We start from the raw sequence: 51308 nt of genomic DNA, 5'->3' as shown, positions 1-51308 counted from the left end.
ATATTTAAGGATTTGGATCATCATTTGGCAAGGTATCTTCAATCAACTTCAACAAAGCAAAGTCAGATTTGGGGATCACCACTTTAAATTTCAGTCTTTTATTTTCCAGTTTATTTTCTGTACCATACAGTGTTTAGAGATTCCTAATCTCATGCACTAATTAATCAAGTTTAAGGATATTTTCTATATCTTTGAATTTTACTTTATTTTTGTTGAAAAATTACATCAACAATAATAATACAATATACAACACATATTTGAAAAACATATAAAATAATTTTACATAACATAATATATTAATTTTAGTATAGCAAGCATATTGATACTGCACAATACAATATATAAGTTGCACAATCCATGTTTCTATGTAAAATATAGTATTATATTGTATCATATATAAACATGTATATTGCCCGCCTTATATATATATATGTATATATATATTAACGGAAGCTAATTTGATTCAATCAGCACCCTACCCACCGTATCTAAAGATTAATTTATTCTATTTTCTACCCTTCATATCATTGTGAGTTCAACAATGTATACATATATATGAGAAAATTCTTTTATATATATATATATATGTTGCATTTGTAATAAATTATTTGTGGTTTATAACATGTGCATCTAAACATTTAATTAAAGTGAATTTTGAAAAAAATAAAAATTTGCAAGGCCAATATTATAGTGAAATTTAATCAAGTGAAAGTATGAAAACCTATATTCGATGAGCTAGTTGCACAGTTCCAATTACAAACATGGTTCGCGAATTCTCCGGACCATTCATATCTTATCTTAAAACGATTCTAAATCGTTCTCTTACCTTTTTTTCTACCTTTTATTCATACCATTCATACCAATTCATCTCGATTCGACCCAGAGAAGAAAGTATTTACTTGGAGAACGAGGTGTTTTGGGTATCGCGGTGTTGGGAAGGTAGATTTTGGAATCCTCGGTGTTGAGAAAGAATTGGCGAAGAATTTCGCTCCTCTTGAAGAGAGAGGTTGTCGCCGGCCGCTGTGTCTGTGTGCTGAAGAAGAACGCGGTTCTGCGCTGAAGAAAAACGTGGGGAGGAAGGAATGGTAAATTTTAGGGTTAAAATTAATTTAAATGTAGTATAAAATTAATTATTTTACTTATTTTTGGATTGAAATTAATTTTGAATTATTTTGATTAATTTGTTTATTTAATTGATAGTTTTAATTATTTTGGATTTAATTATTTAGAATAATTTGTTTAATTAATTGATAAGTTCAGTTTAATTATTTGGATTGTATTTAATTTTTATTTAATCTATATAAATTGAGTTCATTAAAATTAATATTTTAGAATAACTTATAACTTTATTATTTAAAATTAATATTTTTTTAGATAATTTGTATTAATTGTAAATGTATTGTAAAAAATTAATATTTTAACTAGATTTTTTTATATAAACAAATTAGTTATCTAGTTACATTTATGTATAAGTTTGATTTATTAATAAACTAATATATATAATTTTTCTAGTTAATTAATGAATTACTATTTATAAATATTTTAACAATTGTATTATTCAATTACAGAGTTTGTGTAAAATGGCACAACACAGAGATATTGGTTGGGATCATGCTACTCCTATCAGCAACGATAGAAAACAAGCAAAATGCAATTATTGTGGTAAAATTGTTCACGGCGGAATTACTATGATGAAACAATATATAGCATATGTTACAGGTCAAGTTGAAGCATGCACGAGAGCTCCAAAAGAAATAAGAGAGTTATTAGAAAAAACACTTGATCCAAGGTGATCGTAAATTTTTGGATAGTTTTTAAAATATCTTTTAAGATACAAAAAAATGATATATGAAAATAGTGTCGTGCGTGTTCGTGTAGTAACTCCAAAAAGTTCGTCAAAAATAAAAAATCTCTTTAACCGGTGAGTGTCCGGGTCGAACTCAGGGAATATTCGAATATCCTATATTTAATTAGAAAAAGTGCAATGAGTTAATGCAATCGAAGAAACTGAAAAGATCAATTGCAGGAATTGAATCTAACTAAAAAGCGATAAAATATACGTATCTCGAAAGGGATGAAGCGAGGCGTTTGTATCTGACTTTTGCGTTCCTTAATGACTAGATTTCCATGGATGAAATGAGCGGGATGACGATAGCGTGATAGCGGAAAATATATGTATAATTGCGGGGCGGCTCGGAGAAATGAATGTGATCACATTTGCTCGCTTAAGCTGATTATCGACTCGGTTGGTACTTGATCTTGGGGGATTTACAACGAGGCTTCAGCGACACCCGGCGAAGAACATTATAAGCAAGAAACCCTACTGTCACTAGGAATCTCTGTGACCCAATAGACCCCCGTCTATGCCCCATGAATCATTCTTCCAACCGTTCCGCCAGTGGCTCTACCCCTTTTATTACCTCTCTTTAATCAAAATCGAATTCAGAACAGCAACTAAGCAGGTCGACAAGGCTCCCGCGTACTTAGCTACGTTGAACTACCCGGAAACCGCTTTTGGCGCATAACAGGGCTAAAATAGTCGATTCTTCTGTCGCCCTTCCGCAACCTTGTCGAAATCCAACTTGAACAATTCAAATCGAACATGGAATTTTTGGGTGAAGGTGAGGTGGAGAAATATGATAGGAATTTTACTAGTTAAAATAATATGCTGAAATTAAAAGAAAAAGGGGGAGAAAATCAGTTTGCTCGCGACACAAAACCGAAAATCTCGTATTATTAAACTAGATAAAAATACGGAAGAAAAGAAAATGGAGAAAATGGAACGTATATTATTGTGTATATATGGTGTGTATGTATATATATATCTATGGTATATATATATATATGGTACAATTATAGGGGGTATTTATATGGGAAAAGCTTCTAGAAGATTGACAGTTACAACTGCCAATAAATAACTATTTCTAAAAATAACTACTAACTACCTCTAAAAATAACCGTAAATAACTAACTCAAAAAATAGCTACTAATATAACTACTAATAACTACCTATTTTCTAAAAGGTTCTAGAATAAAAATTACACAAAAATAGCCAAAAATTGGCTAAAAAGTAGTGCAGGATTTTAATTAAGGGAGCTGGGAGAGTGTAGTAAATGCAGGAGCTGAGGGTGCAGGAGACATAAATGCAGCAGAATTCTGTGCAGGATTTATTGTGGCGGTGCAGTAAATGCACCACTGACCAGCGACAATAAATACAGCGAGAATTAATGCAGCTGCCGCTTCGCTCACTTCCACGTATGGCTTTCCGCTCCGCTCATATTTCCGTGTCAACCGCCGCTTGAATTCCGTGCCAGCCGCCATCGCTTCGCTCACTTTAACGCCAAAGTTTCTGTGCAGCCGTCGCTTGTTTCCCGTGCGCCGTCGCTTGCCTTCAGCGCTCATAAATACAGTCGTCGCTCGCCTTCCGCGCTCGCTTGCCTTCCGCGCTTGCGCACTCCTATGCAGCCGCCGCTTGTCTTTCGTGCGTCGCTTGTCTTCCGCGCGGCCGTCGCTTGTCTTCCGCGCTTGGTTGACTTTGACTTTCGCGCTTTAACTTTTTGGCGTTGACCGTTGACTTTTGTTGACTTTCACGGCGGTGGCTGTTTTTCGCTTCTGAAGCCATTTTTTTCACTTTTTAAGGCCAGTTTTGGGCTCCCATATCAATTTTCAAGCATTATTTCACCTATATAAATAATAAACATCTTATAAATATTTCTTTAAATAAATAATACTTATTAAATAAAATTAATTTAGTTAAAATTAAATACTTAAATAGCACATAAATAATGCCAAAAAATATAATTCAAGAAACACATCAATTAATTTAATTTATATACCAAAATAATTATAAATTGCACTTAAAAACTAATAATTTAATATTATACAAACAAGATGAAATGAATACAATTATTAGAATAAATTAACATAAATGATATCAAAATTTGACATAAATAAATAAATAATTAACTAAATATAAGCTATAAAATATGGCAAAATCAAGAGTTATCACAAGGAAAAAATATGCGATCAGCACATAAAAAAAAGTTAGAAGCATTGCACAATTCCATTTGTTTGGAAGATGATTCTGATGAGGAAGAAGATGAAGTTTTTGAAATAAATGAAGATGAGATTGATGCTCTTGAAAGAAAACAATTAAAAAGAGCAATGGCTGAAAGCAGAAATATGAAATTTATGGAGCAGCAGCGGAGACATTCTGTATCCGAATATCTACCAAGCTTGAATTTTAAAGTCGGTATATTTATTGAATTTATAAAATATATTTAAATATTAGTATATTTTTTTTGAGATAACAACCATATATGATTATATGTTTTTTTATCTTTGTAGGAGGAAGCAGTTTGAATACAAAATGAGGTAAAAGAAATTTTTTCGAAAGCTCTATGAAAAAGACAGAAGGCTTGCATAAAAAAAAACTTGATCCATACATGTTTCAATCGAAGAATAAGTCTTTGAAAAATATGTTTTCACAAGATAATGCAAAAAAAGTGGGTATAGCAATTTCAAAATTTTTTCATTTTAATGCAATACTATTTCACGTTGCCGATAGTGGTCCTTACTACCACACGATGATTGACACGATTGCATCGGTTGGACCTGGAGTTAAAGGACCTACTGGTAAGCAAATTGGTGGTGAATATTTAAACGAGGAGATGCAAGAAGTTGTACAGTATGTTGATTCTTTAAAGTAGAAATGGAAAACATACGGATGTACAATTATGTGTGATGGTTGGATTACTTATACAAAATATCCAATCATAAATTTTATGGTGTACTGTGATAGAGATATGATATATCACAGTTCGGTTGATTGTACAAATAAGGCAAAGACTGCGGACTTTGTCTACACCCTAATGGATAAGGTGGTGGAATCAGTAGGGGTTGACAATATTGTACAAATTGTAACTGATAGTAAAGCTAGTATGAAGGCGGCTGGGAAAAAACTGATGAGGAAAATGAAGCATATTTTTTGGTTTTCATGCGCTGCACATTGCATTGATTTGATGTTAGAAGACATCGGAGATATATTGTCAGTGAAAGATACGATAAAAGAAGCCAGAAGAATTACAGGATTTATATACAATAGTGATAAAGTGGTCAATTTGATGAAAACATATACAAATAGCCGAGATCTGTTGCAACCAGGCATAACAAGATTTGCAACCGAGTTTGTTGCAATGGAAAGTCTTTTGAGATATGCAACCGATTTGAAAAGAATGTGTACTTCTAGAGAATGAGTTGAGTATAATAATACCTCGAGGAGAAGACATGAAGCCGGAGATATATCAGACTTGATTTTGAATGAAAGATTTTGGAAACGGATACGCCGAGTTTGTGGGGTCATGGAACCTTTAGTGAAGGTTTTAAAAGTAGTTGTTTAAGATAAAAAACCTACACTACCTATCATTTATGAGGTAATGGATAGGGCAAAAATGACAATAAAAACCGCGTTGAAAGATTTTCAACAATATTGGGATATCATCGATGAAAGATGGTATAATCAATTGCATCAAGATTTGCATGCAACAGGTAATTATTGTTGTTACTTTTATATTTTTATACTATGTTCATCGTTTGTTTTATTTTTTAATTTTATATACATTTCATGCAACTTATTTTTTAATCCTGGTCTTCAATACTCTGGCACTTGTTAATTTGATTCTTCAGAGGTTCGAAAAGGAGTAAAAGAAGTTATCAAAAGACTCGAGCCAGATTTGAATATACAAGTAAAGGCTATGAATGAGGTAAAATGTGTGAAATTTATAAATGATATATATATTAATTTCTAATAATTTTACCATTATATTGTTTATAGATAAACACATTTGTTAACAAAATTGGAGAGTTTGGAAGTGTATTTGCTATTAGAGTTGTATCTACATCTTTACCAGGTATGTATTATAAAATTTATCATTTAATTATATATTTAAGCATACTTGTTATAATATGTTGCATTATTAATAATTTTTTATTTATTTTTAATAGCTGACTGGTGGAATATGTACGGTGATGAAGCCCCTAATTTAAGAAAAATTGCATTAAAATTTTTGAGTCAAACTTGCACATCATTGGGTAGTGAGCGGAATTGAAGTACGTGGGCTTTGATCCATACTAAACTTCGGAATAGATTAGCTATTGAGAAACTGCATAAGCTAGTCTATGTCCACTACAACATGCGTCTTTGGGTAAAACATTTTATGCAAAGGACAGACACATACGATTTTTATGACCCAATTGATTTGAATCATATTTTTTATGAAAATGATATTTTAGATGAATCAGAGAAAATGAATCTCCACTTATTCATGATAGTGATTTGAACTGGTTGGGTGAGGCTATTGAAGAAAGTGGAGATGGAGGTCAAAGTGAGCATAATGATCATGACAGCGATATGTTTTTATCTCAATTTATAGCTGATGAAAAAAAGAAGGCGAAAGAGAAAAAATCAAAAAACAAAAATACGGCCAAGAAAAAAAAACAATCATATTGGAATCTCCATCTTCATCAACTAATGGTGAAGATAAAGAATAATAACAATGGTGATAATGATGATGATGGTGGTGGTGGTGGTGGTGGTGGTAGTGGGAGCTACAGGGATAGCCGATACTCAAGTGATATGGGATGGGCTCAAGGAAATGAAAATTATTATGCTACCCAAGACACTGATCATGGATATCGTTCTGGTATAGAAGCTCAAAGAGATTTTCTAAATAATTTAACATAATTTTCAAGTGAAGCCGATGCTTCAAAATTTTCAGATACTAGGAGATATTCTGGAGTTTACGAATATATGCAAGACTTGAATATAGGTTATTCCTATGGAGATTCTTCTCACAGTTCGACTAATAGATTGGGGAGACAGAAGTGGGGACCAAACAAATGCATATCATAATCCCTATTACCTAGGATAAAGTTTATCTAATTTACCTAGACATCTTCAGGATTCAGCCAATCTTCCTATATTTGGATCCAACCAACCAGTTGGAACATATTACGGAGGGATTACATCTAGTTCGGGTAGTATTGATGATCGTAGACAAAATTATGGTTCATCAAGCAGAAGCAATGATAGTAGGGAATATCGAGGTTTTGATGTATATGGAAGGGGTTCATTTAGAGAAAATAAATATGGTTCGAACATCTCCCCTTATCCACGCAATATGAATCCAGAACAAGGATATTCATACTATAATCGATCGGCAGATAAAAATGATTTTGAGCCTCCACGACATTCCACATGGTATTGAATGGTAAGTAAGTATAAACATAGTTTGAACATTTTATAAAATTTTATTGGTATTTTTATTTCTAATTACTTTTATTTATATGTACTACAGATGATAAAGATGAAATCTTGACATTGGCGGACACAAGATACATCATTTTGATATTAAAATAAATTTATTAGTATAATGACAATATGCAAAACATAAAATTTAGCATTTACATTTATATATATATGCGCTAATTGAGTTGAAATATTATTTATTTTAAATTTTAATCTACTATAAATTATAATATATTTTTTAATAATATATATTATTAAATTAATTATATTTATAATTTGATGTATTTTAATTAATTATTTATTATTTTTTAAAAAATATAAATTTTATATAAAAAAAATCATATAGGCCGATATTTGACCGTGGAACGGTAAAGACCGACCTGAGACGGCGAACCATGACTACAAATGATCAAAGTAGTTAGAGGTAGAAGATGAAGCTATTCGCTTTGGTTCATGTCATTGTCATTGGCCATTATTGTAATTTTATTTATTTGGGCCCAGTCAAATTAATTTGTAATTAGTTGAACCTGTTTCTTTTTCTTTTTTTTTTTCAAGACAATTAGTCAAAGTTTGTTAGTTTTTCAATTATTAATTGTGTGTAAAAGACCTCTTCTATGTACATTTTAATGTGAGTTTAATTGATATAGAAAATTTTTATTTTCTTTGTTGGTTTCTTCATTATGGTATCAGAGCCTATGACAAATTTTATTCTAGATCGATTTTCTTTTTTTGTTTCTTCATTTGCATTGTTTTTTGTTTTTTTTATTCCTCTTAGATAAATATTCCTTTTTGATTGATTTCGTGTGCATTGGAAGTACTCTGCATTCCTTCATGGTACATTTGAAAATCTCTTTTTTATAAATCAACTAAGTGTGAGTCTTGTATGTCTTCACCTCACAAAGACAAATTACATGATCTGGAGCACAATCGTTTTGAGAGCTCTCACGGCTAAAAGAAAAAAAAAAAATTGTGACGGGAGAAATTAAAAGACTAGGGGTGTGTTTCTTTAGGTCGGTTTGGAGAAAATTGGGTTTGAATTTAGTTTTTATTTGAATTTTAAAATAGGTTTGAGTTTTTGTATTTCTTTTGTGTGTAGGGTTGGTTTGGATTTGGTGAGTTTTGATATGTATTGATTTGATAGGTAATTAATATAATAATATAAATATGTATTAAATTTAATTGATAAAATTAATAGTGGTATAATTTAATTATGAATTTATATTATATCAAACACAAATATTTTTAAATTTTTATGTGTTTGTATTATAAAAAATTATTCTTTAAAAAATGATATTTATATTGTATATATTTTTTAGCAAATAAGTATTATAAATATTAAATAAATTATTATTTGGATATTTTAAATTAAAAAAAAAACAGCTATAAAGCTGTCATCCTAGCAGCCCGGTTTTTGAGGTTGTTTAATGTGCAAACAGTATTTACACAATAAAAAACCTCAAATCGGGGCTGAAGAAACAAACCCTAAGGACCCAAGAGTTGTTTTAAAGTGGGAGAAAAATAATAATATGATGTTTGGTTGGTTGTTCAATTCTATTTCTCCACAAATTATTGTTGCATTCAATCTTATCAACACAACTTATGAGTTGTGGTAGAAGCTTATGCCGCGTTATCAACAACATAAAGGACCATTCCTCTATTATAAGAGGAAGAAGATTAGCAAGCTATACCAATGTAATATTTCAATGGTTGCATACTTTAATAAAAGGCAAACTTTGAAGCATGAACTTTCTTACTATACCAAGGTAATATTTCAATGGCTGCCTACTGTAATAAAAGGCAAACTTTGAAGCATGAACTTTCTTGTCTAGCACTCGTACTTAAGGATGAAAATAAAGTTGATGTTTACCTTAAAAATCTAGATGCAATTGATTATCTTATGGGTCTGGATGATAAATTTGATGTTGTAAGAAATCATATTTTAATGATAGATCCACTCTCTGATGTGAAAAAATATATGATATACTTTGAAGTGTTGAGAAATAATATAAACTCTAGGGTATGCTGAAAGATCCTATACATATTGTTTTGTTAACTAACTCAAGAACTTTAAAAAATAAATAGTGATAAAAGTGCTGATAAAAGGTTCATAGAAAAAGATTTGACAAATCAGACAAAAAAAATAAAAAAATTATTCTATGATCATGGTAGAAAGATAGATCATGTCAAAACAAATTGTTTCAAACTCCATGGTTATCTTGATTGGTACAAGAAAATGGTGAAAAATAAGAAAATAGAGAGTGACAACTTTGGGTCTACTAAGACTAAATTGCAAGTTGAAAATGATACAATGATTGCTTGTCAAACTGTTCGAGCTTGCAGAACTCTCGGTTAAGTGTATGAAATGTGACGGGACTCAGTTTACAGTGACTCCGTTTGAGTTCCTTGAATATTTTGCACGCTCCTCTATTTCACCAACCATTACGTAACTATTCATAATCACACTATATGTGTATACATCCGGCTTCAAACCTCTTTTTTGCATCAAAGTTTTCAAATTCATAGCTTCCACAACATCTCTTGCTTTAGCAAGCCCATTAATGACAAAATTGAATACATCATGTATTCAAAATAGAAACTGACAGCACGATTTTTGATATATATATTCAAATACAGGAAATTTTAGTCGAAAACTTAGATTTAATGGTTATTGTGAGCGATCAGATATAGCAAAAGTTTGTGGTTGTAGACCCTGAATCGTTTATCATAATTGTTTATACTCTTTAACTGGTGAGTTTCTAGGTCGAACACAGGGATTTTAAATTGAAAATTTAAATCAAGTATTGATCTAGTGAAAACAGCGAAAAAGCAGTAAGGAGACCCGCTCAAGGTGAGTTTGGATCTAAAACTACAGAAAGATGGAAAACTAAGAAAAGCGGTAAAGCTGAGCGATGGTGCGCGGAGCGGTGGTGAGCGGGACTGGTGCCAGCGATGGATGAGCGAGAGAGACATGAGCGGATGACACAATATATTTATATAGATTGAGTGGTAGAGGGTGATGGAGGGGCACTCTGTTTGAACTGTGCGTTACTCAATGACTAAAATTTTCTGAATGAAATGAGCGAGTGATGCTGGTGTTTAATCGAAATATAATTGTATAATATGAAAGCGGTGGAATGGAGTCATGTAATGATATAAATCCATGTTAAAAGACTTTTGATCGCTTGTACTTGCCCTTAAGGGAGTTACAACAAGACTTCAATGACGCCCAAAATCAGAATATTATAAGAAAGAAACCCTACTATCAATAGGAATTTCTGTGACCCAATAGACCACCGCCTATGCCCCATTAATTATCCCAATTTCTTTCTCATTAGTGGCTTTACCCTTCTGTTACCTCTTTTTAATCAAAATTGAATTAAGACCAGTAATTAAGCAGGTCGACAAGGCTCCCGCTTACTTAACTACATTGAACTACCCTGAATTTGTTTGTGACAAGAAGACAAGACTTGGATAATAAATTATTTTGTGTTCTTTCTCAGCGACTGATGACTCCAAAATTTAGCATATTCTTAACTTAACAAAAATGTGTATTACTCGAATTTATGCATAAGAACCATCAAAATAATTCGTAATCGGCATACAATATTGATTTATATCACTAGGCATGATCCAGAGTTCGTTGTTGAGATTATTAACGATTTTTGCCCTCTTAAGCGGTAATCTAGAACCAGAAAAGCTAAGGCAGACGAAGCAAGCGACAGTCGCCTTCGTTCGCAAGCGCCCAGAGCACACCTTGGAAATACTAAGGCATGAGAAGCAAGCGGCCACCGTCACAGCCCGCAAGCGATAGCCTCTCCCGCTTGCAAGCGACAGTTCAGATACCCACCGCTGCAGACTATCACCATATTTCAACTAAGTACTTCAGCTGCAGCGGTACAACCATTCAAATTCCAGCCAGCACAAGCGAGCCAAGCTGATCTGATGCCCTCCAGCTCCCCAGCAAGCGAGGAAAATCTGTGCCCTTAACCTTCAACGCAAGCGAAGCGGGCACCCTGGGAGTTATGGCCAGCAACTACTTTAACAGAATAACTACCAGCAACCGCTTAACTGCCCAGCGGTTGGAACTGCCTAACAGCTACTTGCAACCGTCTTTTTACACCTGCTATAAATAGGGTCATATATCTTTATGTAAAGGAGATCGAATTTTGGTGATTTTCTGCATACTTAGCATTCGTCGTCTTCCTGTTTCAGAGAGCTCCAACCCTGTAAGGGAGTTCTCCACAGGAATGGCCAAGTGAGTAGGGGTCTTCCCTCTCCCTTGGCCATGTCTTTACTCCTTTCTTAGATTAGATTACTGCTTTCATTTACAGCTTTGTAGTTCTAATCTTTCACGCTTTCATAGTATATAAAGAAATATCATTCACTTCTTCAAACAAAATTCTTTCACACTTTTCCATACTTATATAAATCAAGTTTAGAGATTTTCATTTCACTGGTATAGAGCGAGAGAAGAATTGATTATCTAAGCCTTGTTATGCACCAAAAGCGGTCTCAAGGTAGTTCAATGCAGTTAAGTACGCGGGAGCCTTGTCAACCTGCTTAACTGTTGTGCTAACTTCGATTTTGATTAAATAGTAGTAACATCAGGGGGTAAAGCCACTAATGAAGCAGAAATTGGGAAAATTAACGGGACATAGACGGGGGTCTATTAGGTATTAGAAATTCCTAATAATAGTAGGGTTTCTTTCTTATAATGTCTTAATTTTGGGTGTCATTGAAGTCTTGTTGTAAATCCCCCCCAGGCCAAAAATACCAGTGTGATAAGTTCTTTACAATTTAGTTTATATAATTACAACATCTTTCTCTCATCATTTCCATAATATACATATACTCTTCCAATAACACACTTACATCATTCGCTCACTTCATCCAGGAAAACCTATCTATTTAGTAACGCACAGATCAGACACAGCACCTCTCATTCACTCTAATTCGCTCATATACATATATATATAATATGCCGCTCACTCACGCTCCGATCCTTTGGTAACCGCGATTCATCCATGCCCTGATCATCTGGTCCTCACTTTCGCTCATGTCCCGATCATCTGATTACCACTGGCACTCCACCTCTCGCTTTCGCTTCGCTCGTCTCCGCTCACCTCATCTTTATTGCTTTATTTACCGCTTTAAGTAGTTAAAATTCGGGCCCGCTACAAGCGGATCCTTTCTTGTATCCTTCGTCGTTTTCTCCAAGATTTTCACCGTTCACGTTGAAATTCATGACTTAAAATCCTTGTGTTCGACCTGGAAACTCACCAGTAAAAAGAGTATAAATAATTGTGATAACTACTCAGGGTCTACAACCACACAAAATTGCTATATCTGATCGTTTCCCTACAAAATTCTATTCATTGATTTTCGAATAAAAATTCCCTGTGAATCTGTATGGAAATTGCAATATAATTCAAATATGAGTTATCAGCGACTTAGAGTTCTTTACAACTACAGTTTATATAAATGCGAAAATAGGAAAGATGTGATGACGAAGAACGGATGATATTTCATTACTTACTACCAAAGCAGTAAAGTTCTAGTTCAACAAAAGCTGTAATTAAAGCGGTAAACTAAAACTAAGTAAGCAGTAAAGTGTGGCCAAGGGAGAAGAGAGATCTCAACCCCCCTGGCCATTCCTGCTCAGAACTCCCTTACAAGGTTGGAGCTCTCTAGAGGCAGAAAGACAGCTAATAATGCGTGTACAAAGAGTGTTTGTATACTCTCTCGAAGTATATTTACAAATGGATATCTGGCCCTATTTATAGCTAATGGGAGTAGCAGTTGCAAGCAGTTAAGAAATTGTTCCAACCGCTGGGCGGATAGGCAATTGGTGACAATTATACTGTTGGGGCAGTTGTTGGCCGTAACTCCCAGGGTGCTCGCTTCGCTTGCTTCGACTTGTAAGGCCACAGATTTTCCTCGCTTACCCCGATGGTTGGAGGGCATCAGCGCAGCTGAGCGGAGTCATCTATGCTGGCTGGTAGTGGAATGGCTAATCCGCTACGGGTTGGACACTTAAGCATTAATTTCAGTGAGTTGTCGTCGCTCCGCTGCGATGGGTGTCTGGGTCGCTTGCATGAGCGATGATGTCTTCGCTGGTGGAGTGGATGCGGTTGTCGCTTGCTTTTCTTGCCTTAGCTTTTCTGGACCCGAATCACCGCTTAAAAGGGCAAAAATTGTTAATAATCTCAACAAATTAATTCTGAATCATGCCAAGCAAGATAGATCAATAAGTATGCCATAAATAAGATATTGTGATAGTTTTCATACAGAAATTTAAGTAATACACAGTTTTGTTAAGTTGAGAATACACTCATATTTGAAGTCATCAGAAACATAATAAAATTGCATAAACTAAAACTAGAAATTTAAGCATAAAATAAAAGATCGAAACTAATATATAAATTGAAAAAAAAAATACTAGATTAAAACGGAGCAAAGCTGAAAATATAAAAAATAATAATAATAAAGAGAAAAATTACAAGAAAATAAAATTTTATAGAATTTTGGAGGTGATTGGCCGTGTGTTTCTTTGTCTCTATTGCCTGTATTTATAATTTTAAAAAAATAAGTTTAACATGATTTTACAATTCTCTCTAACAAATTGACTCTCTCACCTTTTCTTTCATGGCTCATTGTTATTTCACTTAAGTCTTTCATGGCCTCCATCACTAAATTCATAGGTTTCGATGTGTTGGATTTTCGCTAAATACGGTGGGACCTTCGTTCGATATTGTTAAATCTTTACTTGATGTTGTAGCGCTTCGCTCAACCTTGTTAGGGCTTCACTCGACGCTAAATGGCTTTGCTCAACACTGCAAAGACCTCACTCAATATTGCTAGACTCGCTCCATACTCTTCTAGGCCTTTGCTTAGGGGGTGTATTCAATCACAATTCTATAGGATTTTGTTGGACTTTTAAAAATCTGGTGTATTCAATTCAAACTTTTAAAAGTCTTTTAAAATCTGGAGGTATGACTTTTAAAAGTCCTTTAAATCAAGACTTTTTAAAAGTGTTTTAAAATTTTGAGGTATTCAAACAAACTTTTAAAATTTATGGATTTTATTGGATTTTAACGGACAATTATAAAAAAATTATACATGAGAAAATTTCTCATAATAAGGAGAGATTTTGATGGATTTTTAAAATTATTATTATTATTATTATTTATTGTTGTTGTTGTTGATGAAAATATATAAGTGATAAATAATATAATAATATTTATTAATATTATTTTAAATATTTAATAAAAAGTAATAATTTAAAAATAAAATATATTAATAAATTTTATCAACTTTTTTTGAAAATATGTATTTTTATATTATAAATATAATATTTGGAAATTACTATTATCATAATAAATTTGTGTTACTATTTTTTTTAATTATCGAATATATTGTATTATCGGTAAAGTTAACTAAAATATATATATTTTCTTCGTTGAACCGTTAGTTATATTTAATTTACTTTTTACTTTTTAATTTTATTTCTTATGCAAAATTGTAAATACAGTTTTTTATTTTTACTGTGATTGTTTTGTGAAATATTTTGAAGGGGTATTTTTAAAGTATAAGAAATTGTACCTATAATATAAAAATAATGAATGTGTGTGATATATTAATCTTTTAATCTATATATTTATTTTTTACAAAATTTATTACATAAGAATAATAATATTAACTAATAAAAAATATAAAAATAAATTGATATATTGAATTATAATATAATAAAAATTAAAAAATTAAAAATATAATGTAAAAAATAGTAGCATTATATATATTACAATATTTCTATATCATTAATAATTATATATTATTTATTAATATTATTTATATTTTATAAAATATAATAATGTATAATAAATATATTATATTTGTAAAAGTGTTTACATAAGTTTATACAATTATATAAATCAATAAAAAATATATTTTACAATTCTACAAAATTCATATAAATCCATAAAAAAAAAAAAATCCAATGAAATCTATAAGAATCCATAATAAAATCCATCAAATTCTGCATGAACTCGGTGGATTTTTTAAATTCACATAAATCAATAAATTTTTTAAAATCCAAAAAAATTCAATGAAATCCCAAATGAATACACGCTCTTATGGTCGAACCTTTCATTCGAAACTTGTTTGATGGTGTTGGGCCTTCGCTCGACATGTTATGCCTTTGCTTTTGATTGATCATTGTGTCTTGAGACTTCGTTAATTAAGTCAAGCACCAATTCTTTTTTTTTTTTTTTTTTATTACGGAGAGTTTCTTTATGTGAGGTCTTGTTGATCATAGACATTGCGAAGCAAATTTTACTTTTTATATATAAAAAAATATATTATTACTCCCTTCGTCTCACATATAATGTCACATTTTCCATTTTTGTGCGTCTCACATTTTATGTTACTTTCTTTTTTTCTTAGAAAAGTATTACACATCGTAATTATATTTATAATTTTCAATTTTCAAATTTTTTAATTTTAAATTATATTAATTAGTTATCTCAACCTTAATTTATATTTATTTTAACTAATACATTTTTAATTATTTACTAATCATACATCTCGTAAATTTTTGTGTCTACAGTAATCTTGACATTATACACGGACGGGGAATATTATTATTATTATTATCACAAAATATTACCTACAAATAATTATTCAAACCAAAATTCAAAATTTAAATATAAAACAAATCCATGTAAACAAATCCTAATTTGATTTTTTTTTTTCCTATATGGCAATAATTTTGTCAATGTGTATGTTTCTCAAATATTATTTGTACTAGTATTGTAAAATAGTAAGGTTCTTTTTACATACATATTTTAGAAAATTTTGAGAATATCTATCAATAAAAATTATTTTTTTAAAAAAAAAATCACATCAAATGCATATTTTTCAGTAACAAACATCATATTAAATGGCCAATCTTTATTATTTTCACAAATTTTCCAAATTCCAATTTCAAAACCTTCTATATAAACAGAGTCTAAAAATATTATGCATCTTGCATGTATTCATTTTGTGTTTTTAAATAAATGTTTGTGAGCATAGTTGTGTTAGGTGAAAAGAATCATTATAATTATGTAAATTTAAGAAAAATCATTCAAATAGCCTAATGATACTTTAGCATATGATACTCCAAAATAAACTAGATATGTTAAGTTATAGATTCAGTTAATTGAAGGGCTTGTCTCACATATTATTGTATCAAATTGTAAAGTTAACATTGATATTGTCAATAGTCACAACAAGTATTGAAATATATAGGAAATCTCATACTGATTTTACAAAATTCAACACACTGAAGACTAATCCTCATCCTTTATTGCAAAATAATATTTTAATTAACTTAATTATCCTTAATTAATCAATGGTTATGATTAAGCACATGTTGAATTAAAAATATACCTCAGTGATCCAAATGCATAGAATTATACTTTTTGCCAATGAATATTATGGAAATCATTTAATAAAACCCGTGACCAAGTTTTAAATGATTTGATACAAAAAACTGAAGAAACAGAATATAGCACAAATAAAAAGAAAAGGTAAGAACATAGCACAAAACAAGCATGTGGAATTAATCCTTTTTCATTGATTGAATGGAAGAGAGAAAACATAGATTATATATACTCCAGACTAATCTATAATAGCCGTACCAAGGGAATCAAATCTACACTAATGAAATCTAATCTATAATAGCCATACCAAGGGAATCAAATCTACACTAAAGAAATCTAACAACCTAACAAGGGTGAGGACCACTGAGATTGTGATCCTATGTACAAGGGTGCACTGCACCAATACACCCACCCCAGGTTTGTTGTATAGAATGCATGGACATTCTTTTATATCGCACAATACTAATATATCGCACAATACTAATAAGATCATTTTAATCATTTTTACTTTATTTCTACTATATTCCAATATAATACTAATATTTCTAAAATTCCGTCCAAAAAATAAATGGATACATAATCGTGGGACGGAGGAAGTACATAAAATTCAAATATTTGTTTAGGTAAGAATTTTGAAAATTTTAAAAACAATAATACCAAATATTTAATAGTATAATATTCATAAGAAAAATAAATATTTAATATCATTTTTAAAATAATTATTAATTAATAATGATTGTTAGTTTTTTAAAAAAAACTGAGTACAAACTTTTATGGGAGAAAGGTCAATTACGCAAAAATTTTAAATGATGGAACACCAAATTAAAATGAATACAAACAAATAAGGAATAGAAGCCCAATATTAAAAATGGGCCCTAAGCCCAATTGAAATGTATGCTGGGCTGGACATATTAAAAGAATCCCACCCATGTCCAGTGCTTAACCTTCCCTATCTCTCTGTATTTCATATCGAACAGCTCGGACACCTATATATATATATGACGTGCGGCTAGGGTTTCTGTTGTGTCGCCTCTGCCGATTCGAATGCTCCATTGACGGAGACGCTCTAGAGTGGACAGAAACCGCAGATCTTCGCATTCACTACCACCATGGTCAGTCTACTGCTCCTCGACTTCGACTTGTTTTCATCTTCAGCATTTTTCCTTGTTATAATTTACTTTTTGTCGAAATTGTATTTGGTTTTGCGATCTCTGTAGTTAGCCAAGTGATTTATTTACCAATTTCCCTTATATTTGATACGATGGTGTTTTTTTTGGGACATGCTTCGTTAATACGTATACACGCTACTATCGTTAACCGCTATATCTTTATTGAAAAATCATATACGAATTTTACTAATTAATGCAATGGCGTATACTTGGGGTTTATGTTAACGATTGTTGATGAGTTCTAATATTTGAGCTGTTATTTCTTGTTGGAACGGGGTTAATCGGTAGAAGTGAGGCTGCATTTTTACTATAATATCTCATTTGATTTTTTATGTACAGTGGGTTCATCGCTCACACCTTAATTTTCATATTTTTATATGTACAGTTGAAATTAATATAAGTTTCATTTAAAAAATCTAAATATTACTGTTGTGGACAAAAAATAATAATAATGATAATGATAATGGTAGGAGAGTCTTAAAGGGTATAATTGCATCTGCACTTTCATTCTTACGTTGTTGCTGTTTACGCAAACTTCGATAGATTTGCAATCTTATCACTTCAATTCGCCTTGTTTTTTAATTGGTTGTAAACTGAGTACAAACTTTTATGGGAGAAAGGTCAATTACGCAAAAATTTTAAATGATGGAACACCAAATTGAAATGAATACAAACAATAAGGAATAGAAGCCCAATATTAAAAATGGGCCCTAAGCCCAATTGAAATGTATGCTGGGCTGGACATATTAAAAGAATCCCACCCCATGTCCAGTGCTTAACCTTCCCTATCTCTCTGTATTTCATATCGAACAGCTCGGACACCTATATATATATATGACGTGCGGCTAGGGTTTCTGTTGTGTCGCCTCTGCCGATTCGAATGCTCCATTGACGGAGACGCTCTAGAGTGGACAGAAACCGCAGATCTTCGCATTCACTACCACCATGGTCAGTCTACTGCTCCTCGACTTCGACTTGTTTTCATCTTCAGCATTTTCCTTGTTATAATTTACTTTTTGTCGAAATTGTATTTGGTTTTGCGATCTCTGTAGTTAGCCAAGTGATTTATTTACCAATTTCCCTTATATTTGATACGATGGTGTTTTTTTGGGACATGCTTCGTTAATACGTATACACGCTACTATCGTTAACCGCTATATCTTTATTGAAAAATCATATACGAATTTTACTAATTAATGCAATGGCGTATACTTGGGGTTTATGTTAACGATTGATGAGTTCTAATATTTGAGCTGTTATTTCTTGTTGGAACGGGGTTAATCGGTAGAAGTGAGGCTGCATTTTTACTATAATATCTCATTTGATTTTTTATGTACAGTGGGTTCATCGCTCACACCTTAATTTTCATATTTTTATATGTACAGTTGAAATTAATATAAGTTTCATTTAAAAAATCTAAATATTACTGTTGTGGACAAAAAATAATAATAATGATAATGATAATGGTAGGAGAGTCTTAAAGGGTATAATTGCATCTGCACTTTCATTCTTACGTTGTTGCTGTTTACGCAAACTTCGATAGATTTGCAATCTTATCACTTCAATTCGCCTTGTTTTTTAATTGGTTGTAAACTGAGTACAAACTTTTATGGGAGAAAGGTCAATTACGCAAAAATTTTAAATGATGGAACACCAAATTGAAATGAATACAAACAAATAAGGAATAGAAGCCCAATATTAAAAATGGGCCCTAAGCCCAATTGAAATGTATGCTGGGCTGGACATATTAAAAGAATCCCACCCCATGTCCAGTGCTTAACCTTCCCTATCTCTCTGTATTTCATATCGAACAGCTCGGACACCTATATATATATATATGACGTGCGGCTAGGGTTTCTGTTGTGTCGCCTCTGCCGATTCGAATGCTCCATTGACGGAGACGCTCTAGAGTGGACAGAAACCGCAGATCTTCGCATTCACTACCACCATGGTCAGTCTACTGCTCCTCGACTTCGACTTGTTTTCATCTTCAGCATTTTCCTTGTTATAATTTACTTTTTGTCGAAATTGTATTTGGTTTTGCGATCTCTGTAGTTAGCCAAGTGATTTATTTACCAATTTCCCTTATATTTGATACGATGGTGTTTTTTTTGGGACATGCTTCGTTAATACGTATACACGCTACTATCGTTAACCGCTATATCTTTATTGAAAAATCATATACGAATTTTACTAATTAATGCAATGGCGTATACTTGGGGTTTATGTTAACGATTGTTGATGAGTTCTAATATTTGAGCTGTTATTTCTTGTTGGAACGGGGTTAATCGGTAGAAGTGAGGCTGCATTTTTACTATAATATCTCATTTGATTTTTTATGTACAGTGGGTTCATCGCTCACACCTTAATTTTCATATTTTTATATGTACAGTTGAAATTAATATAAGTTTCATTTAAAAAATCTAAATATTACTGTTGTGGACAAAAAAATAATAATCATAATGATAATGGTAGGAGAGTCTTAAAGGGTATAATTGCATCTGCACTTTCATTCTTACGTTGTTGCTGTTTACGCAAACTTCGATAGATTTGCAATCTTATCACTTCAATTCGCCTTGTTTTTTAATTGTTGTTGTTGTACTCTGTTTTAAATGTGTTTGTTGGATTTTGGTGTGTCAACTCAGTTGCTCAATGGCTTAACGTCTTTAATAATTATTTGGTTATTTTTTTAAATCTTTTATTTTTTCAATACTTTACGGTGCCAGCATGTATCATCTTTGGTTATCCGGGTGGAATTGAAGTATATGCAAGAGTGGTTAAGTGCTTTTATTAATCATCATATCTAGGTAAATGCTGCTGCTAATTTTGTTAAGATTTTGAATGGTGATTCGTGAGTGTAACGTGTCCGTGCGACTTAGGGTGCGAAGGATTATACAACGGAAATCCAGAAGCAACTTACTTCAATTGATACAGGATAATGGAACTCGGCTGCGCCGCGCCCTCAGGGCTTAAATCTTTCTGAACAAAATGTTTATTCTCTTTTTATGTGTAAACAAGCATTTATTCTAAAGATCCTGAAGTTTGAAAAACTGTCATCATTTGTTGGGTAAAACATGCACTGGTGAGGATGAGTTGGGTATACTATGTGACTTGTTGCCAATGCTGTGTGATTGACATTTGTTGCTTATCAAATCTAGAAGCATCTTTTGTACTTTGTTTATGAATATTCAAATTTTAAATTCTAAAATTACTTTCCCACTTATCGGCCTTGTAGGGCTCTTGAGTTGGTTCTACTAGGAACACTTTTGATGATAATTTTTCTTATTGCAGTCCGCCAATGGAAGAAGATACCCCTGTAAGTTCTGTTCCTTTTACTTATACATATATATACATATTTTTTTAATCTTCTTGCAGAGTTTCTACTTGTCCTAGTTCTAAATTCCATATGTATCATGGCATTTCCAATTGATCTCTTCACTATGCAGTAGTCAAGTAGTCAAGTGTATCATTAACATATTCTAGGTTCTATGTTAACAAATATATTGATTTTCAGTGTTTGTTAAAATTGACTCTTAACCAAGTACACCCTCTAATTCACAACCTTACCAAAAAGGGGTTCATTAATAACTACTTAATTGACTATTAACCAAATAACTTGTTCTTTTTTTTTAAAATATAATTATATATTTTAATTATATATAAAATTTTATATTTTATAACTTTTTAAATTTTAATTAAATTATTTAATTATTTTAATTTTAATTTATAATTATTTTTACCATATAATAATTATTTTTTTAATATATTTCTTAATTACTTATTAATCTAACACGCTCAATTATCTAGGACGCTGGCAGCATTATTTAATTTATAGAACAATTAATTTAGATTAAGCTTTACGCATTGGGAATGCGAATATTAAATATTTAATAGCACCAACAATAGTTTCACCATAAATGATTATTATTACAATAAAACACTTTTACAAAATTCAATTTAAAGCTCTAATGTTATTTTTATTAGATTGGATCAATTTGGCCCAATTGATTTGGTATTGGGCCTGTCTGGAGCCCAAAATATGGTTTAAGAAGCGTAAATCTAAGAGGAGTATGGCCAGCGAATTATTTTGAACTTATTGTTTCAATAACAGAAACCCTAGGCTCTGCTCTGTCGTCGTTTCCTACTGCGAGGGCGTCTGCTGTTGATTTCTCAGGAGCTTCGATTAGATTGAGATTTCAAGCTACGGAATTGTAGTTCTTCTATAGGAAGATGCCTCGCTTTCGGAATGTAAGTGTGAAGTTGTTAACGAGAGTGCATGTTTTCTCATTGTTTTGTATTTTGTCTGTTGCAAGTTGAGTAATGGGATTCGTTTTTTCGGTTTCCTGTTTTCTGAATTGTTTGTTGATGCAGAAGAAGAGAAAACCGTTTGTTAAACCGACTATAAAGAAACAACCGACCGTAGACCATGTAACCGGGGACAAGATCCCGAAGAGTTTTGTGTTTTCTCGGGGAAAGTTACCCGACGTTCTTCGAAAATTGCAGATGGATTTAAGAAAATTGATGCTTCCATTCACGGCTCTCAACCTCAAGGTGAGTATTTGTCGCGTGCTTTCTTTCTTTCTCCTCTTCTTCTTCTTTTAATTGTTTGTTTCTCTGGACTGTATTGCTCTCCACATGATTCAATTGATATTAAGAACTTACTATAAATTTGGATTGTTTACCAGTCCTCAGTTGACGCATCTACTTAGATTTAGATTGTGCATTAACCTTTCCCAATGCCTGAATTTGCTTTTATTTGTAGGAAAAAAAGAGGAACAATCTCAAAGATTTTTTGAACGTGGCAGGCCCAATGGGTGTTACACACTTCCTGATTTTATCGAAAACTGATTCTGCGCCGTACTTGAGGGTTGGTAGAACACCACAGGGCCCAACTCTAACCTTCAAAATTCTTGAGTATTCGTTGGTTGCTGATGTTGTCAAGTCTCAATTGCGTCCGAGAAGTCATAAAGATCTTTTTGATAACCCGCCTTTGGTAATGGTTGGTTTATGCCTTCTTCAAATTCTGAGTGTTTTACAAATGTTTGGATTGGCTTTAGCTGCTGCAACTATTCTCTTTAATGCGTTGTTTTAGCCACTTTAATTATTACACTAAATATGAATGCTGAAGTTTGTGAGTTAATTTGTAGATTGTCCTTTCTGGTTTCGGGACTGGGGAGCAGCATCTTAGGCTTACAACTATAATGTTTCAGAACATGTTTCCTGCCATTGATATAAACACTGTAAGTCTTGAAACCTAGCGTCAGGAGCTTTGCATGCCTAGTGGACCGCATCATATTGTTGGACTTTTTCAGGTCAAGCTTTCTTCATGCCAAAGAATTGTGCTGCTAAATTACAACAAAGACACCAAACATATAGATTTCCGGCACTATTCAATCAGATTACAACCGTTTGGGGTGTCACGACGAATAAGAAAATTTGTACAGAGCCATCTGGCCCCTGATTTGAGAACTCTTCAGGATGTCAATGATTATTTAACAAAGTACTCTCTCTAAGCCCTGAGCTCTTTACATTCACACTTGCATGCACCTTAATATTTTGCATAAGAATCACTGGGTCATGGGAGCTATAGTTTTTCATTTTGTTCTGATATCTTTTATCCATGAGACATTATATTGGAAGCCTGTATTACAACCGGTGTATTTCTTGATTAACCTCCATCCTCTCCTGTTTCCAATGAACTAAAACGTAAAATTGTTTATGGAGTTACGATATGCAATCAAGTAGATGTTGAGGTTATTAGTCATGAGCTTGTATTGCTAGCATGTAATTCTCTTCTTAGGCTATCATAAGTAAGGTAGATGTAGTTGGCAAGTCTTTCGGGCCTTAGTATCTTATGAGTCTAATGCTTCTTATCATTCCTATCGGTATGTTCCATTATGTTCCTAATGTTTTGGTGGCTTCCATAATTTCATATTTTAGGGCTGGTTATGGATCAGAAAGTGAAGTGGACGACGAAGCAGCAACTGTAAGTCTACCAATGGATCTTGGAAGAGTTAATAAGGCATCAAGTAAGAGTGCTGTCAAACTTCAAGAAGTTGGACCTAGAATGACACTTCAGTTGGTAAAAGTTGAGGAAGGATTGTGTTGTGGAGGAATCATATTCGATGCATTCGGTAAATACAGTTTTTGCTTTGGCTTAGTTAAAATTCAATTTTTTGAAAGACTAGTTCCTGATTTCTGTGGATGCATGTTTGGATGACAGGTATAATCTGCTACTAGCAATTATTATTGTACTTGTTGTGTTAGCTAAATAATCTCACCCGACCCAACTCCATTTAGCAAACAATTAAACATGCCCCTGTGTGTTTATTCGTGCCCTCGTTATAAATGAAAATGTACTAGAAGCCTAGATGGTTCCCTTGGTGTTATAGCTTACCAAGTTTCCCACCCATATCCAGTTTCGTTTTCAGTTTAATTGTTTGCATCACACATTATGTCTCAGTTATTCATCTCAGTTTTACGGATGTATTTGCATTAAATGAACTCCATTTCACGCACTTTCATCTTATTTTAATTTAGGAAATAATGCACCGAGCAAGAACAAGAAATCGGACGAGAACGACGAAGAAGGAGGTGATGGTCGTGAAGAAACAGATCAAGACGAGGAACTAAGTGATGGTAGCGAAGGCAGGGATGAAGATAACGATGAATAGGTGTGAGAAGATTAAGATTAGTGTGTTATAAAGGTAATTGTTGTTAGCTTGCTTTGCCATGCATTGTAAACGGATGACTATCTTTCCTGACTCCTATTATTTTAAATTTAAAATGGCATAATTGGGCTTATGATAGTCTCTGAGAAACGTAGGGCTGTCCATCGTAGGTTATTAATTATTCATATATAGAAGCTGAAAAAACTTGGGCCGGGAAGCAAATTATTTTTGTCATAATATAATCAAAATTCATTAACTTTGGTCTCAATATAAAAATTCTATCAATTTTGGTTTTAATATAATCAAAATTATTATTTGTTGTCTCAATATAACTAAAATTTATCATTTTTGTTTCAATATAAATTTTTTATCAATTTTAGTTTCAATATAATCAAAATTCATTATTTTTTCTTAGACGTGGACTTGTAAGATTGTGCAATTTCTTCATAAAGTTTGGAGCAGACAACAGTTCAACTTGTTGCAAGTCTTCTTGCATATTCGTATCCGATTTGTTGACGGTGTGACAAAAAAAAAAAAGGTTTGATTATATTATGACTAAAAATGATAAGTTTTGATTATTGAGACTAAAATTGATAAAAAAAATTTATATTTGGACAAAAAATGATGAGTTTTGGTTATATTGAGACTAAATTAATAAGATTTTTATATTTGAATCAAAATTAATAAATTTTGGTTATACGAGGACCAAAAATGATTTTTTTTCCCAAAAAAAGTCATTGATAATTCTACAGATTTTTTTTTTGCCCCCATTTAATTTCCTAGTAATATTTGGTAAGTTTTTATTTTTATTTGGTAAGTTAAGATTTAGTTGATTAGTGATGACAATGAAGAATGAGTTGTATTGGCGAGTTGGTTCAAATTTTTATTTTATAAGTATATATATAGATCCATTTTTGTGTCATGGTAGCAACATAATAATTTCAAATTTCACTAAAAAAAAAAAAGTTCATATATACTAAGAAATTCTCATTTATACTTCTCTCAACGTTTTACATTCCTATTTTTTATTTATTTTTATTCCATATAATTTATTTTTTCATTTTTTAGAAAATAATAATTGCATTTTAAATTTTATAATTTATAATTTGTTAAATCTTAATTAAGTTTTTTTATTAGTTATTTTAATTTTAACCTATAGTTATTTGTATTATACATTAACTATTTTATATATATTCCCTCCGTCCCATTGAAAGGTTATCATTTTCCATTTTCATCCGTCCCATAACAAGGTTACTATTTCCTAATTTAGTAATTGTATTACCTACCTAATATAATAAATATATCCTTTCAACTTACATTATATTACACAAATGACATTACTTTTATATTATACAATATTAATAGGAGTATTTTCGTCTTTTTCATTACAAACCATTATAATACTAATATTAACAAATTTACATACAAAAAGTAAACGACAATCTTGCACCGGGACGGAGGGAATATATATTTTTAATTATTTGTTAATTATACCATTGCCTAAATTCACGTATTTAGAAAACCAAACAATTAAAATGAGATAAAAGAGAGTATTATTTATTGACCAATTTCCAATCAACCTTATGATTAAAAGTTTAAAATGCATAACTAAACTTGTAAAATTTAAGCGTCGTGTATTTGTTTTGTATTTTGGTTTAAATTTTTCTTTTTTTTTTTTTTTAATGTGGGATATAAGAAATTATGCAAATAATATAAAAATAATAACAATATGTACTATATTAATTTATTTTATTTTTTTAAAAAAATATGTTAGATTTGTTTTGAGTAAAAGAATATATACTGTTAATGCTTTGTTCTTCTGCATTTTTTAATGTTTGTATGCTAATAAAATAAATACTAAATTGCATAATATATCATTGTATTTTAGTATAAATGCATAAAATATTTTGTTATAAATATGCACTTAATTATGCAAATTTTATACAAATAAAAAAAATAAAACATCTTAAATAGTCTTATTTGAATAAAACTAATAATTTATCAACCACCAATATATAAAATTATACTCCCATCATCCCATATACGAAAGTATGCATTTGAGTTTTTATATTGATTGAGAAATAATACCGCTCCTCCCGTCTATCTCTAAATGTCACATTTACCTTTTGCGTAATTGTACTTAACATTAAAAATATTCTTATATTTATATAATTTTTATTTTGTACAAATGTCATTCTATTAGTATTATAAGACACTAATGAAAGTATTTTTGCAATTTCTTCTTAATTTGTACTATGTTTTGATATAATAATTAATATTTAAAGAGCAACACAAAAAAAGTAAATGAGACCCTTAGAGCCGAACAAATGTAGTATTATTTTATTGATAATGTCTACGAAATCTTGACATTTTTGTCCTAAACACTTCTGTACTTTATATATATATATATATATATGTAATTATGTTTTTAATTTATACAAAAATTAATATTTTATCCTTCATAATTTAAATATCATTTTTACTATTTTCATATGTTCCACTCAAAAGTACATATTTTTATTTTTAGTAAAAATAATTATACACTAATACCAAAATACCCGTAACTTTTATCTAAATTACAAACATAGCATTACACATACAATTACTTTATACAGTCAAAAGCAAACATGTTAAAATCTCTTACATACTTTTAATAATCAATAAAATACTATTATTTCTTAATTTACTATAAAACCCGTTTGTTTAGTTCAAATGAGGGAAGGGGAGTGGAGGGATTTTAATGGAAGGGATGGGAGGAGAAGTGAGGGGAAATAATACTATTAAAATTGTAATAGTGCGCGTTTGGTTCATAGAAGGAAATGGAGGCGAGACGAGGGAAAATACTATTCTTGTGTTTGGTTAAACAGCGGAGGAAAGAGAAAATATAATAATTTTACTATTTTGTCCCTATATTATTTAAATAAAGAATATTTAATAAAATTCGATTAATTTATTCATAAAATATGATACAAAATTATTTGTCCAATATAATAAAAACAAAGTTACATTATTAGGTATTAGAGGAACCAAATACTATATACATTATATATTTATTAAACTTACCAATAAAGATAGACAATATTTTACGTATAAATAATAACAATGTAACCAAAATTATATAAACTAAGTATACTATAAAAATATTACAAAATATACTTAAACTGGGTTACTTTGATTCATTTTAATCATAAAGTAAATATTTATTGAAATCAAAATACATATAAATAATAACTTTCCGTCTTGAGGACTTCCCGACCTAAGGACTTCCGTCCTGACCATTTCCCGTCTTGAGGACGTCCCGACCTGACCACTTCCCGTCTTGAGGACTTCGGGACCTGACCACTTTCCGTCTTGAGGACTTCCCGACCTGACCACTCTCCGTCTTGAGGACTTCCCGACCAGATGACGTCCCGACCTGAGGATTTCCGGACCTGACCACTTTCCGTCTTGAGGACTTCCCGACCTAAGGACTTCCCGTCCTGACCACTTTCCGTCTTGAGGACGTCCCGACCTGACAACTTTCCGTCTTGAGGAAATCCCGACCTGACCACTTTCCGTCTGGAGGAAATCCCGACCTGAGGACTTCCCGACCTGACCACTTTCCGTCTTGAGAACCTCCCTACCTGAGGACTTCCCGACCTAAGGACTTCCCGTCCTGACCACTTTCCGTCTTGAGGACCTCCCTACCTGAGGACTTCCCGACCTAAGGACTTCCCGTCCTGACCACTTTCCGTCTTGAGGACCTCCCGACCTGGCCACTTTCCGTCTTGAGGACCTCCCGACCTGAGGACATCCCGACCTGAGCGCAAATTTTTCTACTTTTCTGCCCGACTTCGGGTCCTACCTTCGTTCAAGACCCTGCTATCCTTATTTTTATTATTATTATTATTTTTTGTGCGTAACAATTATCAAAGTTGAAATATCCTTGTTATTTTTTACATTTCAAAACCTCATAAAGAGATGCAGGGTCACCCTTCTTATCTCAAACATTTCAACTACATTCTCCTCTATTTTATTTTTTATTGGTGTTGATGCAATTTTTCAACAATAAAAAGTAAAATCTGAAAATAAAGTGTTGATGTATTTTTTCGACAGACAAAAAGTAAAATTCAAAGATATGGAAAATATCCTTAAATTTGATTATTTAGCGCATGAGATTAGGAATCTCTAATTCCTCCTTTATTGACACGTGCCTTGCACCGTCGCGCCAGATGCTTCCATCAGTTCCCGAACTCAACTTGCCCGACCGACCATTCCAGAGACCAATTGCTAGACCAGCCGACCTTCTTTATCCGACCTGCTGACCATCAAACCTGTATGTCCTACCTGCTGACATTCAGACCTGCAGACTTCCCGACCTGATCACTTTTCGTCTTGACGACCTCCCTACCTGAGGACTTCCCGTCCTGACCACTTTCCGTCTTGAGGACGTCCCGACCTGAGGACTTCCCGACCTGACCACTTTCCGTCTTGAGGACTTCCCGACCTGAGCGCAAATGTTTCTACTTTTCTGCCCGACTTCAGGTCCTACCTTCGTTCAAGACCCTGCTACCATTATTTTTATTATATTATTATTTTTGTACGTAACACCTTAAATTTATTTTTTTAGCGTCTGAAAAGTCTATCCTGTCCTTCATTTCCAAAATAACAATTTCCCCTGGAACTGTGGTCGCCTCTGCATTTTTTGGTCGCCTCCCAATTTCTCCTAACCCTTATAGGTCTATTGGCTATGCCTTAGCCAGATTAACCCCGAACTCTTCCTGTCTAAAATCCTCCGACTCTATAATAACCCAAATTTTGACCGAAGATCGGAACAATTCCCGTTTTTTTGTATATACAACCTTAATACAATATTCGACCGATCTTTTCTTCCTTTATCCCGACCCTACCTATCTTTAATAACTCGGCCAGATCCTCTCCCTCACCCGACCTTTATTTTTTCCTGGGACGCCGCAATAAAACCCCGATCTTTGTTTTCTAGCAGAAGGTCGGATAAGAAGAATCGTAGAACACTTTTCACTTACAATTACCAACCTCAATTTTTGTCGAGGCAATTTGGTTGCTGCCAGGGCATACCAGGGCCATTAGCCAGTCCTCACCTCATATTTCAAAGCCCCGAGGGTCTGGTGATTCCCGAACTCATCCCGACCTATATTTCTCAACTCACCACCTACATCACCTCGAATTCATATCTCCCGTTCTGCCCAAAATCTTCGACAACCGAAGATTTCCCTTCCTGGTGGTCGACCACCTGGTCTTTACTTGCCCCTTCGACTGACCAATTGGTCGGGAGACTTGCTCCACCCCCAGCTCTGGCTCTTGGCTCCGCCCGACTGGCAGTCATAGGAAGGAAAAGGCCAGCCCCTACGGCAGGTGGGTCGGGAGCAAAAAGACAAAAAGCAAAGGCCACTCCTGCTATCGATAGAGGCAGGCCATCGAGGAATATCTGGCTTCTCTGCCAATAGATACTAGCGGGATGCCAAAGTATCTAAGGGCAACAATTTGGTAAGTTTTTGTTCCTTTCCTTATGTTATTTTCATGCATGCTGCCCGTTTGTAACTCTAATATGTCTATTTCAGAAGATCCTTCAATGCTCCTGACCACTGGCCCTACCACGTCTCAACCGACCCACCAACAATCGCCCGAACCACAAGTTCCCATCAATTTATCTTCATCCCGATCGACAGCCGTCCCGATCATAGAACAATCATCTATGGTCCGGACCACCGATCGACTGGCCATAGTCCCGATTACCACACAACCGACCCACTGACAATCAGAGGTGAAAGATAGTTTCTGACATTCCTTAGAGACCAACAAAACAAAATATATTAATTTTAAACAACAACTTCGAACCTTTTATTGTAGGCACACCGACCAGGCGAATCGATGGGCAGGGTACCTCCTCCCCCAACGTCGGATATCGTTGCGGTGATGCCCGACCAACTTGTTGTCCTCCCCGACCAGGCTCCTATTGAAGATGTGGTAGTGCCCGACCCCGACCAGGTCGTGGCTTTACCCGACCCGCTTGTTCAGCAAGTTGATGAGGTTCCTATTGTTGGTCCCGAACCAGTCCAACCCGAACCAGTCCAACCACCCGATGAAGTAGAGGAAATTTCCTCCTCAAGATCGGGTGAAGCTCTGTTAATTTATAGAACAATTAATTTAAGATTAAGCTTTACGCATTGGGAATGCGAATATTAAATATTTAATAGCACCAACCATATTTTCACCATAAATGATTATTAATTACAATAAAACAGTACAAAATTCAATTTAAAGCTCTAATGTTATTTTTATTGGATTGGATCAATTTGGCCCAATTGCTTTGGTATTGGGCCTGTCTGGAGCCCAAAATATGGTTTAAGAAGCGTAAATCTAAGAGGAGTATGGCCGCCGAATTATTTTGAACTTATTGTTTCAATAACAGAAACCCTAGGCTCTGCTCTGTCGTCGTTTCCTACTGCGAGGGCGTCTGCTGTTGATTTCTCAGGAGCTTCGATTAGATTGAGATTTCAAGCTACGGAATTGTAGTTCTTCTATAGGAAGATGCCTCGCTTTCGGAATGTAAGTGTGAAGTTGTTAACGAGAGCGCATGTTTTCTCATTGTTTTGTATTTTGTCTGTCGCAAGTTGAGGAATGGGATTCGTTTTTTCGGTTTGCTGTTTTCTGAATTGTTTGTTGATGCAGAAGAAGAGGAAACCGTTTGTTAAACCGACTATAAAGAAACAACCGATCGTAGACCATGTAACCGGGGACAAGATCCCGAAGAGTTTTGTGTTTTCTCGGGGAAAGTCACCCGACGTTCTTCGAAAATTGCAGATGGATTTAAGAAAATTGATGCTTCCATTCACGGCTCTCAACCTCAAGGTGAGTATTTGTCGCGTGCTTTCTTTCTCCTCCTTCTTCTTCTTCTTCTTTTAATTGTTTGTTTCTCTGGACTGTATTGCTCTCCACATGATTCAATTGATATTAAAAACTTACTATAAATTTGGATTGTTTACCAGTCCTCAGTTGACGCATCTACTTAGATTTAGATTGTGCATTAACCTTTCCCAATGCCTGAATCTGCTTTTATTTGTAGGAAAAAAAGAGGAACAATCTCAAAGATTTTTTGAACGTGGCAGGCCCAATGGGTGTTACACACTTCCTGATTTTATCGAAAACTGATTCTGCGCCGTACTTGAGGGTTGGTAGAACACCACAGGGCCCAACTCTAACCTTCAAAATTCTTGAGTATTCGTTGGTTGCTGATGTTGTCAAGTCTCAATTGCGTCCGAGAAGTCATAAAGATCTTTTTGATAACCCGCCTTTGGTAATGGCTGGTTTATGCCTTCTTCAAATTCTGAGTGTTTTACAAATGTTTGGATTGGCTTTAGCTGCTGCAACTATTCTGTTTAATGCGTTGTTTTAGCCACTTTAATTATTACACTAAATATGAATGCTGAAGTTTGTGAGTTAATTTGTAGATTGTCCTTTCTGGTTTCGGGACTGGGGAGCAGCATCTTAGGCTTACAACTATAATGTTTCAGAACATGTTTCCTGCCATTGATATAACACTGTAAGTCTTGAAACCTAGCGTCAGGAGCTTTGCATGCCTAGTGGACCGCATCATATTGTTGGACTTGTTTCAGGTCAAGCTTTCTTCATGCCAAAGAATTGTGCTGCTAAATTACAACAAAGACACCAAACATATAGATTTCCGGCACTATTCAATCAGATTACAACCGGTTGGGTGTCACGACGAATAAGAAAATTTGTACAGAGCCATCTGGCCCCTGATTTGAGAACTCTTCAGGATGTCTGTGATTATTTAACAAAGTACTCTCTCTAGGCCCTGAGCTCTTTACATTCACACTTGCATGCACCTTAATATTTAGCATAAGAATCACTGGGTCATGGGAGCTATAGTTTTTCATTTTGTTCTGATATCTTTTATCTATGAGACATTATATTGGAAGCCTGTATTACAACGGGTGTATTTCTTGATTAACCTCCATCCTCTCCTGTTTCCAATGAACTAAAATGTAAAATTGTTTATGGGGTTACGATATGCAATCAAGTAGATGTTGAGGTTATTAGTCATGAGCTTGTATTGCTAGCATGTAATTCTCTTCTTAGGCTATCATAAGTAAGGTAGATGTAGTTGGCAAGTCTTTCGGGCCTTAGTATCTTATGAGTCTAATGCTTTATCATTCCTATCGGTATGTTCCATTATGTTCCTAATGTTTTGGTGGCTTCCATAATTTCATATTTTAGGGCTGGTTATGGATCAGAAAGTGAAGTGGACGACGAAGCAGCAGCACTGTAAGTCTACCAATGGATCTTGGAAGAGTTAATAAGGCATCAAGTAAGAGTGCTGTCAAACTTCAAGAAGTTGGACCTAGAATGACACTTCAGTTGGTAAAAGTTGAGGAAGGATTGTGCTGTGGAGGAATCATATTCGATGCATTCGGTAAATACAGTTTTTGCTTTGGCTTAGTTAAAATTCAATTTTTTGAAAGACTAGTTCCTGTTTTCTGTGGATGCATGTTTGGATGACAAGTCAAGTATAAAATCTGCTACTAGCAATTATTATTATACTTGGTGTGTTTGCTAAATAATCTCACCCGACCCAATTCCATTTAGCAAACAATTAACATGCCCCTGTGTGTTTATTCGTGCCCTCGTTATAAATGAAATGTACTAGAAGCCTAGATGGTTCCCTTGGTGTTATAGCTTACCAAGTTTCCCACCCATATCCGGTTTCATTTTCAGTTTAATTGTTTGCATCACACATTATGTCTCAGTTATTCATCTCATTTTTACGGATGTATTTGCATTAAATGAACTCCATTTCACGCACTTTCATCTTATTTTAATTTAGGAAATAATGCACCGAGCAAGAACAAGAAATCGGACGAGAACGACGAAGAAGGAGGTGATGGTCATGAAGAAACAGATCAAGACGAGGAACTAAGTGATGGTAGCGAAGGCAGCGATGAAGATAATGATGAATAGGTGTGAGAAGATTAAGATTAGTGTGTTATAAAGGGAATTGTTGTTAGCTTGCGCTGCCATGCATTGTAAACCGATGACTCTATTTTCTGATTCCTATTATTTTAAATTTAAAATGGCATAATTGGGCTTATGATAGTCTCTGAGAAAAGTAGGGCTGCCCATCGTAGGTTATTAATTAATCATATAATTTAATTATTCGTATATAGAAGCTGAAAAAACTTGGGCTGGGAAGCAAATTATTTTTTGTCCCAATATAATTAAAATTATTAATTTTTGGTCTCAATATAAAAATTCTATCAATTTTGGTTTCAATATAATCAAATTTATCATTTTTTGTTTCAATATAACTAAAATTCATCATTTTTTGTCTCAATATAAAATTTTTATCAATTTTAGTCTCAATATAACAAAGATTCATCATTCTTTGTCTTAGAATAATCAAACCTTATTTTTTTTGGTCTCACCGTCACAAATTGACGAAAAATGCTAACGTGGACTTGCAAGATTGTGTAAATTCTTCGTAAAGTTTGCAACAGACAACAGTTCAACCTGTTGCAAGCCTTCCTGTATATTAAATAATTATATTTGGACCAAAAATAATGATTTTTTGTTATATTGAGACCAAAATTGATAAGATTTTTATATTGGAATCAAATTGATGAATTTTGGTTATACGAGGACCAAAAATAATTTTTTCAAAAAAAAAAAAAAAAAGTTATTGATAATTCAACAGATTTGTTTTGCCCCCATTTAATTTCCTAGTAATATTTGGTAAGTTTTTTTATTTTTATTTGGTAAAGTTAAGATTTAGTTAATTAGTGATGACAATGAAGAATGAGTTGTATTGGCTGAGTTGGTTCAAATTTTTATTTTGTAAGTATATATAGATCCATTTTTGTATCATGGTAGCAACATAATAATTTCAATTTGACTAAAATAAAAAAGTTCATATATACAAAGAAATTTCCATTTATACTTCTCTCAATGTTTTACATTCGTATTTTTTATTTATTTTTATTCCACATAATTTATTTTTTTATTTTTAGAAAATAATTATGTATTTTAATTGCATTTTAAAATTTATAATTTATAATTTTTTTTAAATCTTAATTAAGTTTTTTATTATTTATTTTTTTTAACCTATAGTTACTTGTATTATACAATACTATTTTTATATATACTCCCTCCGTCTCATTGAAAGGTTACCATTTTTCATTTTCGTCCGTCCCAAAACAAGGTTATCATTTCCTAATTTAGTAATTGTACTACCTACCTAATATAATAAATACCCTTCCAACTTACACTATATTACACAAATAACATTATTTTTATATTACACAATACTAATAGGGGTATTTTCGTCTTTTTCATTACAAACCATTATAATACTAATATTAAAAAATTTACGTGCAAAAAGTAAACGACAACCTTGCACCGGAAAAAGTATATATTTTTATATTTACAATATTATTATTATTATTATTATTATATTATTATTTGAAAATCATTCCAATCATATCATATCACATCGTATGTTCCTCATTGTAAGAACATGTAAACTGAATTGTCATTGCAAAGACAAACTACATCTAGTCTACAAGATTTAATAGTATTTTGTTTGTGAAATTAAATTAATTGTCACATTCAGCATTAAGTTATTGTCCTCGTAAAATTTGTGTTCCTTTCATATATATATATATATGGACAAAAAAAATCGATATCTGTATATGTAATGTATATAGAGAGGAAGCCCTTTGCCTTCTTCAGAGACAACTTCATACTTATTTTCGATTTCAAAATATGTTGTCATGTGTATAACAAAGGACCACTTCATAATATAACAAAAATTATATCTTCAAATCTCATAAAATATATTTTTATAAAAAAGTATTGTAAAAGAAATGAAAACAAATTCAAGTAGAAATAGTAAGGAAGGTACGGATGCATGCTTTGCTTGGAAGTGCCATAAACATAGGAATGTCAAATGGGGCGGGTTAGCCCGGACCCGTCCCGGACTCGGTCTTAATGGGAAGGATTCGGGTCTAAAAAATTTGGTTTGGGGCGGATTGTGGATTTTGAATTTTAAACCTGGACGATTCGGAGCGGATTACGGGTTTTACTATAAAACCGGTCCACCCCGGACCCGGACCCGAATCCGGATATTTTAAATATTATAATTTATTTATATTTTTATATAATATAAATTATATTATTTATTTATTTATTACATACAACAAAAGAATTTTTATTTTTTTTTAAAAAAATTGCAAATTAAATAGTTATATTTATATTATACTAAAAATAAATTTATATTAAAATATTATTTTTTTATTTTATTATATCAACGACTATTTAAATTTTATTTATTTATTATTCAAACACAAATATAAACTCCGTACTTTCAAGCAATACAACCCAATAAATTCTATAAGAAATGACCTAATAATGTGAATATTGAATTGTAACTATGAGGTTACATATTTAAATTTCATCCACAACCACTTAAAATAATCTAAATTCCCAAGTTATTTAAATAATAATAATAATAAAATATATATTTTTCAACTCATATTATTGCTTAAAAAAATTGTAAAGAACTTCATTATATGTTCCCATAAGCAACATATATATATATATACTAGTACTCATGTGAGTGCGGTTAAGCCGCAAGTTTTTGCTATATGGTAGAATATTTTTTGTAATTTTTTTTATATAAATATGTTGTATGAGTTCATGCGGTGCATATTTTACATTTTTAATTTCTTGAAAAAAAAAGATAATATAAATATATTTTAGAAAAAAAAATTGACCGATTTAGTTTTACGAAAAGAGGAAGAGACCGACAGAAGGATAAAACGGCCGATACGGAGGTCGGGCAAAGAAAGGTATGTTAATTGGTCGCCCATTTAAGTGAATAATAGTTCAGTCGCTTGATTGGGGTGACCAATGAATCGCCTGGACGAATGGTTGTTCGGCATTTGAAGGGACCGTATGGTGGTCGCTTGTTTAGGCGACCAATTAATCATTTGGACGAATGGTTGTTCAGCCGATTGAAGGGACCAGATGGTGGTCGCTTGATTGGGCGACCAATGAGTCGTTTGGTCTAGAAAGATGATAAATAAATTATATAAATATATACTTTTTTATTTGTGTAACCAACCAATTTTAAAAAATATATTATTTTCTTTAGATGATGTTTTTTTTTATTTTATTAAAAAAATTATTCTCTACAAGATCATATATATACTGAATTGGTCGGATGACAAGGAGAAGAACCGTCTAGTAGGTATATTAAAAAATTATTCTCTACAAGATCATATATAAAAAAAATTTTAATTTAAATTTAAATTATATTAATTAGTTTTCTCAACCTTAATTTATAATTATTTTAACTAATACATTTTTAATTATTTACTAATCATACCTCTCGTAAATTTTTGTGTCTACAATAATCTTGACATTATACGCGGACGGGGAATATTATTATTATTATCACAAAATATTACCTACAAATAATTATTCAAACCAAAATTCAAAATTTAAATATAAAACAAATCCATGTATTTGATTTATTTTTTTTCCTATATGGCAATAATTTTGTCAATGTGTATGTTTCTCAAATATTATTTGTACTAGTATTGTAAAATAGTAAGGTTCTTTTTACATACATATTTTAGAAAATTTTGAGAATATCTATCAATAAAAATTATTTTTTTTAAAAAAAAAAATCACATCAAATGCATATTTTTCAGTAACAAGACACATTAAATGGCCAATCTTTATTATTTTCACAAATTTTCCAAATTCCAATTTCAAAACCTTCTATATAAACAGAGTCTAAAAATACTATGCATCTTGCATGTATTCATTTTGTGTTTTTAAATGAATGTTTGTGAGCATAGTTGTGTTAGGTGAAAAGAATCATTATAATTATGTAAATTTAAGAAAAATCATTCAAATAGCCTAATGATACTTTAGCATATGACACTCCAAAATAAACTAGATATGTTAAGTTATAGATTCAGTTAATTGAAGGGCTTGTCTCACATATTATTGTATCAAATTGTAAAGTTAACATTGATATTGTCAATAGTCACATCAAGTATTGAAATATATAGAAATTCTCATACTGAATGTACAAAATTCAACACACTGAAGACTAATCCTCATCCTTTATTGCAAAATAATATTTTAATTAACTTAATTATCCTTGATTAATTAATGGTCATGATTAAGCACACGCTGAATTAAAAATATACCTTAGTGATCCAAATGCATAGAATTATACTTTTTGCCAATGAATATTATGGAAATCATTTAATAAAATCCGTGACCAAGTTTTAAATGATTTGATACAAAAAACTCAAGAAACAGAATATAGCACAAATAAAACGGAAAGGTAAGAACAGAGCACAAAACGGGTATGTGGAATTAATCCTTTTTCATTGATTGAATGGAAGAGAGAAAACATAGATTATATATACTCCAGACTAATCTATAATAGCCGTACCAAGGGAATCAAATCTACACTAATGAAATCTAATCTATAATAGCCGTACCAAGGGAATCAAATCTACACTAATGAAATCTAATCTATAATAGCCATATCAAGGGAATCAAATCTACACTAATGAAATCTAACAACCTAACAAGGGTGAGGACCACTGAGATTGTGATCCTATGTACAAGGGTGCACTGCACCAATACACCCACCCCACGTTTTTGCATAGAATGCATCGCAGATTCTTTTTACGCCTCTCTTGACATAAACATGAGGATAAGCTGTCATGATCTTCATCTATGTCAACACAGCCCCCTCAAAATGCACTGGAGGAAAGTCCAAGTGAAGTTTGGACCTAAGAGAATTGAAATGAGCATTTGACAGAGATTTTGTGAATAAATCAGCAGGTTGCACGGCTGAGGGTATGTAGACTGGTTGAATGAATCCTTTGGAGAAGTGATCACGAATAAAATGACAGTCAATATCCATATGCTTTGTGTGTTCATGATGAACAGGATTTTGGATCATGTGTATGGCGGACATGGTATCAGTAAAAACAGAGACAAGACAAGAAATTTGTATCTGGAAGTCCCTAAGGAGGTATAAGATCCACAAAAGATCAGTCACAGTTTGAGAAATGGCTTTATACTCTGCTTCAGCCGAGGATTTTGTAACTGTAGACTGCTTCTTTGTTCGCCAAGAGATCATAAAATTTCCAAGGAAAACACAATAACCAGTGGTGGATTTTCTTGTGATAATACAGTGACCCCAGTAATCATCACAAAAGGCTGAGAGAGAAAAGCAATCACCTTGTTTGAAAAACAGCTGGAAATGAAGAGTGCCCTTTAAGATATCTCAGCAATCTGTGAGCAATCTTGAAATAGAGAGATGTAGGAGTATGCATGAATTGAGACAACTGTTGAACATCGTACGTGATGTCAGGCCGAGACATGGTTAAGTAGAGCAGGCGACCAACCAATCTCCTATAATGATCAGGGTATTGAAATTGTTCTCCTCCATCTGAAGACATCTTCACACCCGGAGGTAAGGGAGTATAGCAGGGATTACAATCCTGCATATGTTCTTCATTGAGAATATCAAGGAGATATTTTGTTGAGAGATGTAAAGGCCATGTGAACTTTGGGTGATCTGGAGCCCAAGAAAATAATCAACATTACCCAGGTCCTTCACAATAAATTCAGAGTGAAGAAAGCCCCTAACCTCCTAGATAGTGGAAGGATGATTACCAGTCAAGAGAATATCAAACACGTAGACAATGAGAGCAGTGAACTGATAGCCATGGGTCTTGAGGAATAAGCAATGATCATGAGCTGATTGAAGGAAACCAATCGAAAAAAGCTTAGATGTAAGTTCTTTGTACCACTGGTGTGGAGCCTGTTTGAGACCATACAAAGATTTGTCCAGTTTACACACCAATCCAGGAGGATGACTGTAGCCTTGGGGTGGCATCATATAAACCTCCTTATCTAAGTGTCCATGGAGGAAGGCATTGTTGACATCTAGCTGGTGGATATGCCAATGTTTGGAGGTTGCTACAGCAAGAAGAACTCTAATGGTTACCATTTTTGCAACAGGTGCAAAAGAATCAGTGTAATCCACCCCAAACTGTTGAAGGAACCCCCTAGCTACCAACCGAGCCTTATATTTGTGAATGGAGCCATCAACATTCGTCTTGATCTTGTAAATCCATTTGCAAGTGATAGGCCGTTTTCCAGGAGGTAAAGCAACCAAATGCCAAGTTTGATTTCTTTCAAGAGCAGCAAACTCTTCTTTCATAGCTTGCCTCCACAATTCACTCTTACTAGCATGGTGATAAGAAGTAGGTTCCTGCAGTGTGATAGTTAGTGCATCATGCCAAATAGTATGTTCAGTCTTATGGATAGTGGGGGAAACATAATCTTGAAGATATCTGGGAGGCTGTCGGACTCTACTGGATCTAAGAGGTGGTGGATTTGAAAGTTGGGGAAGGATTAATGGTTATTGTGTAGAGGACTGGTCAGAGTGGTCAGGTTGAGAATAAGATTCTAATTCTGAGAAGGCCTGTTGCCAGGATGGAGAAGTATGAGCAGCAGGTGATTTATGGGTGTGACCTGGGCTAGAAGCAGAAGGTTCATCAATGGGATTATGGGTGAAGACAAAAGGTTGAGGAGCATTAAAGAAACCAGGGACATGATCAGAAGTTATAGAACAAGGAGGAGAAGTACCTGGAAGTGCTGAGGAACCTGAGTTCTGTTGATGATCTTGTGATTGCTTTGCCCAAGGGAATACATCTTCATAAAACACTACATCCCTGGAGGTAAAGACAGTAGAGGTATCAAGGTTGTACAATTTGTAGGCCTTTAGGGATGAGAGTTTTCCTAGGAAGAGGCATTTAAAGGCCCTTAGGTCTAGCTTGGTTTTAGCAGGGGAAGTGTTGGTAGCATAACAAAGGCAACCAAACACTTTGATGGAGGAGAAGTCAGGGGTTTTACAGTATAAAAGTTCAAAGGGAGTTTTCCAATAGAGAACTGGGGTAGTAGTCAGTGTTTATGATACATGTGGAATATAGGAGTGCTTTCCCCCAAAATTCTTGAGGTAAGTTGGCTTGGAAGAGTAATGACCTGGTTACTTGGAGAAAATGTCTGTGTTTCCTTTCAACCCTTCCATTTTGCTGAGGAGTGTAAGGACAAGTAAGCTGGTGCTGGATGCCGAGACTCTGGAAGAAAGTTTGACAATTTGTACTGAGGAATTCAACACCATTATCAGATCTGATGGATTTGATAGTGGTGTTGAAATGGGTTTGAACATACTTGACAAACTTGACAAATGCCTCAAAGATTTGAAGTTTGGAAGAGATTAGCCTTAGAATGAAGTAAGAAAGTTCATACATTTCTGGTGTGATCATCTACAAATGTTAGAAAATACTTGCAATTATTTAAGGTGGGAACACTATATGGACCCCAAAGATCCATGTGGACAAGCTGGAAAGGAGAAGTGGCATGAGAGTAACTTTTATTGAAAGACATATGAGTTTGTTTAGCCTTGTGGCATATATCACAAGGTTTGGTTTTATAACTAGAATCAAAAGGTAGATGAGAGAGGACTTCAGCACTTGGGTGTCCTAGCCTGAGGTGCCACAACTGATCAAATTGAAGTTTGGGTGTGGAGAGAGTATGATGGAATCCAGTGAGTAAATAAAGATGATCCTTCTGCAAAGCAATCCCAAGAACTTCTTTAGAACTCTGGTCCTGCAGAACACATTTGTCAGGGAAGAATTTCAATGTCAGTTTGAAATCATTAGCTATGCAACTCACAAAAATTAAGTTAAATTTGAATTTAGGTAGGTAATAGACATTATGAAGGACAAGAGTTGGGGTAATTGAGACTGAGCCAATAAATTCAGGGTGGGATATTGTGCCATTAGGAAGACATACTCCTGCACATGAAGAGATTGATTGTAAGGATTGAAACATAGACTTATCAATACATATGTGGCATGATGCACCGCTATCTACCTAACCAGGACTTGTTGATCATATCACTGGGCAAATTCTGATGAATGTTACCTGAATACTCAATCACTGAGTTTGCAAAGGACACATGGGTCTTTGAGGTTTCCATCATCTTCTTCAATTCAACAAGGAGGAATTGCACATCAACCTTTGAAGAGGTGTCTGAAGGAGTTCCATCATGTTCTGGAACAACAACATCATTGACTTGAGTCCTTTTCTTTTCATTCATCTCTCTAAACCAGTCCGGAACACCATGTATTTTGAAGCATGTCTCCTTTGTATGCCCTTTCCTTTTGCGCACCTCGCATATCTGACTCATTTTGTCAATGAACAATTTCTTCTTGTCGTTTCTCTTAAAGTTGATAGCAGGTTGAGTGATTTTGTTAGCTTGTTGATGGACAACATTAAAGGCCTTAAGGTCCACAGGAACAATAGGAGTGTTTTGTTTCTCAACTTGGAGTAACATAACAAATGCCTTATTGACTGTTGGAAGAGGATCCATCATCAGGATCTGGTTTTTGATGGGCTGATAGATTTCATTCAGGCCGGTCAAGAATTAAACGAGGTAATCCCTCTCATAAATTCCTGCTAACACTTTGTTATTGTCACATCTACACTTGCCGCACTTACATTTAGCTCCAGGTTCAATTATGCGAAGCTCATCAACCAATTTCTCCAATTTGGTGCAATACGTTGTCAGCATACCACTTCCCTATTTGAGATCAACTATTTGAGCTTTCAACTGGTAGACTAATACTCCATTGGCCTGGACAAATTTCTCTTTGGCCCGAAGCCATAACTCCCTAGCAGAATTAACATAAACGAAGCCTTTTTGCAGGTTGGCAGAGATAGAGTTACGAAGCCAGGATCTGGTCATAGCATCACATGCACGCCACTGATTGAATTAAGGTGTTCCTACAAGAGGTTTAACAAGGGTTCCATCTATATACCTCACCTTAGATTTTGCCATTAGAGTTGTTTCTATATTAATGCTCCAAGAAAGATAATTGAAGTCATTCAGATGGACTGATGTAAAAATCATACCTAGATGATCTCCAACACCCAAAAACAATGTAAGGTTTGGAGAAGATCCATGGTGTGTGGTACTCTGTGAGCTGGTGTTAGGGCTCTGATCAGCCATATTATATTCTCACTAATCAAACACCATGAACAATCATTGCTCTGATACCATGATGCAAAAAACTCAACAAACAGAATATAGCACAAATAAGAAGAAGAGGTAAGAACATAGCAAAAAATAGGCCTGTGGAATTAATCTGTTTTATTTATTGAATGGAAGAGAGAAAGTATAAATTATATATACTCCAGGCTAATTTATAATAGTCTTACCAAGGGAATCAAATCTACACTAATGAAATCTAACAACCTAACAAAGGTGAGGACCACTAAGTTGTAATCCTGTGTACAAGGGTGCACTGCACCAATACACCCACCCCAAGTCCGTTGCATAGAACGTGGACATTCTTTTACGCGTGTCTTGACATAGACATGAGGATAAGCTGCCATGATCTTCATCTATTGTCAACATGATTTTTTTGCATATTTTTATTAAAAAAGATATACGACCGTGATATAATAATTTTTTTCTATATTTAAAAATATATAGGAGACAATGATAATTTATACATTCCATTAGTTCATCGAAATTCAAAATATGTTACTGCTCACTTGTCTTTTAAACTTATTCTCAATCAATTTATAATAAATAATTTTAATCCCTCACAATTTATTATTAATATTTTAATAAATAATAACTAATTTATTACTACTTTTTCTATTTATCCAATTATTTTTCAATCAATCTTTTAATAAATTTTCTATAATACCTTCATTTTATTTTTTATTTATTTTATTTTAAAATTAAAATATTATTATTTCTAAATTTTCTGTTCAACCAAACCTTCATAATTTGATTAAAACTTGAAATTAACTAATGGTTTATCTACTCACTACATTAAACAGTTTTAATCTTCTTTACATACTAATAGATGCTAGCTACGTAAAATTGAAATAGTTTGAAATTAATGAATTAAAATATAATAAGATCTGTTTCTTAAATATTTACCAAAATATGGATTATGTTTGAAATTATAAAAATGCAGGTATTTTTGTAGTCATAGAAGCATGACAAAATTGCAAAAAATACCACACATATGATACATCATTATTATTTTTATTCTCTATTTATACCATGACAAAATATATTCCACATGTTTGCAAAAGTCGCTATTTATATCCTTTGATCTCACTGTCACTGCACATGGTGGGAACGTCACGCGCGGCTAAAGGACTAAATAACGATTTTTGCAAACATATCCTACCATAGCAGCGACGGCGGTTTCCGATTCCTAGCCGACTGACCCGCACGCAAATTCCAATACAAATAGTAGTACGAGAAAATTGCAAAAAATATCCTACACGTATATCCAATATCATTTTTATCCGATTTTTTATCTATACCCCACGTGTTTGCAACAATCGCTATTTCTGTCCGCGTGACTTTCACACCAACATGCGGCCAGGCCAAAGGATGTAATTAGCGACTCTTTCAAATATGTATGATATATATTTTGCGAGCGAGATAAATATATGACAAAAGTGATAATATGATATATGTATGGACAGTTTTTGCAATTTTCCCGTAGTAGTATTTTGCATGAAGCTGATGGTAAGTTGGGAGATTCTGTGTCTGTCTGGATGAACAAGTTTCTGGTCATGGTTAACATTAGTAATCTGTAATCAAATCTGCAGCATGCATGCATAAGCTAGAAGTTTTTATAATATCATTCACAATTATCTAATCATTTTATCAACTTCCCTCTAAACATTTTCAATTAGAAAACGCACCATGAATCTATAGAATTCCAGCATCAAATGCTCGATGATGCTTTGTAAACTACGATTGAGTACAAGTTTCGACAGTTGTTTCTTGATCCAACTCCTTGACAGCATTTATAAGACCCCAAGTTGTACCATTAAGAATCAAGCCATTCTTCCTCATCTTCTTATTGGTAGCCTCGATGCTTCCAATAAAATTACTCTAACACCACGTGTAGCAAGTGATGCCAGGTCGATCCACAGGGACTGTGAAGTTCAATTTTTGTTTTGTCACATTTTAAATATTGGGGGATGGATTAGCAATTCACTAAAATAATTAAAAATAAACGATGGAAAATAAAATTTTTGATTTCAAAGAGATTAACTTCTAGCCCAAGGAGTGAATAAGAAACCGGATTAAAGATTCGATCATTGATTTTAAATAATCTTGTTATTCAACTGATAAATTGGTTATAGGCATTAGATACGATCATAATACCCAATTTTTCCTTACTTTATTGACGGCAATGGTACGACCGATTAACCGCACCCCTAATCAAAGAATAACCTAGGTACGACCATAAATTAATTTCTCCAATTGAAAATAGCATGAGAAAACCCAATTCAAATATTTAATCAATTACGAAAAGATTAAATTATTTGATCATGCGATTCCTAGGTTAAGCTTGTTAACCTATTTACCACTTTATTAAACACATACACAATTACGGATGTAAATGTTCAATTGGCATACAATTGCTAAACCAATCTAAGATCCGGCCACGATAAAGATCAAATAAAACAATTGCAGACATGAATCACAAAAATCACACAAATATCAATTTACTTAAACAAGATTCAAATTAACTCATAACACAATCTCACAAATCTCAATCCAAAATCTACATTCAACCTTGGACTAGACTAGGAATTTAACTACTCATACTTATAAATAAATAAAACAATAAACTTGATGATCATCCAAAAGTGCTTCCTCTCTAAACGGCCTTCTCAATCCTCCACTTAGACTATGAAAAGTGAGTATGAATTGTGATACCACATCCAATGTCTTGGCCCCCCTTTATAGATGACCGGGTCCTCAATCACTCCCTTAATTGCTCCTTATTAATCACGATGTCAATAATCAAGCTTTAATTCCGTAATCCACCTCTTTCCTTACCATTGGAGCTTAATTCAAGTCTTTCCAAAATTCTTTGATCGAAATATGGCATGGACGTGAATCGCTCAATTACCTCGCACAAATCAATACATGCCAAAAGTGAGTATGAATCTATCCAAAACATTAATTAAATCTTATAATTTATTTCTAGAAAATATATAATAATATTTTTTATCACTTCTCCAATTTTTCGGCAGTTTTCCAATCCACAGCCTCAAGGCAAAGACACTTGATCAGTTTATTAAACTCATCGTGTGATGGCTTAACACCATAATTCTTCATCTGTCCTAACAAATCGATAGCCTTGTCAAACTGTTCAATCTTGCAAAACCCGCGAACGAGTGTATAAAATGTGACGGGACTCAATTTACAGTGTCTCTGTTTCACTTCCTTGAATATCTTCCATGGTTCTTCCATTTCACCAATCCTTACATAATCACACTAATGACAAAATTGAATACATCATTTTCCGGGAGGCGGCCCGATTCAATCATCTCAACAAGTAACTTTTTCGCCCTGTCAACAAATTCAAATTCAATCCAACACAGCTTCTTTACAACATCCGATCTTCCACTGAATAATCATTCACCATCTCAAATGCCAATGACACAGGGTTCTTTTTCCGATTCCTTTTTCTTACCTTGTATGTTCCTTCACCCGATTTCTCAATCGGAGCAAGAGATCTAATAAAAAATGTGACAGTTGATTGCATACTGATAAACAAATGTACATCTTTTGACCTTCCTCCAATGCAGAAATATGAAATTATATTCTCAACTTTCTTTCTCTGCATTAGGCAATTCACCTACACTCAGCATTTTCTCACTAATCGAGCACACCTCAACAGTTAAATAATATGTATCGGCATTTGGTGACAACCAAACTCATCAAACTTATTGAACACCTCAAATGCTGCTTTCCCCTTCCCTAACCTTGAAAGTTCATCGATCAGTTTGTTTAACATCTTTGTGCTGACCGCCCCTCCTCCAGCCTTTCCCTTCCTCTCCTCCAGCAGTACTTATCGGTCAGACAGTCACCGCAGCTGAACAAGGTGAAGAAGGAGAAAGAAACGAAGAAAAGGGGAAGGTAGAAAAGGAAGAATTGGGGAACAAGAAGGAAGGGGAAAATGGGTGGCGGCGGCTGCGAATGTGTTATTTGGGGAAATTTTATTAACGTTTATATATATTTTTTTAATAAAATAATAAAAGTGTGTAAGAAATTTTGACAATTTTGTCCTTTAATTTTATTTCTATAAATTATATATGTAATTATATATTTGTAATTTAAATAAAATTAAAAGTATTTTTATATTAGTGTGTAATTGCTTTTATTAAAATCGGAAAGAAATTTTTTTAAATGAACATACTTAAGTACTCTTTTTTTAAGATATTAGTGTATAATTAATTGTAAACATTATATGTCAATAATATACTCCCTTCGACCCATAAGTAAGTATCAGTTTATTTTTTTTTTATGGAGTTTAACGTATATTAGTATTATATTAATATGTAATATGAATAAAGTAGAAATGACTAAAATAACTTGTTAGTATTGTGTATATAAAAGTAATAACATTTGTGCAATATATTGTAAATTGTAAGGATATTTGTAATTTTGGATAGATAGTACAGTTACTAAAAGAGAAAACAAATATTTTATTATGGGACGGACCAAAACGAAAAAATAAATATTTTGTTAAGGGATGAAGACAGTATATAATATGGATATCATTTTATAAAAAATAAAATTTATATAATAAATAAAAATATATATTTATTTATCTATAATTAAAATAAACTAATTTTATTAAAAAAAAATGAGAAATTTTAAATATATTTAAAAATTATTTGTTTATTGACGAAAGTGATATAAATAAAAGAGTTTAAGTGGATCCATGGGTAATATGTTTGTAATTTAATTAAATTGATTCATATTTGTTAATTATGTTTAAAATTGTTAAATTTACCAAAAATCATCATATGTGTTACTGGACTAAAAAGGAACATGAGTCATTCGTGGATGAAGTATATTTTTCAATATCCGTATAATATAGATATATTCAAATTTTGCAATCGAGATATCATTGATTAGTTCTTTTTGTAAAAAATATACTAATATATTTGCCTAAGAAAATGCTATCTCCGTTCCAGACCGGGTGTCTTGGTCACTGTAGAACGGAAATTTAGAATAATTATAAGTAGTAAATAATTAAGAATGTATTAGTGAAAAATAATTAACTTATAATATAAATTATTATAGATTAAGATTAAGATAACTAATTAGTTTAATAAAATTTAAAAAAATTTAAATTAGAAAATTTAAAATAAAATTAAGATGGGTAATCATTTTCCAAAAATGAAAGTGACATGAGGTGTGGGACGGACAGAAACGGAAACATAGACATGGTAAGTGGGACGGATGGAGTAATATATTATACATATTCATTATTTTATATTATGTACGCAATTTCTATAACTCACGTAAAAAATACTCCCTCCGTCCCAATACAATAGTCATGTTTACCATTTTTATTCGTCCCAAAACAATAGTCTCATTTCCATAAATAATCGTACCATTATAAAACTACCCTTACTTTTTTATTATTATTACACAATTGTCACTATTTTTTACACTAATACACTCACAAGGGCAAAAAAAATCTTTTACTCGTACTTTTTACCCATTATCAATATAATATCAATATTCCTTAAATCCCGTATCAAACACAACCCAGACTATAGTTATGGGATGGAGGGAGTATTATTTTAAACCATTTCACAAAATAAGCTCAAATTAACACTATCTAGGACAAATAAAAATTAAAAATTGTATCTTTCTTATAAAGTAGATGGAGTAAAAAGTATGTGTTTAGTTTGAATTTTAAACTTAAGTTAAAACTATTTGATTTATTTTAACTTTTATAAAAATATACTCCCTCCGATCCAATACAATAGTCTTGTTTATCATTTTTGTCCGTCCCAAAACAATAGTCTCATTTCCATAAATAACTATATCACCATAAAATTATCTTTATCTTTTCATTATTATTACACAATTGCCACTATTTTTTACACTAATTGGGCAAAAAAGTTATTTATCCTTATTTGTTATCCACTGTCAATATAATATCAATATTTTTTTAAATCTCATGCTCAATACAATAAGCCTATACTTTTGAGACGGAGTATAACTTTTGTACAACATCACATCAAATTAGTATTTAAATCAAATTATGAATTTCTAACCAAACTAAACAAACATAATACTATATTAAATACAATAAAATGTTACCACTACTATTATTTCTAATTTGCTATATTCCAAAATATTTGTATGTTGTTTCTTTTTCTTTTAAACATATATATACAATCATGTTAAAAAAAAAAAAAAAACGTATAATTTGTCAATAAAATAATAATAATAAAAAAAAAGCAAAACAATATATATGTACACATGAGTAGTGGTACGAATGCCTACCTGATATGACTTTTGTACCATTTTTTCAATTATTTATTGTTTAGCTTTGTTGTGTTGGGTTGTAAAAATGCAAGTTTTCGAAGTTTTAGAGTGTCATTTTGCTTATATTTTGTACTTTTGGTTATTGATATTGTGTGTTCTTGGGCATTGTGTTTTTCCAATTCTATTTGTTATTTTATAGTGATTTACTTGTACAAAATATATTGATATGGATATCATTTTGTAGATCGTAACGTTTTTTCTAATACAATAACTTAGTTATAATATTCTAATGCTATGATATATAAAAAAATGCATTTGAAACTAACGGAGAGATTTTTGAATTTGTTGGGCACGCGAAACAAAAAAATTTTTGGTCCGACTGGTCAGCTGATCTCAAGTGGTAACCGACCAATTCCCTCAAATTCAAAAAATATTTAAAATAATTAAAAATTACTTTTAATAAATTAATTTTTTTAAAAAAATTAGTCAGTTGCAATAACTTGATTACAATATTTCTTTATTTCCTCTTTCTATCCCAACCGACTATCTATTGGACGGTTCACCTCCTCTTTGTCATTCGTCCAATTCAGTATATATATATATTTTGTAGAAAATAATTTTTTAATAAAATAGAAAAAAAAAATATCCAAAGAAAAATATATATATTTTTAAAATTAGTTGGTTGCACACATATAAAATATATATATATATAATTTATTATATTTCTTTCTCTCATTTTTCTATCCCAAACGACTACTGTACGGTTCTCCTCAACTTTGTCTTCTGACCAATTCACTGTATATATCATTTTGTAGGGAATAATTTTTTAATAAAATATAAAACACTTATCCAAAGAAATATATATTTATTAAATTGGTTGGTTGCACAGGTAAAAAAAAATATTTATATAATTTATTATATTTTTGTCTCTACTCTCTCTATACCAACCGACTATCTAGACGGTTCTCCTCTTTGTCATCCGACCAATTTAGTATATATATCATTTTGTAGGGAATAATTTTTTAATAAAAATAAAAAAACTTATCCAAATAAATATATATTTTTTAAATTGTTTTGGTTACACAGATATAAAAAAATATATATTTATATAAAAAAGTAGGGGTAGTTTTAGTAAATGTACTATTTACCTAATATTACAAATACCCTTACAACTTCCAATATATTACACAAACACCATTACCTTTATATCGCACAATACTAATAAGATCATTTTAGTCATTTCTACTTTATTCCTACTATATTCCAATATATACTAATATTTCTAAAAATTCCGTCCAAAAAACAAATGGATACATAATCATGGGACGGAGGGAGTACATAAAATTCAAATATTTGTTTAGGTAAGAATTTTGAAAATTTTAAAAACAATAAAATCAAATATTTAATAGTATAATATTCATAAGAAAAATAAATATTTAATATAATTTTTAAAATAATTATTAATTAATAATGATTGTTAGTTTTTTTAAAAAAGCTGAGTGCAAACTTCTATGGGAGAAAGGTCAATTACGCAAAAATTTTAAATGATGGAACACCTAATTGAAATGAATACAAACAAATAAGGAATAGAAGCCCAATATTAAAAATGGGCCCTAAGCCCAATTGAAATGTATGCTGGGCTGGACATATTAAAAGAATCCCACCCCATGTCCAGTGCTTAACCTTCCCTATCTCTCTGTATTTCATATCGAACAGCTCGGACACCTATATATATATATGACGTGCGGCTAGGGTTTCTGTCGTGTCGCCTCTGCCGATTCGAATGCTCCATTGACGGAGACGCTCTAGAGTGGACAAAAACCGCAGATCTTCGCATTCACTACCACCATGGGTCTACTGCTCCTCGACTTCGACTTGTTTTCATCTTCAGCATTTTCCTTGTTATAATTTACTTTTTGTCGAAATTGTATTTGGTTTTGCGATCTCTGTAGTTAGCCAAGTGATTTATTTACCAATTTCCCTTATATTTGATACGATGGTGTTTTTTTTGGGACATGCTTCGTTAATACGTATACACGCTACTATCGTTAACCGCTATATCTTTATTGAAAAATCATATACGAATTTTACTAATTAATGCAATGGCGTATACTTGGGGTTTATGTTAACGATTGTTGATGAGTTCTAATATTTGAGCTGTTATTTCTTGTTGGAACGGGGTTAATCGGTAGAAGTGAGGCTGCATTTTTACTATAATATCTCATTTGATTTTTTATGTACAGTGGGTTC

The 51308-nt window shown here is 32.6% G+C and overlaps 1 protein-coding gene and 1 long non-coding RNA gene across 3 annotated transcripts; one reads left to right on the top strand and one right to left on the bottom strand.

The window, feature by feature from the left end:
* Positions 1–21132: 21132 nt before the first annotated feature.
* Positions 21133–33696, top strand: LOC127266465 (peter Pan-like protein). Of its 2 annotated transcripts, none has more exons than XM_051296730.1 (8): positions 21133–21213; positions 22009–22145; positions 22269–22448; positions 22660–22890; positions 23045–23137; positions 23210–23397; positions 23838–24031; positions 33435–33696. In XM_051296730.1, the coding sequence occupies exons 2-8, from the start codon at positions 22128–22130 to the stop codon at positions 33566–33568; spliced, it is 1038 nt and encodes a 345-aa protein (XP_051152687.1). In that variant the 5' UTR covers positions 21133–21213; positions 22009–22127; the 3' UTR covers positions 33569–33696. The 2 variants fall into 2 exon arrangements, with proteins under 2 accessions (XP_051152687.1, XP_051152686.1); XM_051296729.1 differs by lacking the exon at positions 33435–33696 and adding an exon at positions 24438–24701.
* On the bottom strand, positions 23903–33046 carry LOC127266468 (uncharacterized). Its single transcript, XR_007842150.1, has 2 exons — positions 32952–33046; positions 23903–23959 (listed from the first exon to the last, which is right to left on the bottom strand). It is a non-coding gene; the product is annotated as an uncharacterized LOC127266468 (long non-coding RNA).
* Positions 33697–51308: the final 17612 nt, after the last annotated feature.

Source organism: Andrographis paniculata, unplaced genomic scaffold (genome assembly GCF_009805555.1).
Source record: "Andrographis paniculata isolate CXL003 unplaced genomic scaffold, ASM980555v1 Contig76END, whole genome shotgun sequence".
NCBI classification, from domain to species: Eukaryota; Viridiplantae; Streptophyta; class Magnoliopsida; order Lamiales; family Acanthaceae; genus Andrographis; species Andrographis paniculata.
The sequence above is the reverse complement of the archived record's forward strand: the minus strand, read 5'-3'. Positions and strand labels throughout refer to the sequence as shown.

Excerpts from the sequence above, each read along its gene's own strand:
- LOC127266465 (XM_051296730.1), top strand. Across the intron at positions 23,138-23,209 it reads CTGCCATTGATATAAACACT|GTCAAGCTTTCTTCATGCCA; the intron begins GTAAGTCTTGAA and ends GGACTTTTTCAG. Across the intron at positions 23,398-23,837 it reads GTCAATGATTATTTAACAAA|GGCTGGTTATGGATCAGAAA; the intron begins GTACTCTCTCTA and ends TTCATATTTTAG.